Genomic DNA, 69758 nt, shown 5'->3' on the forward strand with positions numbered 1-69758 from the left:
CATAGAAGAGTTATGTATAAAAACATTAAACCACAGGGGGATAAAATATAATTCGCCCTTTATACTTCTGTTTTTCACCCTTTCTTTCTATTTTGGGCATGGAAAAAAGTTTTGAGTGACTATAATTCCGATCATCACCACAAGTTAAGACACGTCCCGAAACTACAAATTTTATAGCAATTTTTACAGATTATCAACTAATCAAACCCTTATATCAAGACTCAAATATACGACTTTTGTTAAGAAAGTGATTTGATATTGCCAATTGGGTAACTTGCATTGGCTACCTCTCTTAACCTAAGCTAAGGAAGCACGAGGGCTGGGCTCCTTGTGACACTAACATGTATTATTATCAGAATGTTACAGTTGCATAGCCTTAATACATGCATATCTCGCTTTGTAGTTTGCGTGATGATTGCTTATTTTTTTCAGGAGGCCGAAATGTACAATGCTCGCGGAAGATTCATCCCATCCGACAACGTTCACTGAAACACACATATGTAGACTCTAATTTTAGAGAATAAGAGATCTGATCGAATACGCAAATAGAAGAAGCGAGTTTAATCAAGAGCAAAGACGTCTTGTCGATCTTTTCCAATTGCCATGATCCCTTTAGGAGAATAGTTCTCGAATTTTGGGATTTGGCGCAGGATTTTGCAAGAGTTAGACAAGCTAAAATGAGATGCAGGGTTTTTTTTTTTTTTTTTTTCTGTTTCTTTCTTCCTTTTTTTAGTTAAAACGAATTGAGATGAAGATTTCCCGATGTCACTTCTACAGTTTTGATCCATTATTTGCCAACTACAATAATGCTACATTCGAAAGAAAAGAGAATTATAACCAAGTGTTGAGCGTTTTTTCACCATCTTGCAAGAATTATACTAGTAATATTTTACTCAGCAAAACATGAGAAGAATTGCACTCCAGTTTCTTTATATTAATACACTATGAGGAGATTTTTCACTAAAACTTGTAATTCTTAGGTAGTAGAAAATCCGACATTAAGACATTGAACAAGTTAGTTAATAAATATTTAGTAGCTAATAAAGCCATATAATTCACCGCTAATTACTCGTATAATTATTGTGATTGATGGCACTTAAGTAATCATAAGCCTCTTAAATTGGATAGATGGGAGAAGAAAATAAGAACCAAAATATGGAGGAAAATTATAATTTGCCAATAATAGCATAATTGTTCTGATTTAAACAAAAGTCGCTTTTTCTTAGCAATTAAGGCTTGTTCAATTCAAGTGAAACAATCTAATTCTTATTTATAAACTCATTCTGGAAGCTTGAAACTATATTAATTTCACTTTTTCTTGAAGATTTTAATTGTGATACTGTCCATCGGTTTATGAGGTGCAAAGATGAGAATATTTCTCAGCGTAATTAACTTCGCTTCTGTGAAAATTAGGATATTAATTTCTGTATAACAAGATTGCCACTCCTCTAAAACTTTTCCATCTATTGTATTATATGTACTTAAATCAATTATGTCATGTGCATTGAAAAGCTGGTAAACAGTTGTGGTTAAAAACCCATTATAACTTAGACGGATAATTTCATAGAAATTTACTCCATGTACTCTTTTTATTTTTTTTGGCGTAAATAGGAGATTTTTAACTTGAGATTTCTCACTTATACTCCCTTCCCTAATACCACCCTACCCATTCCTTCCCCTACTTTACGTAGTTTTCAACATCTTCTTTCGAATTCTTTTCTCATTTTGACACACTTCACTTCATTTTTCTCATTAAATTTTTGTTGGGAAACACTATCAAGTGTAAAATGACGGCTATCTTGCAAAACCCTTCATATATACATATACGTTATTGTATTTATGATAAATCCACACTATTACTTGAGAACACACATAATTGCCACATGTAATAAATTCACACTACACTTGGTTCACGATATGAATAAACAGAACATGCACAATGAAACTACGTACTACTACTTTACAGTAGATCTTAGACACATACAATAAGCATTAAGCAGGAGGATAAATAGGAGATGAAATGCAGTCACCGAGGAAACCCCTACATATATATATATATATATATATATATATATAGATAGGAACCACATTCACGAAAGCATAAGCACGCCAGCAAGTGGCTAGCTTGGCACGTCCCTAGTTCTGTACGGAATTCCCGATCCCAGGGCTATGGCCAGGTGCAGTTGGTCGAAAGTTGTCAGCATGACCCGGTGCACCTCTCACCGTTGCTTGAGGAGGAGGAGGCGGTGGCGGGCAAGGCAGCATTACAGACGGATCAGGTGGTGTTGCTTCCACTGCTGCCGGGACTACAAACTGCATTGGATTAGTTTCAGTGCTCCTGTTATCGCCATTTGAGTTGCCATGGTCTACATGTACATTTTTAATCCTGTTATCCATGAGATTGTTGGGGGTCCTGAATGACAAGCGTCTACCTTCAGCAGGCTGAAGGTTATGGGAGGCCATCACAGCAACGAGAAGGATGGCGAGAATTAAACGTGCCCGGGCCATGGACAATGTGGAAGGAAGAAAGATAGGCAATAGAGGAGGAGATGCAGAAATGAAGTTTTGCATTGGGTGTGCGTTAGAACCCCCATGTTCGCGGGGTATTTATACAGCCAAAAAGAGCCCGAACTGGTTGGAGAATGTCCTCACTAAAAATCATAAAGAATTAGAAACCTAACTCTTTTTTTCTCTTGTTATTGTTAAAACAAGTGCATCATCAAGAAAGGAACAAAGAGCCTGTCCTCCATGTTTTTGATCTGCATGCTCCGTGCAACTTTTACTCGTTGCGCGGATAGTTCGGCTACCAATTTAAATTGTTGAATCAAAATTTTATGGGACAATGTGCAGTATAAACGTAATTAAGCTACAGTATTATTAGGCTACACAGCTAGATTCGTACGGGGGCACACAATGAGCTTAGCTAGTATGGGGGCACACAACTAGCTGGCTTGTGTCGTCACTATGAGTCTTTCACTAGTTTATTTTTGTGATACTATTACCATAATCAGTGGCATTGTGAAAATACATGTACAAATTCAATTTTTATTTTACTTTAGATACATTTTTGTGTTGGGGGGGAGGGGGTTTATATGCTTAAAATTTAGGTTAGAGTGTTGAGAGCTTAAGCAAACTATTTAGTTCGATTAAGAAACAACCAAATGATTATGGAGAATGTGTCTATGAAATAACTATTATGAACTTTTCTGTGTGTAATATAACCAAGCTCATAATCGTGACACCCCATCCCACTAAATTAGTGTGTTTGGATTGTAAGTTATTTGAAATATTTTTACCGTAGCACTTTTTGTGATGTGATGTATGTGAGATAAAAAAGTAATTGGGAAGATAAAAAGGTGTATTGAAAATTGTAATGGTGATGTCAATAAATATATTTTGCCAAATAATTGGCTGCCCAAACACACTCAATTATTGATCATGGTTGAATGAACTTCTGTGTAGTACAACACATTTCGGGCCAATTGTTTATTTCACAGAAGTTAGTACGACTGTACTGATACAGCATTCAAACACTTTGGTTTGTAGCCTCTCTGCCTGGCTAGTTGAAATTTAATGTCGTATTTAAATGGAGAAAGGTGACATAGGGACAAGGGCCTACCCATCACATGCAATCACAACCGTTGGTTTGGTATATTTTGATAGATTATCTTACTCTCCTCCACTGACCTCCCTCTCCTAGAAATTCTTTTGTGGCATTGAGAGGAGAGCACGAGTTCGCTTTCCAACTAGAAAACTTGCCTTTCTTCTCTGTACGTGGTACTTACTTCGGGCCGACTTGTGGCCTCGCCTCTCACAAATTATTCTTTATACATACATAAGCAACACAACCTGCTAAAGGCGAAAGCCGCCCCGGCCCATTCTTCTACATGGCTGATCTTTCATGTTTCATATTTCATAACCTAATCCCTGCTCAGGAGTCAGGACTTGTACTTTCAACCACTTGGCATCCCCTGAAAACGTCGAGCTCCAGTCAGTCGTTTAAGGCTTAAAATTGTGCGGCCACCGATCCACAGCCAAAGCTTTTACGAGAGTATTTCCCTGCTTCAAAAATTTCGTAGAATTAATGTAGATATCTCCGCTTCCCAACTCCTCCAAACCCCCTAATGGTTCAAGCGTTTTCTGCTGCGGCAGCTCCTCTATTGTCTTTTTGGGTTTCTACTGGCCCATAAGCGTAACAGCGGGGAGCCCAATTCGGGGGACTGCATAATACCTGATGGACGAGTCGAAATACAAATGCCTCGCGGAATAACGAACACCCCTGGGTGGAGAAATATAACCAAGTGTAACTTCAGGACTCACAGCTTTTCCACTAGACTGCGGCTGGCATATGAATCCGAGCCCAAAACAGTTATGGCCCAGCATTATGTAATCTTAAATTTTATTGAGAATCAGAAGAAATATAAGTAAAAAAGAATTATCCACAACTTTTTGTTCGTTCTACAATTCGAACACACGCAACCAATGGAACAAAAAAGGTCGTACAATCTTAAAGCAAAAACAAAAACCAGCGCTGTACCATCTTGAAACATCTGCAAGTCTTTTTCTATTTTTTTGGTACTCCGCAGAATAGTAACTTGGAAAACTTTAAGGCTAAAGATAAAGAGGCGGAACCAAATCGAACAACAAAATGAACGAGACTAACAGAGAAGAAACTTGAGAATAGGCAATCGAACCTTTGACTTGCATTCTGTATTTCTTTTCACTGCCTAAATTACATGTCTAGAACTATACATGATATTTCCGTGACATCATCAGTGAAGAGTGAAGTAGTGGAAGAACAGAAAAAGGGGCAAAAAACAAATTTTTTTTTTTTGTGGCACTAAGCTAAATTAAATTTGAGTGGTATTTAAATAACCTTCAATACCAGTCAGTTTCTGCAAGTGTTGGTTAATATGCACGCCTCCTTCATGGATTTCTGAAGGACTATGATTAGTAGTCAGCATGGAGGAACCTTTCATAAAGTGTTCCTTGTAGGGTCTTGTTAACATCGTCCCAATTCTCAATATGCTCTGATAATGGCCCTTTGTGTATCTTAACCTGACGACTAGTTAATTCCATCAGTGGCAGCTTTAGAAACTCTTGGACATCTACTAATTTCTGAAAAAAAGAGCAAGAGAGCACGAGCACACTGTAATATACTGTATACTTTTATTTTACTAAGATCCTGAAAAAGAATTTGCAACAAGAATTCCAATAAAGTTTGAAGAAGGAGCTCCTTACAGTTCTATTTTTGACAAGATCTTCATAATACAGAATGATGTGCCGGGTGCTCTGGAACTGCTCCAGAGTCTTCATTACAGTCACCTCCATTTGCTTTAAATCTGTCATCAAAGATGTTAAATTGATGACAGGTTTATATCTGGAAAGGGTTTCAGCCTGCAAAGAAGAAGCAACAAAAAAAATATTGTCAGAATAATGCAGGCACAAACAAAGAATACACTCACCCTTTTTCTCTTATGATCTATTTCTTGTTTTCTTTTATGGATGGTTTTGTTCATTTTTTTTTAATTTTTTTTGGGGAGGGGGGGGTGTAGGGGTTGGGATACAGCTGCATGAATGAGAGAGAGAGAGAGAGAGAGAGAGAGAGACCTCTTCTATCGAATGCACATGAGACTTGTGTGTGCCATTCAGAAGTTTAGCATATCGATCATAAGAATTTGCAATCACTGAAACCATTCGGCGAAGTAGGTTTTTTCGGAAGAGAAATATTACAGAAACACCTCTATCATTGAAGTATTGCACGATTTCTTTGTGGTGCTCCGGTAATCCCTGAACCACCCATCACAACTTAATTCAGCTGTTTTGACAAGACAACCCATGATTGGAAGAATGATATCACATCGCATTCACAAAACACTATATCTGCTAGTCATTTAGTCCTTTATTATACATTGTATGAGCAGATCTTATGGATTTCCAAAGAGGCTGCAATGTTCCAAAAAGCATCTGCTTTTTGATCAAACTAGCAACCACTTATAGTCTTGATTCATGTCCAACACAAGTCTTGTCTTTTGAGAAACAAAAGGAAACTTTCCGGTTGCTACTACTGGAGTAACTTCTCCTATAGATATCAAGATATTTCCATCTTGCACTAGAGTCATGCCATAAAATCCAACAACACTTCAAACTATGCATATAAAAAGCGGATAAATTTATTGCAGGAAAACTATAATGATTCCAAAAATTATTCAGCTTTTCTTTACTTAAAAATGATAAAGAGAGGGTGCACATATAGTTCATTTCTACATTCCCCCCTTCCCCCTTTTCGGTTGGGGTGGGTGTTGTGGAGGGTGGGGCTCGGAAGGGTTTAGAGGGATGCAGTTCCTCTGAATCACTATTCTGGTTTACATATGATGGTCAACATAGTTGCCTTATTTAAACTATGAACTATGTAAAAAAGCAAAGGAAAAAGAGTACCAAAAAAAAAAAAGAGGCACATTATTTATTATAATGAGTAATTCAACTGGCAGATAGGACGATATCAATGTTTGACTAAACGGATAATAGGAACATATTGAAAATACATGCTGTACAGCACTCAGGAAATAGATTATTGCATTATCTTTAGCTTGAAGAGCAGAATAACTTCCGCTCCTTTCTTCTCAATAATTCCCCAATTTAGCTAAGTAATATGACCAGCATGAAGGACTATAAAGCCCCTTAAAAGAGCTCTTGATTCAACGTGCTTTCAGACAGCAAGGCATTGATAGTGAATAACTTGTGAATTTGACTCCAATCTTTTACGTAGTTGATAAGCAAGCAAGAGGTGTTCTAAGGCACTGAATATAAAAGAATCATATGCTCTTAAATTGGTCCAAAATACAAAAAAAAATTTACCTGATTAAGCATCCACTCGAAACCGACAGCAGCAGAACATTGATTCTTTGATGCACTTGTAAACCAGTCGAGATTGTAAACTCTATCCAGAGTCTTTGTGATTGAAGAAGCATTCTCCCTCCTCCCTTTGACAGAGAAAATCTCACCATTGGAACTGACATTAACATGACTATTCAGCAAGGTCTCAAACCAACCACTGCCAGATCTCTGCATCGACAGAATGGCAAAGAGTCGTACAGGATTACAAGAACATTCAGCCCTGCCAACATGACAAATATTGATAAGAATACTGATTAGACTACAGTACACAGCAAACATAAGCCAAACCAAGTTCTCAATACTACCTGCGAAATGTTTTAGGCTTGGGATAATGCAAGTAAGGAGTTTCGGACCGATCGATGTCATATTCATGACAATAACTGTCTAGAACTTCAATATTCAAAAATTCGGTTTTGGTGCTGAAATTGGTTTGCTTTAGACAGACTGAGCAGATATAAACACCACAGACCATCACAAATACTAAAACTATAGTCCGCAACAACACTGGAGATTTCTTGGGAGCTTTTATTATAAGACCGTCCTGCAATGCAAATATAGTCCAAATGTCAATGCCTACTACAAAAACCATTATATGCTGAAAATCGAAAATTAAATCACTTCAAAATTGTCCATTACTGCCTCAAGAGAAGAGTTTGATTTACGACAAACAAACGATTTCAAGAACTAAACCTAAAAATACCAATTAATTCTCAGAAATGCACAACAGAATAGATTCAAACGTGAAAACTTAAATGTCCAGAGTAACATCAAAAATCAAAGTCAAGGTTAAAGACTATTATTGAACATAACACTAAAAAGGAACACAGACTGCTTGTTGCTTCAGGAGTCAGCTCAGAACATCAGAGAAATGAGCACGAAATCTATTTTCAAAGCTCAAGAATGAATGCAATTATGCTTCAGAGAGGTCAATTAAGCAGCAGCTCAACTACCCATGAAGAAGTAACAGGCAAGAACAAAAGGGAGCAGCTAATGCTGGTAGAACAATAAAAGAAATCCTCAAAGGACCGTCTACAACACATGCAGCAAATTTAACTACAAAAGACTGATGAAAACATGAATGCCAGCCTAACCTACTCTGGTGAAGTTAGGCTGTATTTGTGGTAAGTAACCAAAAAAAAAAGATCAAGAAAAAGATATAAAAACCTAAAATCTAACACCCAACCCATGTAAAATATGCACGCTACCAGGAAAAAAATTACACAAATATGAGAAAAATTCCAACTTTCTCGGGCCAAAAAATAGAGGAAAAAGAAAAAGAAGCCCTGAACCCATTGCCAGACTGTAACTGGCGTTCCTCATTTGAGATGCATAAAAGATAAGGTCATGTCCAAAAGAAGAGGAAAGTGGCAGGGGAAAAAGGGGAAATAAATAGAACTGACCTTGATGAAGAGACAAATTTCTTCAGCCATTTACCAAAAACAGAGCTCAGAGACTTCTATTCTTCATCCCTTTTCTGGAATTTACTCAGCAGCTCCCCCAACCCTTCTTCAAGCGGCTACCAATACAGTAATCCTGTATAAATTATAAAAGAAAGACAATTCCACCGCGGGTGTGTGTTAGTGCGTGTACAGAGCGAGCAGACTCGGTGGGGTTGAGTTAAAAATTCCTCGTGAAGAGAACAAAAAAGGCATTAAAGGCGAACAGCTGGGGCTGGTTTCTGGACGCTTGGGGTTCTACAACTTTCTCATAGTAGTATATAATTGGATTCAGATTATTTGTATACTGACTCTGGAATTCATACATATGCATTTAAATGGGAAGCAGCATCGGAGTAGCACTTAATACGGAGAAACACAAAGTACGATGTAGTTGGTATCGACGTCAAGGAAACCAAGGGAGTCATCATACGTGACCCGTTTGTCGTACCTAAATGGCCGAACAAACAAATGCCTCAATCGTATTGACAACTTTTGTCAAATTCCAAAAACACCAATCACACTTGGAAGTTGGGACACAGCATCTATGATCTATCTAGGACGTGCTCAAGGGCAAAGCTTGACTGCTGACTCCGTCTACGCATTACGCAAGACTTGAGACTCTCTTTTCTTTGGTAAGCATATATAATTTATTATTACATCAAGATTTTATTTTACCAATCACGTAAGGTAGTATGGTAACGGATAATGGGAGTAATGATAAGTAGGAAATCTTTTTTACTGCGGTGACTCCTCCCTTAATGGGTGGTTTATCATTTATGAATTGATATCGCATAACAATGACACGGTACTTACACCTCCCTTAATACTAGTATTAAGTAGCATGAAACATGGTGGAGTTGTCGGTTGCCTCACGTTTAATTAAATCCTAAGGGATAACTTTTATGTTGGTCTCCTATTATTTGGATATGGATCACGAGCAACCCCTCAAGTTTCCAACTTTTGCTGATTTTATTCCTCAAGAATACATAATATGCTGCTCTTTAGCCCCTTTCTTCTCGAACAAATTTCTGAATTTGTTGATTCTTTAGGGCTTTTTGCCCGGTAAGATGCCAAGAGAGGAATCGCGTGGATTTTTGTCATACTTCATCATTTTGTTGACGGTCAAAATGTATGAGGGACAAATTTGGTTGTGGTAAAAACGCGAGGGACTAGATTGTTAAATCAATGCCTGAGACAGAGACCTAAAAATTGTACGTAATATTATCCTTCACGGTTACATGCACAGAGAGATAGAGGCTCTTGCCTGCTTTCGTTTCTGTGAAATAACATCATAACATGGAATGAGAACTCCATTCATTAAATTACCTGCTAATATAAGTGTATAACATGGAATTCTACACAGATATCAACTTCTCTAATATTGCTTCTAAACCTACCAAGAACTATAAAGTCGTGGGTAAAACGTAGACCAAGGAAATGTCTATTTTGCAAGTTCGGTACGGCATATGTAACATGGAATGATATATATATATATATATATTTGGGGGGTGGATTCAATAATTCCGTCAACATCATAACACCTTTTGCTTCTAGTTGTCGCAGGAGACTTGGAAATTGAACGAATAGATAGATGTGAAATTATAAGTTGATGTTTTTGGTATTTTTGTTTTTGGTCAAGTGATGCGTGATCTGATAAGGACTGAAGGTAACTTCCGCGGTCTTTTCTGTCGATTGTCTAATTTCAAAAAAGATTAGGGGGAAAAAAATAGGAAATAGGTCATATGAAATTGACAGCCAAATTAATACTATAATATAATGGGAAGAAGATCCGGGGGAAGTTACTCCTATGGAAGACTCGCTCAAAACTCGTAACTACTTTTAATAAGGTTAGAGTCACTTTCTAAAAGTCAAACAGTTGGCAAGACGAGATGAATGCCTCTTCTTCCCTTAATTCGAGTTACCCCCCTTTCTTCCTTCATTTTTTTTTTCTTTTTGGGTTTTCATATTTTTGATCGAGTTATCCCGGATACCGCTATAATAATATTCGCAAGTACTCCAATTGTTTATTGTCCCTCATTCCCCTGTTATCTACCGGATCATTTTATTGATGCTACACAGGTAATTGTTTTATGAAAACAGGTGAGACATAGGGAAAAAAAAACAAAAGTAAGAGGAAAAGGACACATTTTTAACAATCATGTTCCCATTTTTCTTTAAAGATAGCTCACATATTAATTCTCGCTTTCATTTCATCGCGTGCTTGTCGGCGGGTCTTTGCGCGTCGCAAGGACTTTTAAAAGGCTCACGGGGCGATGAACTAATTTTAAGACTCTTGTCCTTTTCATTTAACAATTTTGGGTTAGATTTGACTTAGGGTGATTAAATAAATACTAGGAATTTGGTTGCTACGGAGTCTCGGGTAGGTTACTCAAATATATTATGGGTCTATCTAAAGGTATTCAATGAGGATTCATTAATAAATATGTACTTTCAGCTGTTTAGATTTTTGGTAAAGTTAGATTAATTATGAAAATTATATAAATGGAAAATTGTATAAATGGAAGGAATGATAAAAACTGCTAGTACTTGTATATAAGTAAATCTTATATACACTGACAGTTGGATGCACTGATAGTATAAATCTTATATATACTGACAGTATAAATATATTATCACGATTGAATGCATGATACATAGAGCACTGGCTGATACTGATCTACTATTAGACACCATTTTACTACGACATCAAATTCGTGGCTGCAGGCGGAAGACCTCTTTTTGGGGCTAATAATAATAATCATAACTGCCTTGCCTGCATCATAATTGCTTCTAATAATTCATCGCCCCGCTATTTATTGATTTTAAACTCGTCGTTGCGTTGGTGAAAAGAAAGTAGTGCGCTCCATGCTCGGGGCATCCTGCTTGTCGGATGATCCACTCTCATCGTTCTTATGTGAAAATTAATTAATTAATTAATAAGCAAGTCATTTCTATAATTGATAACCATTGATGTTTCCGTCCGATCATCCTCTTACTTTCTAGCACTTCAAGTTTTAAATCAAGGATCAGTGATAGTATCCGTATTTAAAATGGGAAAAAAAAAAAAGGGTCATTAATTCCAGAAAGCAGCAGACGAATGGAAGTTAAATCAATATTTGCATTATCACTGGAATGATATCCATTTAATGGCAAGAAATTATAGGCTCCGAAAAAGGCATATTAAAGTCTGATGGACAACGTACAAAGCAGAAATGGTCATTATTAAAGCTTCTATAATCGTCATTATTAGATCACGTAGTGGGGACTAGCATTTGGATAATACGTTATATTATGTAGTGCTCATCGATCTTCAGATCGGTAAACACAATTTATTTAATTGCTGATGCTAATTACTCCGTAATTTAATTTTGAGTTTCTTAAAATAATACTCCTAGTCGTTGGAGCTGGAGCCATCAGCCGAGAGAAGGAACACAAGAAACAACAGCCTAGGAGATATCGAGGCAGCGAAACTACTTTACCTTTACCGGAGTTTCTTCCGCCCTCCGCAGGAGTCAAGACAACATCATCGTGGTACCGTGCCGTCGCTTTCTTCTACTTCCAACTTTTCTTTTCCAGCATTACGGTACATATTTGCATGAACATATTCTCCGATTTGCTGGAAAACATGAGGTCAGAATCATCATTAGATCACGACAAAGGGCAACGTGCTCTTGACGATGCATTTCCTTGTTTCTTTCTTTTCTAATGAGTGGTCTTTTTTGGAATTCAGAATCTCTCTTTTTTTTTTTTTTCTGTCAAATTATGTACTATGAGATATTTGAAGCTTTCTGTTGTGATTAACTACTACTGGTTCTTTTAGCTCGCCACTTTTATGTGGCGGAGTTAGGACCTAATCACCAATGATAACTTTTCTTTTTCCGTTTATAATCTATTTTATTTTTGCTTAAACAAAAAAAAAAAAAATTTATCAGAGAAACTTTCATCATATTAGGGACTTCCACCAGGAATTGGAAAAAAGAAATAAAATTAATACGCCTGTTGGCCTGAACAATGAGCAGCTAGCAATGGTACATGATCGCCGGTTGTGTTGGCCAAATGACAGTTATTGATACTCCCTCCGTCCCATTTTGTTAGTCTTGTTTTCCTTTTTTGTCTGTCCCAAATTGTAGTCCACTTTCCCATTAAGGAATGTAGTAATCTTTCAAATTGTCTAAAATACCCTTATTAAATATCTTGTTATTAATACATTGTTATTAAATACTAACCCACTACATTGAATACATTGAGCTTTTCCAATACATAGATAAATGAAAAGTCTATCTTTGTTATTTATTGGCACTATTGGCGGTAACTGATATTTATTGGCACCATTAGCTGTAACTGATATTAATTGGCACTCTTCGTGATTAGCATAAGGGTATTTTAGGAAATTATTAATCTAAATTTATGTTTCCAACCAAATTAATTACACTTTCTTAATCTGTGTGAAAAAAAAACCAAGACTAACAAAACGGGACGGAGGGAGTTTTAAATTGGATCATCAAATTTCTGATCTCATCAACTAATTTAAGTTGCACGCGACCAAACAAAACTCTTACTACTATCTTACTGGCAGAGTCCCCTTTCTTCCAATATAATATTAATTATTCTCAGTCCTAGTTTTCCCCGCAAACAAAATTATTAAACAGCTTAACAAGGTGCTTTTATTTCTAACACTTCTTTCTGTGGTTTCCACCACCAGTAGTTTCTACTTTCTAGATGAGACACCAATTGTAAAATGACTCTAGGAAATCTCATTTTCGTGGCAATTGACCCTGTGTTTTAAGTCATTATCGTTTGGTCCACTATGTCAACGCCTTATTTAAGCACGGAGTATAATTTTAAATTTTGGGTTTGTGTAATACTCCGTGCTTAAATAAGGCGTCATGGTACCCATTACATCCTTTTTTTTTTTGGGTTCTTTTTCAATATTTTTCTTCTTCTTTTTTGGGAATACATTTTTGAAAGGCAAGTGACATTGTCGCAACCCCAATTGTAAATTCATAGCAATTTTGATTAAAACAAGAATAGCTTGTATACCACAAAAATTATCCCTTTCAAGTCTTAACTTGCATTTCGGCTTAAGAAGGGCAAGTTTGAGCATTTAATACAAGAATAACTATGGAAATAAAATTTTTAAGCCGTGGCGCATCATCATCATCATCATCATCATCGTCAATCGATAGGTGTCGATAACACCTATAGTATCATAATGAGAAATCTAATTACGTTATAAAGGGTTGTTTTGGTACACTTTTTTTATTATTTTTAACTATGATCTAGAGCTCAAAAATGGATTTAAAACCCTTTTAATGACCAATTTGTCAGGCTTATGACATTGGGAGCAGCCTTTTTGATTAGTACAATTGCGTGATTCATCCGTTGGTGGCCCTTGAGAAACGTCCAACTTATCATGTACTTGGAATAAGCTCAGTCAACGCGTAGCACTAATTTTTTTTCCTTAAAAACCGCGTAGCACTTAATTATAGATCTTCTGAGGAGCATTGCCCAAAATCTGAACGCTTGCCGAGGAAGAGGAAATGCTGTGACCCGCAAAAATCCTTCCCTAAAAAGTCATATGTCTCATAATGGGCTTTAGCGTTGCCAAGTTAGCGGGGTCTATCACAATTTCTCGCACGGCCTTAAAAGTCACCCAACAAAGATAAGTATGGCCCGATGGTGATGTAGTACCAGGAATTGATTAGGCTCCATTCATCGACTGATGACTTGAAGTCAGGATATGACACTGTCCACTGTCCAGCACCTATTCACTGAAAAGCCCAAGATGGGACGTTGGGGTAAAGAGGGAACCAGGACTCATGTATTGTTTTGTGGACTCATGGATTTGTTGCAGCACGTAATATCTTAACATAACCAACCACTGGGCCAATGGCTCAGTGGCCACCAGGGAGGGGCTTAAGTCCCTCCTTGGGTTGTAAAAAAATCTAAGGGTTGTACTAAAACACTCTCTTGGTCTAGTTGGGTCTGTATACCCACTAGCCCCTTACCACAGCCTCTTTAGGCTCCCCCTCCCCCTAGATTAGGATAGAGTAGGTTATATAAAATGTATCGTTGCTGACAAAAAAAAAAAAAAGTAATATCTTAACATAACCACGAATACCCTCTATTGCAGAGATCATGTAATTTTAAAGCCATGTTCTCTTTCTTGTTTGACTGAAGTGTACATGAGCTTTTTCTATACAACTTTTTATTTTTGCTTTGATCGTCATACAGATGATGTCACTTTTCTAATTTAGACACGAGCATTGTAGTAATTGAGGTTTCGGTTAACTTATCTCAAATCCTTTTTATATATAATTTTGGGATAATCACAAGAAAAAAAAATTTTCAAAGCAATGCTTTGATCGAGAGAACACAGTGCTATCTCTAGGGCTGCAAAAGAATCGAACCGCTCGCGAGCCCCTCGAATCAAGCTCGAGTTGAGCTCGATCTCGAACTCGAGCTTAGAATATTAAGCTCATTAGCTCGCGAGCTTGAGTATATATATATATATATATATATATATATATATATATATATATATTTTATTTTTATTTAATAATAAAATTACGTATATTATATATATATTTTTTATTTTTTATTTTTATAGTAAAATTACGTATATATCCTTAATATTTTATTATTTATTAAGAAAAAAATATTATTTTATTTATATTTTTAAAAATAAAATAATTATTTTTTATTTTTTTCGAGCTCGAGCTCGGCTCGACTTGATTCGAGTCGAGCTCGAGCTTGAAAATTGCCTGCTCGTCGAGCTCGAGTTTGGTAAAATTCAGTCGAGACTCGGCTCGACTCGTTTGCAGCCCTAGCTATCTCGAAAGGCCACAACCCACGATGATGTCGGTCAAGAAGGGAAGGGGGAATAAAGAAAAGATTTTCTTTGTATTACTTATGTGAATTTAAACTACTTGGATTAGTAGTTTTTGGGGGTGTTTTTGAAAAATTTTGTTGTAACAGAGTTTTTAAATTATATTTTGGGATATTTTCAGAAAATATTTTGAAATATTTAAGAGTAGAAGAGTTTCTAGAATATATTTTAAGATATTTTTTTGAATTTTTAAAAAATTTAAACTAATTTTTAGATTATCTTTTAGAGTACTTTTAAATTTTTTTTATTATATTTAAAAAGCTTGCTTTTGAAAAACACTCCCATCCAAACAGTATATAAGTGTTTGATGTGCACGTATGTTGAGATATTGTATTATAGTCTACCAGTTCAAATGGTCTGGCGGTGGCCGGTTAGCAACAAAAGAATACAGAAGGATGTCAAAAATATGTTCGCAATTATTGAAACACCAAGTCAGTTCCTTTCAGGATGTGCCAAGAGCACAAGAAAATCAAAGTCAATTTCTTGTGCAGAATATTTCCGAATAAATAAATTGTGTTTGTACAGAAATCATATGCATCATGCATTTTCAAAAGATGGACGATTTCTACAACGCGAATTCTTATTTGAGCTTGTCAGCAGCCACAAGCCCTGAAAAGGATCTCAAGAGTAGCCTCCGTGACTCAATCGTCGTCATCATAAAAGATTAATGGAGAATACAGGCCGTACTCGCAGTCATGTGAATGTTCGACCTCCAAATTGTGGGAATCTCATAACAATTCTTAGTATTGATGGGGGAGGAATAAGAGGAATCATTCCTGGAGTAATCCTAGCATACTTAGAATCGCAGCTTCAGGTAACAAAAACAGTAGTTCTTTCGGGATTATCCATTGTACTTATTATATAATTCCTGTGCAAAGCCTACGTACATCTGTTTTCATGATAACATTATCAAGAATCGTGGAACGTGTATTACTGGTGATGATGATGAATGGTTCAGGAGCTAGATGGTGAGGAAGCAAGGATTGCAGATTACTTTGATGTGATAGCAGGAACAAGCACCGGTGGTCTGATAACGGCCATGCTTGCTGCCCCCAATGAAAATCACCGACCATTATATGCTGCCAAAGATATAGTTCCTTTCTACCTGGAAAACTCCCCCAAAATCTTCCCACAGATTGGGTAAAAAGTCTTGGCTTCAATGGATCATACTTGACATTCCACACATACCATGCGGGAGTAGTACTGCTATACTATCTAGCTGTTATTATGTCTGAGCTTGACCATACAAACTTGTGTGCACATAAGTACATATATGATATACACAAACTGTGTCATCACTAAGTGCAAAGTTTCAGGTGAAATTAATCGTCTTATTACTTTTACCATGCAACATTCTACTCGTGCAAAAACTTGTCGCGGTTTGCCAATTGAAAATTGTGATCTTATGTGAAATTGCAAGAATTTCTCAATTTATTGACGTATTTGTTAGCTTTTGAGCTTTAACGCAATTTGATTATGTTTGTACATTCTCTCTCTCTCTCTCGTGAACGGTATAGAGGACCATTTGGAGGGGTGGTAAATGCATTCAAAACATTGATAGGACCAGGCTACGATGGTAAATATGTTCAACAACTTATAAAGAGTAACCTAGGGAGCACGAGGTTGCACCAAACCTTGACTTCGATTGTTGTTCCAACTTTTGATATCAAGATTCTTCAGCCAGTCATCTTCAGCACATATCAGGTGCCCTTCCTCTCTAGTCTCTCAATGTATTTTTGTAAATTTTCACGTTAAAACCAAAGAAAAAAGGCTGTATCAACACCGCCGCATCAAGCAATATGCTTATGATTTAATGCTGTGGTACGCCTTTTAATTTACTTCCTAAGTCTAGTTATAACTAATAACTAAGTAATCTGAAGAACTTTTAAGTTTATACACTCCTTTTGCAGGTGACGGACAACCCTGTCGTGGATGCATTACTATCAGATATATGCATTGGCACCTCGGCAGCACCAACTTTTCTTCCTGCTTACTACTTCAAGAACTCAGATGCGCAAGGGAATGAACGAGAATTCAACCTTATTGATGGTGGAATTGCTGCTAACAACCCGGTAATTAGTAATCCTACGTTGATTGCACTGCTACCCCTTAAATTAACTACTATTACTGACGTTAATTTAGATCGGATAAATTACACTAGTCGAAGTAGTAATCGAACTAATTAGTGGAAACGAAACACGAGACTTCTATTTCCCCATGTAAATTGTAATCCATCTTATATGTGATTCCAGACATTGGTTGCCGTCAGTGAAGTAACCAAGCAAGTGATGAAGAAGAACCCTGATTTCTTTCCAATAAAGCCTATGGACTATGGACGGTTCCTTGTTATCTCGCTAGGGACAGGCTCTGACAAAAATGAGCACACGTACAACGCTAAAATGGCTTCCAAGTGGGGGGTTTTTGGGTGGCTCTACTACAAGGGTTCCACTCCATTAATCAAGGCTGTTAATCAAGCAAGTGCTGATATGGTTGATTTCCACAACTCCGTGGTTTTCCAAGCCCTTCATTCCGACGATAATTACCTCCGAATCCAAGTAAAGTTCTATCATGATTCCTTGTCATTTAAATTACCCATTCCTAATTTTGTCATAAGCGCTTCAAGGGCTTGTGAAATCATGCTCCTGTTCTACTAACATTTCATGCGTGGAAATTTTTTTTTTTTAAAAAAAAACAGGATGATACTTTGACTGGGGCTTTATCCTCCGTTGCCACAGCAACGAAGCAGAACTTAGATAATCTTGTCAAGGTTGGTGAAGAGGTGTTGAAGAAACCAGTTTTAAGGGTTAATTTGACTTCTGGTGACTATGAACCAGTTGAGACCGGTGGAACCAACATGGATGCATTAACAAGGTATTAGTCACGCATTAGTGTTTGTTGTAAATACATAACTACGTGGACGTCAACCATCGTCAAAATCTGACCCTAAAATTCCAATGCATCCCTTTGCATTTTTGCAGGTTTGCTAAATTACTATCGGATGAAAGAAAGCTCCGAGATGCAAACTTTGGCAGGATGAGCGGTTCGACATCGTATTAATTCATGTTTATTGTTTCTCATATTTTGTCCGTCGAGCTGAGCCGCGTGCCGATGGGTCAGTCAATTCAGTCTTACTACGTGTTTCCTGAGCTACCGGTCTGTTTTCTCTTTTCACGACTGTCTGTCCATACCAGAAAGTCTGCAAATCAACCAAGTCATTTCTTTCGAAACCTTCCAAGCAATGCGTAAATTATAAATTCGTTACGACTTTCTTTGTCTTGGTACTATGCTAATGAACTCCGCGCACAGGTAATTCGGGTAGGTTTGGACAAGTCATAACAATTGGATAATGGATATAATTGGATCAATTCATGGGTATCCATTTATACTCATTTAATGAATGTGTTTGAATATAACCAATTGTTTATTTATAAGTCACTTAAAATTCTACTTAATTTTTTTCACATATTGTTTGACAAAAAATAATAGTATTTTACTGTTATTAGATTGATAAGAAATTTTAATTTATTTGCTTAATATTTACTAAAAGTTGAATCTAATTGTATAATTACTTTTAAATAAATATAAGTAGATAAGTTGAGTCAATTCATTACCCACCGATTAAATAGATTTAATTAGATATCACTTTAAACCCATTCAAAATTAATAAACGAATTTGTACGCTATTGATCGACAGAATTGAACGGATCAATATAATTAAATTATAATTAACACCTTTATCTACGACAGTAGACCTCCATACTATCCCGGCCAAGAGACAAGCTTGCTCCCCTACCCCTCTTAAATTAAATTATTCTACTCAGTGAATGATCTGGCACAAAATCAATGTCTTAAAACGCAATGTAGTAAGACAATAAAGGATAATAAACTGGATTAGATTAGACATTGTGTCTAGTAGGTTATACTGGCGCCCTCTGTACAATCAGTACTCTTCTTGGGGAAATTTTTTTTTAGAAAAAAAACCTAGGGTTCAAGCCAGAACGACCTTTCTCCCCAAATAGGACAATTTATTTTAAATAGATACAACCAAACCAGCCCATAACCTAAAAGCGAGTGCACTGTTGCAAACCAGTATTGTCCATAGTAGCGTTACTGACAGTTCAAGGTTAACCAATCCAAAACTTTTGGTTAACACCTCTCCTCTCAAACCAAAAAATACCTGTAAAATTGTACAGAAAAACTGGTTTCATTCGTTGACGGATTAGTTAGACCCCTATAAATTCTACTATACAATTGAACAAAATAATGGATATAATGAATGAACAAATTGAACGGATACCACTATAATATACATCCTAAATTCTAATCACGCAAATATCTGCTGAATTACCAACTCTGCGTTCCCATTATACTGCCCCAAAAGATGAATAGCATCCGCTCTTGGCAAAGCAAGAAATTCCTGCAGAGAAAACAATTCTGGAAGTTATGAAAATCGCCATGTCCAAAGAGGGATAAAGTAACAAGTCAGACATATCCAGAACATATATAGATCATAAAAAATGAAATTCAGCACCAAGCAGCCCATATTCTAAAAAAAGATTCAAACATACAATGTGATGAGCTCAAACTTCACGCAAACATATATCTCATAAAACCTTTACTCCGACACTCAATGTGACGGGCGATTTTGAAGCATGTAGCAAACTGTCATTTAAGTGTTGGAAGCAATTGTTGATGTTTTATGAGTGTCGAAAGCAAGCTTGACTCACCATAACTTTAAGAATTGCATTTTCATCACATGCAACCTCAGAAGATGATATCTGAGCAGGACTGCCAACATCTTCATGCACCCTACTACTTGAGGACATCGTGGCTTGAGAAGAACCAGGGTCTGAAGTATCACTTAATCTTGAAGCAGCATCAGCAAGCAAAGAAGTTCCAACTTCTTTTAACGAACTGATCCTTAAGAAACCTTCAAATCGATCTTTACACATCTGAAGTTTGAACCATTCATTATGCGTGTATAGGGTTGCCTTCATGATCTTCATAAGCTGAGGTTCATCAATACCAAGCCTTCTACCAATAGCAACCTTTACACAAGAAAATACATCTCATATTTTCATTGACAGAAAATTCCCATAATTAGATAAAGAAAATAAGAAACATGGGTTTTTGAAGGAAAAAATTCATTTCATTCACTGAGCTTCAACATGTTAGGCCTATTGATGGCCCAATTGGTTTGGTTTACTCCACCAAGCCTTTTACTAAATTTAAACAAGTTTAGTACGTGAACATAGCAAAAAGCATTAACAAGAAATATGACCAAGGTCAAAACATTTGCTTCACAACCTTTCAGCTTTCATTTAGACAAGATGAAAAAAGCTTCTGCAAACTGCATTGAGAAAAGATGCATTTTAATCACTAGAAATTTTAAGATATTCTGGAACTTTGCTGGTACCGTTACACATTTCTTTACATTGCTGAAAATTCGCATTCCACGGGAGTTAGAAATTTATGATCAACAATATCTCAATAATCAAAAGCTGTAAGCAATTACTAACTAAAGCAGTGTCTCTATTTTCAACATGAAATGTAACTCATAACTCGAACCTGAACTGAAGTTGCAAGAGCATGCAAGGGTAAGCGTTCACCAAATGCCTCCTCATTAGGTCTAAGCAAAGCAAACAGAGTCTCTTTTAAGGGTCTAAGCAGAACTGGATCCCTAGCTGCCAAAGGACCTAGATGGGAACAGGCTACTCTTAAAGCACGGGAATGATCACCAGAACCAACTAGCTTTAAAAATTCAACCTGCAAAAAGACAGAGTCAGCCAGTTTATAGGCCAAACAACACAAATAATCTCTCCTATTCTCTGAAGTAATAGCAAATAGCAAACGAAATGGTTTACCTGCTTAAGTTGGAACAGTAAATCAGGATTTTGGACAAAAAAATTTGGGTCCATAGAATTTATCTCCTCCACAACTTCTGCTGTCATTCCTCTGCAAGCTAATTCTTTCATGGCCAACACCAAATCATATTTGTCCTCCCTATAAACTACACCATCCACAATCAATGAGCTTTCAGCCTGCAAAAGCAGAGTGACAACTTAAGTTTCATTACAGAAACAATAAGAGCTGTAACCAAAGACCTTCTCTCAAGGCACTTCCTGCAATACAAGGTAGAAGCAATGACCTCTTCTCTGCAGCTTCCACTAAGAACTTCCGAGACAAATCCAAATTTCTCATGTCTTCCCCTCCAGCGCTTACGTTTATTTCTCTCTCCAATACCATGATTTCTATTTCTCAGCTGAACTTTCAAACTGTCAGGCTGATGTGCTCCACTAGTGCTACAGTCTTCATAATTGCCAGCTGTCTCAGAAGGGTAACGCTCGTCGATATCTGTAGTCTGTGTGCTCATGACATCAATTGGGCCTTCAGGAGAACCATCCATGTGAGAAATATCAGTAGAAGGTTCATCATCAGAAACTTTACTGCTATCACAATTGACCTCAGTAGAATCATTTTGTACTGAGCAGCACCATGGACCTGATTTATTAACATCTGCTGGTTGAGATGTATTAGCAGCGTCCACAATACCTCTGTAGACACAATACTCGTGAACAAGCTCATCAAGAACAGATTCATTCAATTTCATACGGCATAATTCATTCTGTGCAAGCAACCAACAACAGAAATGTTGTAAGATCTAAATAACATGGGAATAGGAACAAAAAGAACAAGCATTATGAGATAAACATGCTTGTAAAAGTGAACTAAGAAACACCACTTATGGCAACCTGAAACGCTTGAACTAAGTCGCCCTTGGCAAACTTTAGGCTATCAACTGCCCCTTGCCTAGTGAGCTCCACTGCATGAGCAAGGGCTTGTATATCCACCTGATTGGAACCGAGAATAAGGTTAAACATTGAGTCAAAATCCAGAAATGTAGAACAATCAGTGTGGAACTGACTCTTGATACAAGGCAAGGCAGAAGCTGTGCCACCCAGGTTTTAGTGTTTCTGACATATGTTGAGCTCCCCAAAAAAGTATATATAAAATTTTTAAAAATACAAGAACAATAAATGGCACCTCGTCAAAAGGTGATGCTTCATACATGCTCTCCTGTGGTATTGGAGCGGGGTCACGTTCTTCAAGGAGCAATCTCTCAGTAAGATTTGATATAGGTGATACAACTCCTTGACGAAAACAAAAACCTTTGTGTATGCTATATAACACAAAAATTCATCAAAAAGAATGGTTTAACCATGTGTGCCATAGAAAAAGATAATAGAGCACACGTCTCTCTTCTCTGTGGGTGTGTCCCTGTTAGAGAGTAAGGGGTCTGTGTGCATGTTTGTACATGTCTGTGTAGAATAGAGAAAGATAGATAAATGAGAAGAAAGTGGTATTTACCTTATCAAATATCTCAGCGTCATTGAGAACACAGGGTCATATGCATTAAGATTGGCCCTTAAAACAGAAGATAGTAATCCAGCAATTTCGAACCTCCTCGTTTCAGACCACTAAAAACAAGGATGTGGAGCCATTAAAAGATGTATTAAGCAGACCTAACTCATAGTGACCATACTCAACTACAACTGATGAGCTAAATCAAAGTAGTGAATCTCATGAACATAATAAATTTCTTCTTCCTGAATTATAACATCAAACTAAGGACATTCTAGGAATTTAATAATTTAAAAAAAATCAGAGGTTTATAACTAGGAACTAAGTTCACCAGGTATTACTTTACACAAGATGCCACACAGCCAACATAAACTTCCAACAAATTCCATTCCCTCTTGCTGCCTCATGCATAGAATATTGTTGACAGGAAAGTACATTTGCATGTCAAACATCCACTTGGTACATATGTAGCTATATGGGTGATGTAATTCCACAAGAATATATGAGCGCAATGCAGCCAATCAATTAGAAAAAGCCATTCCTAAACTTAATGACAGCTATAAGCCAGGAGTACCAGAAAAACTTCCCTTTTTCTCCAAATATTAAATGCCCATTAACAGGGGCAGAGCTGATAGGAACAGCGCCCCAAACACAATTGGAAAATACATTTAAATTAACCTATCCACCTAGAAGATTTTTCATAGGATCCCTAACAAAACCCAGACCAGATTAAAGCATTTTGCAGAGAGTGACACTATACACAAAGAGATTAACGACTTAAAGGAAATACCTAGGTGACCTCATGTAAATCCCTAAAAAAGAAAAGTGCCAATATTCATTTAAAATGGAATATGATAATCACAAATCAAATTAGGTTATCTCCCTAATGTCCGTCAGATTCGTATCAGAAATTATAAATGTATCAATACCGTCAGTTCACATTCCATTTATACAGATATCTTCATTGAAACACATAGTAATAGACAAGTTTATAAAGCTTAAAAAGGTCCACAAAAAAATTCAGTTCAAAAGTTCATATTCTCTCTCTCTCTCTCTCTCTATATATATATATATATATATATATATATATATAAGGTCCCAGGCCTTCCACTGATCATGAAAGGATAAATGTGACATGAAAAAATGCATAACAGAAATCAGATAGTTCCAAAATATTGCTTTGATATGACATTTCATGTGACAATGCTGATTAAAATGTCATAAAATGGAAAACTGAGCATGTAAAAAGATCTTATATGTCAAGAATACCAACCTCATCAGCCACCGGAGAGCTTTGATCATCTTTATCATAGATAAAGGCAAGAAGGACGTGTTTAAATTCCTCGTATGCTTCCTTCAAAACACACAGGAAATAACTTGCATCATATGTCCATCACAAACAAGGAGTTTATCAGCATTAACCAATCAAATTTTCCAGATAAATGAATTAATCTGATTGCCCTCACCCAAACCACCCTTCTCTTTCTTCTTTTTACTGTTTTTTTGAGAGGTGGGTGGTCTTTGAGAATGATTTCGAGAACAGATCAAACTCCTGTGCCACCAAGGCATTGATATTCAGTGTGAAAGAAATCACACTAGAAGACGGGACAATTATAGGGACAGTTTTCATTTTAAGTATGGTCTGAGAGTGCTGATCACTTCTGTGCTCAGTCTAATCTATCTGAAAAACCGGGAGGCAGAGACTTCTACGACTATGTCAAGCATTAGCTGGGCCATCAATAGCACCTAACATAGGATACATGCCAAAGCAAAAATTCCAATGCAATCAATATCAAAAAGACCTGAAACTAACCAGTTACCATGTAATATTCTAAACAATTTGAGGTGACGCATACCAAATAGAACTCCTCTTCTAGAGGAGATTTCACTGCTGGATACACCAAAGATAGGAGATTACGCAAACATAGAAGAACCTATCTAAAAGCCCCTAGAGGTAATACAATTCCAATTGATTAGTCCCCAAGTAGCATTTAGATGCTGCCAAAAACTTCCACAACATCTCCAACCCCACTCCTTTATTCTCATCTTATTTCTAACGAATTGTTTATGCCCCTAAAAACAAAAATTAAGAATATTATGGACATAACATATTAATGATGTAAGGCTAAGCATAAACATGCTTTGGTCAATAAGATTCTTCTGTCCAGCCACCTTTACATACAAATGGACCTCTCCTTTCAGGCTAAAATAAAAAATTGCCAGTCCAATACCACTGTGCCACTGTAGTTGACATTAACAGACTTTACTCATGTTTCCAACATAATTAAAAAGGTGATCATTTGACAGCGTTCTTTAGTAAACTCAATTTCAGTTATTTACATGGAAAACAAATAGATACACAAATTAGACTTTACAAATTTGAACTGGAACATGATGTTCTCCCTCAATACGTAAATTTCAAGTATACCAATCCCTAGATTTCACAATGTTATGCAGCAGGCAATCGGAGTTAAAGAGCTCTGATGCTATATTGTCATTCATTCGAACAGCATCAATAACTTCTAACCTAATTAGCGGAAAAAACAAAATACCGGATAAGCATCAAGTGCACAAGGCGCGAGAGCCGTTCGTAAACAATTTATTGCCGCATCACGATCCTCCTCCGTTCCTTTCCTTAGCAATTCAACAAATTTCTGCCAAAAGAAGTTCACCAGTAAATAAGAATTCCCCCGACATTTTCCCAAAGTTTAAGTTCCAAGCGGACAAGCTTTTACCTGCTTCTGTAAACGGAAGAGAAGGCGGTGATCATCGAGAGCAAAAGGTGCGTGGAGGCGCAAGAGATCCAAGGCGACATCGATATCGCCGGCTTCCAGTGACCGCCTGATCTGCCGTATCAGCAAACGCGAGTGATACGAAGACAGCGACGATAACGAAGATGACGGCGAAGAAGACGGCGTCGAATCTTCGATCAAATTTTCGGATTTCGCGAAATCGATGACGAGAGCGTCGAGAGCTTCCCAATTCACAGGCATGGATTCCATTACTGAGTTTCGTGTTTCAACGTTTCTTCGTTTAAGTGAAACTATGGATAGGTAAAAGGAGTACACGGATTTTCGAGACAGAGAAATTTGAGGGGGAGTTGTTTTAGCACATTTTTCTTTTATATATATATGGGCTTGTTTGGAAGTGAGTTTTTTGGCCAAGTTTTTTAGCTACAAGTTTTTTAACAACTTTAGCTACAGGAACCCAAAAAAACTTATCAAATTTTTTAATCTACACACTTCAAAATATCTAATACACAAAAAACTTCTATCTTTCTTCTTCTTTCTCCCCCCACCCCATCCACCATACCTTCATCGCCGGCCACCACCTCTGCCGCCGTTTCCGGCGCCGGCCACCTATTCCGGCACCGGCGTTCCCAAATTTTTTTTTCCTTCCTTTCTCCCTCCCTGGCCAAACTCCCCCGACCGATGCAGTAGCAGCAGTTACTTTCCTCCTGCTCTGGTACTAAAAAACCTTTCATCTATCGAGAAAATCTACCCAGATTCCATCGAGCCTGCCTAGCTGACTTCTAAAGAGGTTGCATTCCTCCTTATAGGCAGAGGCAGCATGAAAATGAAAGTCAAACACAAGCAAGTCAATCCAGCAGAGGATGAAGATGACCAGTTCGTTTGAAAGAAGAGATCTTGATCAAATGGTCAAGCAGAAAGCACAATTGACTTCAGTCACGCCAACGCTACAGCTGACGGGGGAACAGGGGAACAGAGGGGGGTGGGGATGGCGGGGCAGAGGGGGTGGCGTGCGGGGGAAGGGGCTAGGGGGTAGCGGGGGCCAAGCTGCCGGGGGGAAGGGCTGGCGGGGGGAGGGGGAGGCAGTGGGCAGCGGGGGCCGGGCTTGCAGAGGGGAGGGGGAAGGGGCAGAGGGGCTGGGGGGAAGGGGGTGGTGGGGGGAAGGGCTGGCGGGGGGAGGGGGAGGCGGGGGGCAGCCGGGGCCGGGCTTGCAGAGGGGAGGGGGAAGGGGCAGAGAGGCTGACGGGGGAAGGAGGATGGTGGGGGGAAGGGCTGGCGGGGGGAGGGGGAGGCTGGGGGCTGGGCTTGTAGAGGGGAGGGGGAAGGGGCAGAGGGACTGGTGGGGGTGGCGGGGGAAATGCAGAGCAGAGGAGAAGGGGAAAGGGAGGAGAGGAGTGGCGGGAGGGGGAAGGAAGAAGAAGAAGAAAAAGAAAGAGAGGAAAGAAAAGAAAAAGGAAAAAAAGAAAAAGAAAGAAAAAGAAAAAAAGAAAGAAAGAAAAAAAAGAAAAGGAAAAGAAATTCACCTCACAAAAACTTTTACAAAATTTTTTATCTTACAAAAATTACTACAAAAAAATTTTCACCTTACAAAACTTCTACAAAATTTTTTCAAAAACTTCTACAGTGCACTACAGTAAAGTTTTAGACAAACTCCCAAAAAACTCAGGTTCCAAACAGGCCCAATAATTTATTTTTTCATTTATTTTTAGCAAATTACTTGTATTTATAAAAAGGCAACGACCAGGGTAAGATAAAAATGCATCCCCCGTTTTCCAATTCCAGGTAGAAGTCAAATTCATGAAGGAAAAAGAAAAAACTTCGGGCAGATATCATCATCATTTTGGAGATTCTTGTATAAACAGAGGGCCTGTTTGGAATCAAGTTTTTTGGCCAAGTTTTTTAGCTACTAGTTTTTTAACAACTTTAGCTACAGGAACCCAAAAAAACTTATCAAATTTTTTAACCTACACACTTTAAAATATCTAATACACAAAAAACTTTCTATTTTCTTCTTCTTTCTCCCCCGCCCCTATTCACCACACCTCCGCCGCCGGCCACCACCACCTCCACCGCTGTTTCCGGCGCCGGCCTACCCCTTTTTTTTCCTTCTCCCTCTCCCTCTCCCTCTCCCCCTCCCCCTCTCTTTCCCTCCCCTCCCCTCCCTGGCCACCCTCCCGCTTCCTCTCTGGTCGCACGCTACCAGGAAAGACCGAATTGGGCAAAAGGCTTCCGCTTCCTCTCTGGTCGCACGCTATGCGATCTGGTCGAACGATCGAATTGGGCAAAAGGGGAGGGGGGAAGGGGAGGGGAGGAGAGGGGGAGGGGGAGATGGAGGAGAGGGGGAGAGAAAAAGCAAAAAAAAAAATTGTATTCTGCCATGGCTGCTGGTTCTCTGCTTCGGGAGGGAGAGGGGGATGGTGAAGGGGAGTAGAGGGGGATAGGGGAGCAGAGAAGGAGAAGAGGGGAAGAAAAAATGAAAAAAAAAAATTGGGGAGAGGGGCTGCTGGTCGTCTGGTACCGCGAGGGAAGAGGGAGGGGGAAGGAAGGAAGAAGAAGAATAAGAGGAGAGGAGAGAAAAGAAAAAGGAAAGAAAGAAAGAAAAAGAAAAAGAGAGAGAAAAAGAAAGAAAAGAAAAAAAATGGAAGGGCCATGGCTGCTGGGACTGGGAAGGCAGAGGTAACGGGGGAGGGAAGGGGGAGGGAGAAGGAAGAAGAAGAAGAAGAGAAAAAAGAAAAGAAAAAGGAAAGAAAGAAAAAGAAAAAGAAAGAGAAAGAAAAAAAAAGGAAAAAAAGTTTTTCACCTTAAAAAAACTTCTACAAAAAAGTTTTTTACTTTACAAAAACTTCTACAATTTTTTCAAAAACTTCTACAGTGTACTACAGTAAAGTTTTAGACAAACTCCCAAAAAACTCAGGTTCCAAACAGGCCCAGATTTGTGTATCTAATCATGGCTTTCGTACAAGTCCTGCTAAAAGCAATTAACGCCCTCTTTGAATATTATAATATTAGATTAGACGTTAATTATTTAATTAAAGACGACAAATAATTTTTTCGACTGAAAAATTATAAAAATAATTTGGTAACTGAAGTACAGAATAAAATCTTTGCTGTAGTACGAAAGATGTTGAAAGCATCTTTTCTATTAGTACGAAACAAGGCTAGTGACTTTCCAAAGTCAAAATCATTTTTGCATTTCAAACCACCTAGCCCTTTTTTTGTAAGAAGAACTAATAGCTAGTTTGGGAGATGAGATTTGAACAGAAAAGAAAGGAATAGAAGAGAAAGGCTGTATCTCCCACATTTGAGAGTTTTAAGTGAAGGGAAAGGAAAAGAAACCGACGGAATTGGAAGAAGGAAGAAACAGCTACACTTAAAAAAAAAGGGTTAATCACATTTTATTCCCTTAAAGAATACCCCATTTCTCAGTTTACCCCCTAACCTTTAATTTTGCTCACTTAACCCCCTTTAGGACAAAATTGCCCTTGCATTATTTTGACTTTCCATTTACCTTATTTTCCTTTCTTTTATTTGTTTTTCTCTTTCTTCTTTATTTAATTCTTTCTCTTTCCCACAAAAATCTTCACCTTAATGATTGAAATTAAAAAAGAGGAATTGCAGAGATCTATTCTCTCCTTAAATGATTAAAAAAATATTCAAATCACTTTCCTAAAATACAATTTTTTTAGCCGTTCAATTCTTTTAATTTTGGATTTTCGTCTTTCCTTTCTAGTTTCTCATTTTATTCTCAAGAAAATATCATAAGATGAAATTGTTTTCCTTTCTTTTATTTCTTTTTCTCTTTCTTCTCTCTTTCATCCTTCCCAATAGAAATTTCATGTCAATGAAAATTTTTGTTTTGAGTTTGTAATTGCATATTTCTGGGTGAAGGTTTAAAAGGCATCAAAAACTAATTTTGATTTTTTGTATGATGCCACGTGTCACAAATTTCAATTGATGATTATTAATCAGGTCACAATTTCATCTTAAGATATTTTCTTGGGAATAAAATGAGAAACTAGAAAGGAAAGAGGAAAACCCAAAATTAAAAGAATTGAAAGGCTAAAAAAATTGTATTTTAGGAAAGTGATTTGAATATTTTTTTAATCATTTAAGGAGAGGATAGATCTCTGCAATTCCTCTTTTTTAATTTCAATCATTAAGGTGAAGATTTTTGTGGGAAAGAGGAAGAATTAAATAAAGAAGAAAGAGAAAAAGAAATAAAAGAAAGGAAAACAAGGTAAATGAAAAGTCAAAATAATGCAAGGTCAATTTTGTCCTAAAGGGGGTTAAGTGAGCAAAATTAAAGGTTAGGGGGTAAACTGAAAAATGGGGTATTTTTTAAGGGGATAAAATGTGATTAACCCTAAAAAAAATTTCCGGCCCAAATCGGGCAGAAAGCAAAGGAAACCGCGGAAAGGCAGCAAAACATTTTTTAAATTGCCCATTCTATTTCTACTCCTAAAAAGCTGTTGAATGAAATATTTATTTACTTATGTGTCCAAAATCACCTCCTTTCTTTCATAAACTCCCAAACAACATTAAAATCTCTTCTCTTCTTTTCTTACATATGGGATCCTCAGTGCCACTTTTTCAGTGGCAATTCAGTGTCACTTCTATATTTATGCCAAGTGTCCTATTTATTTAATTTGTCATATTTTGTTTATTTAAATTTCTTCTACTATCACGTAATTAGTAGGATTGGCACTAAATTTGACACCGAGTAGTGACACAGAAGATCCCAACTGCTTTTCTTATCCTTTCTTTTCTCTCGTAACTTAACATTTCTCTTCTTTTCTTTTCTATCCTCAACTCACAAACTAAAAGAAGGGTTCTCCTTTTTCTACTTTCTTGTCAAAAATAATAGAGAAGAATATTGTAGCTTACTGTCAACTTTTTAAACATTTTTATTAAACACTCTTATGCGCTAATAATTATGACGGATAGAACCCCCAAATTCACAAATCAGTCTTCTAGAGATATGGTAATTAAACTAATGTGAAAAAAAAACACACTTAAAAGCCACGAATAAAAAGCTTAAAATCTCTTTGTGGCACATATACGTACAATTGCATCTAGCACTGTTGCAAATGTTCATAAATAACCAAGGTATATTTGGGCAATACAAGTGCCTAGTGATTGCCCTTGGGTACGGAGAAAACTGCCCAAACTACGTCGTATAGCCCAGCCATTCGTGAAAATTTTGATTGGGGATGGAAATGATACTTCCTTCTGGCATGATCAAAGGCATCCAGCGGGACCATTATATAAACATTTCTCTGGAAATTTGCTTAGAAGCTTTGGTCTACCTGTACATGACCCAGTTGCTAAATGCATGCAAGATGCAGACTGGAGATGGCGGCTATGTGGAGGAAAATCTACTGCTGAAGTACGGCTTCTTAAACAGCTTACTCCTACTGAATTCAGGCCATTCCTTGAGTTGAAGGATACGATTGAGTGGCTGTCTAGTAAGTCTGGCTGTTTTACGGTAAAGTCTGCCATGCAAGCCATTAGGCAAGCTGGTCCTACAGTTTCTTGGTTCAAATTGGTCTGGGGTAAAGGATTTGTTCCAGGGTACTCTTTCATCCTCTGCTTACTATGTAAAAGAAGATTGTGCACTAGAGATAGAATGAAGAAGTGGGGCTGCTTCACTGGATCATTAGATTAGATTGTGTTCTACGCTGTAATGCAGAAGAGAGTCTATGGAGCATATCGGCTTTGAATGTGGAGCAACTACAGTCTACAGCAGCATGGAAGAAGAACTTAGAGATGTGTCCTGTCTTCAGGGCTGCTTATTCATGGTCTATAGAGCTAGAATGGACATGCACTACTCGCTGGAAATCTGACTCCTTTCTTGATTCTTTCCGTAGACTAGCTTACCATATATCATATATGGAGAGCCCGAAATGAGGTTTTGCATCAGAGAATAGCCCATATAGGTGACTGCTATAAACATTGTGAAGACAGACAGTCATTGACTCCATGCAGCATATTGTTGAGTCTTGGAGGGCAGTTCCTCATGACAGGAGAATTTGGGAGCTGTTATTGATTGGGGGATTTCTCAAAAGTGCATGTTGATTCTTTTTGTATAGCTTTAGTACACGTGTATAGAGCCATATAGCTACTATCTGTACGCTTACAAATCTCTATCAATAAAACTTTAATTTTTGCTCAAAAAAAAAACAAGATGTATTTTTCGTCATCCTACATACGCTTACATAATGCATCATATGGTTGAATCTGCATTGATTTCTTGCACCTCAAACTTTGTAAATTGTCACTTTCGGAAGACTTGGTTCTTTTGCATCCTTTTAGCACTCAACTTCTCCTCTGATAATAGTTTTACAAATCTAGATACCCAAACATTTATCATGTCAGTTTCATGCAGTTGACGTGATTATGCAATCCCCGAAAACTCTAATACGCATCGACCAGGTTACCTATCAGAGTTTGTTCATTAGTGCCTTCACTTTCAACTGGTTCAAATTTGTTAGAATTAAAATTTCATTATGGCTTTAACTTCTAAAACAATCGAACAAAAATTAAAAAGAAAAAAGAAGAAAATCCATTTTTGGTTTTTGTGAAGTCGCTCATCTTATCTATTTATACTTTAGTCTCGTAGGCTCTTGGCTCTCGTAATCATTTTTCTATGTCAATGTGCGTGTTGAACATCAGACTACATACATCAACGGATGATTAAAGGAAGTATTTTTCTATAAACAAGCAGTGATGTAATGTTAATTCAAAAGAAAAATAAAAGTAAATTGGCCAGTGGCTTTAATTAAAAAAAAATCATACAAAGAGTTTTCGTTTCCTTTGGTTTTTCTGGGCAAGAAAGGGTTTTCATTTCCTGATATAGAGGAAGTCCATGAAGGGTTGTTGTAATCTACCATATTAATACAAAGAGTTAGTTGCTTGGACTTGGATTGAGGAAATATCTTGGGGTTGGGGCAGTACTCAAGATAGAAGGGTACGATGTCTTTTGCGGTGAAGAGAGGACGCTGATTTTGATTAGGTGCAGTTGTTAGCATCGTTGCAATGATTCCACCAGTACTCGTGCTGGCTATCACATCAAAATAATCTGCAATTCGAGCATCTGGTCAATCCAGTTCCTGCATCATAGGAAATTGAAGTAAACACTCATGCAACAACGTAAATGGGGTACGTGTTTGTTTTGTGAATTTCATGAGTAGCCAGCCAGGAGCCATGTACATCTATCTGCTTGTAGCTTGGATTCAAGGAAACTCAATATGGTTCCTGCAGGTATGATGCCACCTCCGTCAATGCTTAAGACGGTAATCCTTTCTCCATATTTTTCTGGGATCAAATTCGTCGCCGCTATCACAGTTGCACTCCTCCATTTCTAATCTCTTGGCATCAAACTGTCTAATCAAACGAATATGGTTCGCGTTTTACTCAAGAATTGGATTGAATGCGCACGAAATCCATTGGAGAGATTACATTCTGCTTATAGTACTCAATGTTCTCCGTATCCCTGTTAACCTCAAGCAAGTGACGGGGTTTAGCACGCACGAGGCCAACATAGACGCGAAATTCTACTACGAAATTTATGGTAGGAAAGGTAAACATGACGAGAATTTATCCACCTGAGGAGTCTTAATATTGGAAATGCTTCTACGAAACCACCTCATCATCCTACTGTACTTTGTAAAGGGCGGCGTTTCCAGTTTGTTGGCAAAGACATGAGAGTCGGTTGACTGAGGTTTGCAGCGCGTCTCCAATTCTTAGACTAAAACTCAGAGAATTGGAGAGCTATACTCAAACACAGGCCCTCAATTGCCTTGCAAGAATTGTATTCAGAAATCGGTAGTAATAGACACCGTTTTTTTTACAAAGAAGATATACCTACCAATAAAATGGACTGCCAAACTTCCAACTTCAGTGGTGTGACGTCTCACGTTACAGAGACAAGAACCACACCATTCAGGAATGAATATCCCTTAAATAATAAACAGCGAGATCACGAGAATTGGATAAAATGCTGTAGTTACACAATCATGTCCTATGGAGTCTGTCTTGCAAAACGACCTTTCATCACAAATCAAAGAAAAGATTATCACATTGGCCCCCCAACCTTGGAGAGAAGAAGATTCTAAACTGGAGGTGACTGAATCTGAGCGAACAAATGTGTTTGTAGCTTGGAAAGGAACCTGTTCCATGGCTTCCTTCTATTATCTTTAAGAAACGATATTCGTGCTTTGCTAACACTGAGTCAGTGTCTCGGCACCATTTTCAGTTATCAGGATTGTGTGCTCAAATTGTGCTGATAGGCTCCCATCCTCTGTCACCACCGTCCAGTTATCATCCCACATTATCGGGTTTATGCTGCCAATGGTCAGCATTGGTTCTGCAATTCGTAGATCAATAGAAGCAATTAACCGCTGACAACAAATAATGGGTCGTTGAAGAAGTGCCAATGGTGATGCACCTGCTTCAATCAGTAGTTAGAGAATAGAGGAGAATTATAAGCATATATTACCAATGGTAAACGTCTGATTTAGAAGCATGCGTCCGCGACCATTATTCCCTGAGAATAATGAAATCAGTACCCATAGACAGAATATGAAATAATGTGAGAAAGGAGGGGGCAAGCAATCAATTGCAAAAGGAAGCAAAGGAAAGACAGAAACAACTGCCAAGCAAAAAGAATGCAACTTTCTCATATTCTATCTATACTGAAGTGGATGTCTTCTCAGTCCGGACTTTCTACAGATCCAAGCTGTAAATTAATGCTCTATGGGTATTAGAGATGAGGGACAAAATTTAACATCCATCTCTCAACTTCTCTTCATTTTACCAGGCATGCCATCGCAGTACCTCATTCTGGATTAATTAGCTGTTTATCTTGAAAAACACCGCAAAAAGATCCTAAGCCTTATATTTCTTTCAAATATTACTTCAAATACATTTGTTCTGAAGAAACCTTTTCTGCGACATGGTCTAGTAGAAAAATAATTAAAATGTCATTTATTCTCTTTGAATACCAGAAAATTAGCAATAAAACAGAAAGGCATATGGCTGCAAAAATGGTAACAATTTAATAAACCAGCAGAATTGCCAATAATACTTTGAAAAATACATGATGACACTCTATGAAACAAATCGGTCAACTTTTGTCCTTTCTGTTTTTCCTTTATTGGATAGTTAAGTTTCTACTGCATCTTCTTAAATGGGCTTTGGAGGAAAAATCTGTGGTAATATTTTATTTAAATGAGGTTGAATATTACATTCTCCAAATCTCGCACGCAAGCAAGTAAAGACCACAACTTCAGCCTAACTTCAGGCAAGAAAACCAACAGCAGAATCATGCAATTCAGCATGATAACAAAACAGTCAATGTGAATTAAGCAAAAATTACTGTAATGTAGAATGACTGGATCACTGTGAAAAACACGTCCTACTCCGTGGCCAACAAATTGTTCAACAACTCCATAGCAATGTTCATCTGCAAGATTACTTCAAAAACAAAAATGTAAAGTAAGTTATAACTGCACCATGAAATCCATGAATATTGCTTACAGATGCAATGGATTGATAACTACCAAAAAATAACAACTCATATATTTCTAAAATCTACTGCAACATTCCTATTATAAAAATCTTTGCCAAGAATATTCGTGAAACTGTGCTTTCAGCCGGCAATCTTTCTGCAAAGCTTATGGGTTTAAAAACCATTTAGTCACCTGATATCAATCCGTAACAGATCATTATATCTAGCGAATCTATCATATTTCAGAAAGATTCATACCAAAAATATATGTCTCAATAAGTAAAACAATTGAAACAGGCAAGACAAACATGAGCGTAAGCACCTTCAGGGAGGGAGGAGGGAATGCGTGTGTGTATGTGAGAGGGAGAGAGAGAGAGACTTCTAGACAGGAAACAATTCGAGTAGTAATTTAAAACAAAGAAAAAAAAAAATCAAGCAGGTGCCTTACTGGATAGTCTTGCCAATTTTATTAAATTCCACCCCGGGTGCACAGATAGATATTGCCTTGTCTAAGCACTCCTTAGTTACCTAAACCATGACGATATCAATTCATTTCCACAACAATCTTAAAAGTTGAATATAACTGGTACACAAATCACCATAGAAATATAAAATCAACTAATCAGATTTTTTAAAAAGAAATACTAAAATCAGCATCTGGGAAGTGACTTAAAAGCATAAATGTGAGAAAAAGAAATGTATTACCGTGCATGTTAAGATTTCCTGTATGAGATCAATATGCATAGTAGTAAACCAGATGTTTCTATCAATTTCCTACGGTCAATACAAAGGACTGAGAAGATAAACTCCTATTTGCCATGTGATAAGTAATGGCATTTGACCTTTTCTGTCATAATTAGCAGAACTTGTATTACATCAACTAGACATGGTATGTCACAGCCCTTCAGAAAGCACTTCTATTATAAGAGCTCTCAGAGGAAGTGATTAATGTTGTTGCTTTGCAGCACTCATGCAAAGGTACTTGTGGGGTACAGAGTTTCTGGTTTTGATTTTCTAAAAAGGACTTCTGTCCTTATCATGAACTCTATCTTTAATCATTCTTTATTTACTCAAAAGAAAATTTCAACAGCAAATTAGGAAAATCATTATAAAAATGAATAAAGAAAATCAAACCAAATGATGAAAAAATCTGAAGGATTTATCTCAATTGTTTATCGTGAAATTACATAATTTTCCATTAAATTTGGAATAACAGGTATTACATTTTTCTTTAACTCCCGAACACACATAAATCCCTCTCTCTTAATTACAATTATTCTATCTACCAGAAAACTATACCTGCACCAATTTTCTAGCTTCCTCAGCAACATCTCCAACAAAGAATGTTGCTGATGTATCACCATGGTACCCCTGCATATGAAAGCCAGGTTGCATAAAAATTTCTCTTTATAGTATGTTATTATTTAACATCTTTCACATTTCTATACCAAACAAAAAGGTTGAGTTCTTTAACATAATATTGCATTATCGTCTTGTGAAGAATGAAACACAATGTGATCGATGTATGAGAAGATCACATTGCTTTGAGCACTCATTCTTTACTTCATGGCATCCAACAAGGAAAAGTGTTAATACCACTTTGTCCCCCCAAACTTTGGACGATTACCCACTTCAGTCCCTAAACTTCAAAATAGGACACTTAAGTCCCTAAACTTATAAATACCTCCCACTTAAGGAAAATTGTTAACAAATCCTGAATGCCGTTGGTGGTCGAAGTGTCCCATTTTATAAGGGTTTAGGGATTTAAGTGTTCCATTTTATAAGTTTAGGGACTTAAGTGGAAGGTATTTATAAGTTTAGGGACTTAAGTGTCCCATTTTGAAGTTTAGGGACTGAAGTGGGCAATCGTCCAAAGTTTGGGGGGACAAAGTGGAATTAACCCCAAGGAAAAATAAGTGATATACTTTTTTTTTAGAGGAAATGCTACAGGAAGAGCAGTTTTCCAGCAACAAAGCTGGTAATGCAAATTGATCATAGTGCCTTCCATAGAAATATGCGATTTCCTGAACCAAGTTGCTCTAATTTTGACAAATCCTTTTGCCCAATCAACAAATGCTTCCAGATTCTCGTCTTTGTATATTCAGAGTTTGAAACCTCAGAGACACAAAAGATGTTTGTAGACTATTTCAATATGACACACAGTACAGCAGATGAAACCACAACTTTCATGGATCAGAAACAGGTTATTTCTTTCTGGTCATCAACGTGAGACCTAAGCAAGTTGCAACCAATAAAGACAAAGAAGCACTCAGAAAGGTTTAATCTGCAGTACTCGTACCATCCAAAACTTGACAATCTGAAGAGATGCCTCCAGAAAAATTAACAATATACATGACCATTGCTGGTAAAAAGAGACTTTTTAATGAGCTCAAAGCCACATCTGTGAATCTGTGAAATGATTTTGAATACCATACAACAACAAAAATTTCAGAAGGGTTCAAGGATAAACTAGGACTGTTGAGGAAGCTAAAATTGAAGACAAGAAAGTTCTCACAATATGGGTACCTCAATTTATCATTTGAACTAGAAAACTAGTAGCAGCAGAGATCTTATGTGATGAAATAACAACTTACATTAAGATAAACTGTGACATCAATATTGACAATATCACCATCCTGCAAAACGAACAGTATATGGATCTTTTGATAGCATATCTAAACAGAGGAGGTGCTGAGAACGAGAATTTATTAGACAAACCTCAAGTTCCCGTGAATCTGGAATCCCATGGCAAATGCACTCATTTACTGATGTGCATACGCTCTTAGGAAACCCACCATAACCAAGAGGTGAAGGATATGCTCCATTGTCAATGATTATGTTGTGAACTGCTTGGTCAATTTCATCTGTTGTAATGCCTGGCTGCCAAGAGAAGCAAATAAAGAGTATAACTAAATGCAGATTCCACAAGTCAAAAGCTCCTAATTAACCCACCTTAATTTTTCAATCTTGTTGATTTTTACCAATGAAATTACTAGATCTTGTGCCCATATTTTGGAGTGACTTACCAAAAAAATTTAAGAATAGTAGTAGATGGTACTAATGTTTCAGAAGTGATTCTCAAACAAATTATCAATACAATGTAAGATTATAATTCTCATATGAAGCAATTCAGGATCGACGCAATTCAACTCTTCATTCATTGTGATTACACAAAGTCAATTTGATACTAAGACCGTAGCAGCATGTCATTTGATGTCATCCCATGCCATGCATGGGTGTACTTCTGGTTTGCTTAGGATGATGAATCAACCAAAAAAGAACAAATTTTCACCTTCACCAAAGTCCCAGCATGCTGAAGAACCTGCGCAGCAAGTCTTCCTGATGCCCTCATTTTTTCAATTCCAAGTTCATCATGCACTTCAGGTCCACCAGAAATTCCCGGTGATTTCTGAGAATTTGCATATGGAGGCTGTAATATGTGATCAGGAACAGGTCGACGAGGTGACACCTTCCCTGGCCTCAAACATTTACGTTTGCTGTTAGGCACTTCCTCTATATTTCTGCTCATCACTGAAGAAAATTAGCTGCTCAAATCACATAATGAACACATACATGAACCAGGAAAACTAAGAGAAAGCAAGAAAGCTATTAAATGGATGGCTTCAAACCCAATAAGCTAGTTCTATATTTGCATCTAGAACGAAAATATGTTCCACAAGTTGTCAAGCCATATGACTTGTCCGTATATGTATTAGTCATGTAAACTGACATAAGTACCTACAAGATATGGTGCTTGTTGCAGAGTCTAGACTCAATATCAGCAGCCAAGCAGAAATAGAAAAAACTTCCGAGTTTAAGAGGACATTTGAGTTTTATCATGAATGCGTTACAAAGCAACTCTTAAACACCATTCAAGATAACAGGGCGTGCAATTGCGGCTAAATTTAGAAGAAAGTAGCACAACAATCTCATGCATTAATAAAAGTTGTAACAATGACTTGCAAAATCAAGGGAATTGACCAAATGATATTGAGCAAGTTGGGATAGGTATCACTCCCCTAAGCTAGTTCGGCTAAATGTTGACAAATGGAAACGAACCAGGCAGCAAAGCATTCATTAAAAATTCTAACATTGGAACCATACCAGGTTGTTCAAATAAAGGTGGATTTAAATTGGTTGAAGAATTTGCATACCTTCCATTGTAGAATAATAGGATGGCTAATCCAGAAAATGCTCGTGATAATTGCATAGAAACATGTTTTCCTCCTACACACAGCAAGCAATTTGAGGAGACAGGAGAATTTATCAGAAACATGGACAAGTAAGTTAAAAACATGAATAAACGGGAGCAAAGAAAGAAATAAAGAAAGAGAGTGGGGCTCCCAAGTCAAAACTCATCACCTGGGTTATAGCGGAAGAGACGGTGAAGGGCACTGGCTGGAGATGGTCGAACAAAACTAGAGTCTCCAAGGAAGCTGCAGAGAATCCGTGATTGAATGGACGAACCAACCACCACCGCCATGATATTCTCCTTCTTCTTCTTCTTCCTCAATAAAAAAATGAAGAAGAAAATGCACAACGTTTTATCTACAGAAAAAATCAGTTGTCGGCCTCTTTATCGGAGGCTAATCTCTCAAAACAGCTAGTAACGACTAACGACCGACTCTCACTTGTTTCATGGTTGTTTATAGAGGATCCATCCAATGCCCATTTATTTGACTCGACAGTTCAAGCACAGACTCGGCAACAGTACACTAGTAATGTAAACAATACGAAACTCTTTTTTTCTAATATCAAGCGACTTATACAAAGAAGCAATTCTCTAGAATTTCAAACGAAAGAAAAAAAACAAAACTTATCTAAGTATTCGAAACTCTCAGAAATATCTGTGCTGCTACCTACAAATACTAGTAGGTGTGTTTGGACGGTAGATTATTAAAATACTGTAATATCTTTTTTATATAATGTATGTGAGATAATAAAAATTAAAAAAAATATATTTGTGATGCAAATAAATAAATGTGCCAATGATGATTTATAATTGCACTCTTTTGCTTTATGTCTGCGGAGACTTGAGGTTAGTGAGTCTTTAAAGCCAAAAAAAAATCCAAACCACGGGCTCCTGAACTAGTTTGTGCCTCGCGGGCCCTAGACAGGATAATTTATGGTAAGCCCATTTATAGTGGGCTATACAGCAATATGCTATAACAACATGTCAGCCTTGTATTTATAGCTATAGGCTGGGCACTCCAACGACTATGAACGGTATAAGCCCGAGCCAACCATCACTTGTAGTTGGGCCTACGTTTCGTTGAAAACGAGAGAAGCGCTCTGTAAACTCTGAATTGAAGAGATTAGCAGCACGAAAGAGGGAGTGATTATATATTATACACACACACACACATACATATATATATATATATATATATATATATATATATTCCTACAACTTGTCTAGGGTCTCTACCTTTTACCAATTTGCTTCTCACTCCAGGACTGCAGGGTATGAGTATGACTTAGCCATTATTTCCTTGATAGGAGCTCCACAATTTGGATTTCCTGATAATCTGTTTTGAAATCTATAAAATTGCTTTTTTTCTAATTTGTACTAATTCCGCTTGTGTTTTTCAACGGAAGCTTGCAGGACGCAAGACTCCGCCATGGACCACAGTCGGTGAGGATGGCAATTAATGTGCGTCAAATACAGAGGACGGAAAGGCCGTTAAAAAGTCGGGTTGACAACTAATATGAATTAGTATGTGAATAGTAGTAGTGATCTCTGAGACTGAGAAACCAGGGAAGATGCGGTAAAACAATCTTTAGGCCTAGCAAATCAAGATGCAGCACGCATCCTTACGTTAAGCCTCAACTCTGAACTCAGTATATTGGGTCTGTAAGGAGACAGCGATTGACCAAGTCCATGTCATTGTCATTGCATGATTGGTTAAGAGATGTGCAGGGCTACCTATCTATCTATCTTTAGACCGGGGGCATGAACAGTTAAGTTAACAGAAAAATCGTTTGGAACGATTTTGTGCATTTTACGCAAGATCTAATTCAATTTATGTATAATGTAGTACAACTTGTAACTATAGAATAGAAATTTACGGATCTTACATGTAATGTGAAAAATGATGTACAAGATTAAATCTGAATTTTATATATTTTTTTTATCAAATCTTAGCCATCAACCTTTGACAACGATTGCTTCCTGCCCCATTTCTATATATCGTCTGCACATTTGCACGATGACAGGAAGTAGCTAGTGCGTTATCTTGTGTGAGTTGTATTTTGTGAACTCAATCATTCGACTGAACAAACGACCACAATATACCTTTTTCTTTGCAAGTAACTGTGTAATTCTCAAGGGTATAACAGGAAGATGATGTTTGAAGCGTCAAACTACTTCGACACAGATCCGTTCACTTGGCGCCTTAAGAAGATTTTCCGTACGGTGTACTTTTAATTCAGGATTCCTGCGAACGGGATAAAAATTACAGATTGAGTTCCAACTTCCAAGGGTTAGGGCCGCCTAACTATTTCACGACTAACAACGATCCTTTACATGTATTTTTCTGCATCATCCTTCTGGTCCTCACAGTGTCATAACTCATAAGAGCGAAGGCCAATCAGGCATGAAAAGGAGCATTTCGAAGTTCAATCACAACGTAACTCTGGGACCGCGGACAGAGAGATCCTACGAAGAAGCTGTTGACGTCGTAGTAGCCCAGCAGGCCCGCCCCCCACTAAGTGCAAATACGGCGACTGAGGCCCAAAGCGTGGTGATTCGTCGTCTTCTAGCTTCCTTGAGGCCCGCAGAACTTCTGGAATCCAATGCTGTCAGTCAGAAGGCTGCTGAAACAAACGACTGGGGCCCACGAACACCACCCTCCCCCCAGGGGCCATCCAAGTTTCTTACTCTCTTTCTTTTTTTTGTTTTTTGGGGATAATTTCTTACTCTCATTCTTGGATAGTAAAACGGAAGAGGAGGGGCACGTGTCAAGATGAGCATATAAGGGAATATCTCAATTCTGGTCCCCACTCTGTTACCAGTTGATGGTGATTGACCATGAACCCCATGTTCTCCTCGAACAGTCTAAGGCTAGACTTGTAGATAATTTTCTTTTCGTTTTTCCAATTAAAACTTGATTCCATGAGACCTTCAATAGTTAAGATAAAGACTCGTAAATTTAGAGATTTTAAATTCAAATCTCTCCTTTACCTTCCTCCTGTTTCTTAAATCTCATCTTTTTTCCGTTGAAAAAAATTAATTAAAAGAAAAACTTGATATCTGACCATTAGAGGATATTTTAGATTTAGACAATTTGACAAGGATGTCGAGGATCTTCTCCAAAAAAAAAAACACAAGGGATTGAATTGCAACGGGTGAAAAGGGAAGCTACGAATATGTATGAGATGTAAGGATGGGATCATGTTATTCCATACCGTGTACATTCTGCTTCCTGTGGATACGTTGCAAGGTTGAAGCAATGCAATACATTTTTTATAGGAAGAAAAAAGAATATATGTACTTTTTAGTCTTTTTCATAAAAGAAATGAAACCCATCTTTTGGCTTCTTATTATAGAACATTGACACGTAAAAGATTAACGCAATCCACATTTTAATTTTTCTTTATTCTTGCCATCCAAACCACATCCTTAACACGAGCTAGCTAGACGCGAGGAGAAAGAAACCAAACAGCTTCAATCACATCGACTCTCTGAATTAAAATGGAAAAACCACAATGAAAAGGGGAAGAGAAACTCTAGGAAGTAAATACCTCATTTTACTGCAGTGACAATTAGTAAAGGCAAGAATTGCATTAGTTTGTAAATTAGCATTGAGTTGAGAAATTATCAAGAAAGAAACCACAAAAAAAAAAAAAAATCTCCTGTTAACATCATCTGAAACGAAGTAGCCAGCCAGTAAAAGGTCGAGGGATATATACGATGGTTTTTGTGCAATGCGCATCGCCCTGCAGAATTTAGAATGATTGGTGCCATCTGTGCACGAAACTTCTCCTGCATGCTGCTGCTGCTTTTTCTTCTTGGATGCATAGCTTGCTGGAATTATTTGTTTGGATGGTGACTCGTTTGTCAAAATTTATTTACTTGCATCATTAACACATTTTTTAATCATTTCTTTATCTCACTTACATTACATCAAAAATTAAATTACAATATTTAAAAAAAAATTATCCAAAATAACCTACCATCCAAACACTCACAAATTTCTTTCTTTTTTCTTTGTGGAAGTATACAGCACTAGCAGTAGGTTGCAGCACAATGTTCACTTTCTGATCTCACAGCAAGAATCGATCCGAACAAAAATGCTGCCTTTCCTCCGTAGAATGATATACTGTTGAACGCAAGTAGAGGGCAGTACCGTCATCATTGTCTCCACCAATCTTTGTCTTTTAGGTTGTTTGTTTCTTTATTTTCTTTCTCACATTGCATTAGTGGATATAGGGTATATCCTTACAAAATACGTTGCACCAAGTACACTGGAGACAGGGCTGGTCGCCACCACCGAGCTATTAAGGTTTGGTGGCAACCCTTGCCTCCCACCAAAATGTCACATTTAAAGTGGTTTGGCTTCAAAAAATCCAGGTGAGTGCGTACTGCATCCGTCTGGTCCGGTGGTGGTTCAGTCTCCTCCGGATTACTCTTGGACCTCCTTAGGTCCGCCCCCTCCCCCTAGTATAGGATAGATTAGGTTATACAATAGTTGTCGTTTCAAAAAAAAAAAAAAAAAAAAGTACACTGGAGACTGTACGGCTCTAAAATTATGTTTAGGCTCTCTATTAATTAGCAAGCGCCACAATCATTTTTTATTTTTCCGATGACACTCCTTAATTAGGTCGCATCTATTGATTCACTTCAAAGAAGCATTGAGATTTTTTTTTATTTTTATTTCAGATATAAATTTAACGTGGCATACAAGTATCACTTGTCCTTTTTTTCCATTTATTTTTTTTTCAAGTTATATGGTTAAGCACTTCAATTATTACCTTTGAAAATTTGGGATGGTTATATGGTTAAGTTATATGTTCCTCTTGTACTAAATCATGATTCATCGCCATATTTGGTTCTCTACGGTGAGTGTGTGTATATATATATATATATAGACAGACCTCGGCTCTGTGCTCCCGAAGCCAAGTGGAGAGGAGGAAGAAATTTTGTATTTCTCTCCTGATAAGTTTGAACTTGTCTAGGAGAGAGTTAGAGAGAGTTAGATCAGGTGATAAGGTGAAAGAGATTTTAAGTGGAAGGCTTTGAACTTTTAAAGAAAAAAAAAAAAGTTAAACACTAGTATGCATGTATTTGCCCTTACAAATTAAGTTGCACTAAAAAAATTTTGTGTGACTCTCGAAAATTCATCTGTTATGTAACCTGTAAATCTTGACCCCAATGTGAAAGCTTTCTTGTGCTAGCTAGCAGCTGGTCATTCTATGGTTCCACACATTCAAGTCGTGTATGGACCACTTAATGTCAATCCATTCCAGGGCTGGACGTACTGCCTGCGCTTTACTTTGCCGGCAGTGCCGTCGAATCAAGTTCCCTTCGGTTGGGTTTCACATTGTCTTCTATTTTGGACTCATCCTTCTGTTTATAATCTCTCTATTTCCAGTTTAGTTGCTTCAGGATCAATGATTAGAATCTTGTTAGAATAAATAAATTTCCTCGGTGAACCAAATTTTATATAAGTATTATTATTTGTAAGGATCGTGGATCGTGTATATTGTTCTGCCGGTAAAGGTGACAATGGCGATAAAGGGGAAAAAAATTTTAATAAAGTTTCGCCTTTTAAAGCAGAGGGACCAAAGGTGTTTGTTCCAGGGGCCAGTAACTTCTGCTTACGCCAAGGAAAAGGAGGGCTTTTAGGATTAATGGTGGACCATTTAGTCACTAGTCGAATAAAAACATGTCCTGGCCATCGAAAGAAATGAAAACCCTCTTTAAAGCTATTACACAGCATCATATCAATCACATTGGAGAAAGAATTGCCTGTCACTATGTTCTATCAAATTCTTATCTTCAGATTCCAAATTTGCTTTTTCACTTTTCTGCCTTCTCTTTTTTTTCCATTTCTCTTCTCTTTCTTGAGCTTTTTCCAATACCTTTAGGTGTTTTTCTACTACGTCAGATGCTTGAAAGGATGTCAATGCATAAAGTCTTTTATCACACTGCCACTGTTATTCAACGTCGACCGCAGGCTTCGTCACATGACTAAATCAAATATTAATTTATTCGCCTTGCCTTTCCGTTGGATCAACCAAAATTTAATGGTTTGGCTTTTTTGTCCCTAAAACTCTCTTTATATATTCAAAAAAAAGGCGGTATATATACCATCTTTTATCATCGAGATTATACGAAGCAAAAAGTCAAAAGAATTTGTCAACTTGGTCACTATAAAGCTAGCTAAAATGTGTGGTCATCACCATGCGTAGCATGCGCTTTATCTAACATCCAATGCAGAGGGATAATTTCTTCATGCCAAGCTTCCTTCTTTACTCACTATATATTTTCAGGCATAATCAAGAAGAAAATGTAGATGGGTCAAAATTCGAGTATTTGAAGGTCAGTTTGGGATATTAATTGGAATATCAGCCAAAGAAATAAAATGTCCGAGGCTGAAGAATGGGAAGCTAATGACGAAGAAACCAAGGGAAAAAAAAAAACCAAAATGAGACTCTGTATGACAGGCTAGGTTTTGGGGTTAGAAAAACTCAGCCGGTTCGACCCATAGAAAAGCTATATATATATATATATATATATATATATTTGCATATTAAGTGTTACATATTATAACATTAAAATATTAGTAATTTATAATAATTTATAAATATTAATACATTATATATAATTACGTAGTTAATTATGAGTTTGAACTGAACTCGATATAAGCTCAAAACTCACATTAAATGATGAACCGAATTCGAGCATTTTAACCTAGGTCCGAACCTGAAAGTTTGAAAGCTCCATTTATTTTGGAGCCGTGCTTGGACTTGCCAAAATCCAACTTATGGAGCCCGGTTGACACCGTAATTTTGTTTGGACTGTTAGAACTAACAGCATCTTAAATCCTGGAGTAATGCTAATGATATTACAATGCATATGGCTCCAATATACTGCGACTATAGAGGGTTTCTAATTTCTTTAATATTCATATTATATAAAATTAAAATTCTAGTAATTTGTTGTTTTTGTCTTTAGTTACATTCAATTCTAAATTGAAGTTCTCGGGATCCTCACCATTACAAGGTGGTCGAGAGAGGATTATTTAACTAAAGTTAATATATATATATATATAGACCCTATTCTCAACTAATTTTAGAATCCTGATTTTAACTTTTGATTTTCGAAAAGCTATTTTATTGTATTCTTAACTGATTTTAAAGAATTGTTACGTTTTCCATGAACACATTACCCTTTTATCTCACATATATCAAATCACTACAGTAATTTTTTTACAAAAAATTCAAAAAAATGCAATCCAAACAAAGCCAAAGGCAGCTTTTAAGGCGCTTGTGGATTCTAATCCCGACCTGATTTTTTTCATACAATCAAAGATATCCTCAACTTTTAACATTATTACTAAACTGGACAATTTTTTATGTTACGCATCTCTTTATCTTCCTTCAAGTCTTATCCATATTCCAGATTCATCTATATCCCCCTTCTTTTTCTCATCAACATTTAATTTTTCACAAAAAAATAAATAATTACATCAAAAAGTATATAATTAGTACAAAAATTCAGTTGTGTAGCGTATGAGGTTAATTTGGTCATCTTTTTCTTCTTTTTTTTTTTCAATCAAAATCCAGCATATTATGGTAAATTTGGTCCTTAACTACCGTGAAAGATCCAATAGGCACTTTTCGCAAGACTGCGGCCCTGATCTCAATACGGGCAAAATCTGCTCTAAGTTTCCGTGCCAACCCTATAATCACAGTTCACAGGAATCTTTATGTTTTCTTGATCCTTGATCCCAGGACCATAATATCACTAGTACAGCTAGTTAGTTGCTTTTTACTTTGTAAATTTGAATTTCGCGGGCACCGCAAATTCACGTAGTAACATGGCTTATTCTAGGGAGCAGATTATTCATTAAAGTACCATCACTGCGATGTTAGTTTCTTTCCCCCAGACATCCGACTATTGCCTTTTGTTGCTCCCAATCCCATTGTCAAATAGTAGAAACTAGTTAGTGTACTAAATTTATATGAAACTCACAATGCAATGCTTACACTGATATTTGTTGTACTCCACAATTAGACACTTTTATAATTTAAATCTCATTTTTAAAAAATATTAACATGTCACGTGATGGACTAGTATATATTTGATAATCAATAATTGATGTTAGTATATCATATGGTAGTATATTACATAATTCACATTGAGCATGCAATATTTTTCAATAAAGTCCCTCTTAACGAGTGCTCCAAAGCACCAATGAAGCAGATCTTATTATAAGTTTTGGTTACCTATTTCAACCTAAAGAAATGTGGTTATGAAATCTAATCCACCAAGCAATTATTAGTTAATGTTATTCTTCTACTCTACAAAAATCTTGATTCATTCCTAGCATATAGCGTTATCCTCAATTGATTTTTAAAACCTAATTTTAGATTTGGATTTTGAAAAAATTATTTTGTTGCATTTTCCAATTACTTTTCATGTATTGATATTAGATTTTTTTAGCTTAAAAAGCTGAAAATCAGAAGCATTTATTTTGATTTTTTATTCAGTTTTTTTAAAATCAACTTTTACACGATAAAAAAAAAATTTAGGACAAGGCTTATGAATTGCAACACCAATACGTACCAAAAAAAAAAAAAAAATAGAACACTGATAACGAGAAAACTAGAATTCGTCATGCTTCAAGAACTTTAACTCAAGTTTCACAGTGCAAAGCATAGAGATTTCTTGTCTTTCACCTTTTCTGTTCCAACTTGACTCTTAAAAATGATACCCAAATCTGAAGTTCTTGGCCAAGACATCCAAATATAAGACAATATTCAAGTCCCAAAGGACGTAAGTTAAGTCGCAAGCTAATACATGACGACAAAGCGTTTACGAAAAATAACAAATTGAAACCATTGGTCCTCTGATCAGTAAAGCCATAGGAGCATGCAAGTCTAGTTAAGAGAATCCTAAGCTTGGAAACCATGAAAGTCTGCACCAAACAAAAGGAAAGAGGTAATTAATCGAATAACAATGTAGCAATATTATTTGTAATGTGATGTATGTGAGATAAAAATGTGGTTGAATATATACAAAGGTGGATTAAAAATTGTGTTTATAATTCACGCGAAATATTATTTAAAATAATGAGATATCGAAACAAAGCCATTTTAACCGGCATGTATTGTTTGTCTTAGTATTCCAAAGAAGCCCCTTAACGAGCCAAATGTTTAAAGGTCAAAGGGAAAGAGATGGCGCTACTGATTTCTGTGAAAGTATTCACTATTACTATCCATTATCAATGTCCTAAAATGTCGTGCCCTGTCTAGTTAACTAATTGATTTATTCGTATGTGCTAATTAAGGTGCAAGGTGGGGTTAAGTTAGCATGTTAATTTCAAGCATTCTCGGACTTTTAGGCTGCCAGCTACTTTGTAGTTTATACTTTATGGTGCAAATTAAAGGTCATTTCTCACCCTACATTTCCTAGTGATGGGGTGGTTCACGTTGTCTAGCTAGCGTAATTGATAATTAAGCAAGTCTGCTCCGTACTTCATTGCTTGGGTTGGGTGACGAAGACCTGCCATCAAAAGAATAATGTCCATGCACTGTTATATTTTCATTCTTTTTTGACTTTATCTCACCTCATTTGACTTTGCAAACAATTATTCGAATTCCCGTCAAAGGATTTTCGACACATTTTCGCCAATAACACATGGACATCTGTATGAGTATATGTAATGTGAGTTTCTGTGCCAAATTCTGCACATAAGTATGAAGCAAATTTGGATATCAACAGAAAATGAATGCCTAATCCTTCCTATTCATAATTTTTTCCCCTCTCAGGGGACAATGTCAGCTATATAATTGATAAGCAAGACAGTTGTTGAAGAGGGTCATGACCAGTAACTTAATCACAGTGTATTGAGCTCAATTAGGATGACTATTGCCTCAATCACAAAGCATGCACCTTACCAAAGATTTGTGCCTTCGGGATATGTACTTTATATGATCACAAAGTTCGTAACTTTGTAGTAGCAAAGTATGACAGAAACCAATGCACGGTCGTGAAATTGGAATCTCAAATAATACAGAACGGTAATCAAAACCTTTTGGCATTAGGATCACATAAAGCAAGCAATACCATGTTTGTTTCAAAAGTGAACTGTAATCATGCATATATTTCTTGAAAGACTACAAAATTAAGGGATTGTTCTAGCTTTTTAAAATAGTAAAACAATGATGTCCAAGAATTTGTGAAATAGTAACAAATCTGGGAAAAAAAAAAAAGCAGGTAGCAAGTAACTGCTTCTAAGTTCTAACAACAATGCAAGAAAGGATTAAAAAGAAAAAAAAACAAAAGAAAAACATGGATCACGGATTTAGCTAGCAACCATATAAAAGGAAAATAAAAGTGCATGGCGAGTCTGAGAGGGCAAGGACAGTATAGACGAGTCTTCTGCCAAAATAACTTTTTTTTTTCCAGAAAATATTCTTACAATGATTCAACTCTAAATTTCATTACTAATCTAATATTCTGACCTTATCCCTTAACAATGAGCAACCTCCTCCACACTTTCTTAATCAAATTCAATCAAATTCTCATTACACTATTATTCAAGACTTTGTGGGTGAAGAGAGTTACAGTGAAGAAACAAACAAAGACAGATTAGAATATTATAATCATATATGGAATTTATGGACTATACTAATGGCTAATGAAGGGGTTTACCTTTTTTTCTCATTTTCATTTGAATTTGATCAGATGGACAACAGAAAAGACTGATATGGGAATAAAGTATGAAATTGAATCATTTTAGGAATTTTATTTTTTTTTTTTGTGAAGGGAGTTATTTAGGCAAATATAGACTGTAGAGTGCTAACGGCTACGAATGATCCCACAAGGAGGAGGAGGTTTCTTTGGAGCCGGTGTTCCAATATGCCCACCGCAACCGCAGACCACAGGTCCACAAGTAAATAAATAAATAAAAGAAGCCCCATTCCGGTATAATCAATCATGTAGAGAGGACGTTTTGACCAAAAAAAAAAAATGTAGAGAGGGATTGGGTTTTGCATATTTAGGCATTCATTCTTATCATTACGCACCTATCGGCAGTGCCGTTATGGCCCTAAAATAAATGACCATCCGTGCATGCCGCCCACCGACTCGCAAATGCTATTGCTACACCACTAGTTGTACTATCAGTTTTCAACGTCACAGCACCATGGATTTGCAACTTCCATTTCAGGCCTAATTACCATGATAGTCTTTTTTTTTTTTTTTTGGGATAGAGCTTTAATTATGAGTCTAATTTGATTAATCAAATTTGAGAGAAATTAAGAAAAAAAAGAGGGAAAAAGATCTAGCTGCATTGCAAATCATATTGCAAGTTGCAACTAGATATTCTTTATTTTTTATTGTGTAAATTTTTTTTTTATTATTTTTTACCTTTCCATCCCTCCTTATATTTTTTCCGTCTCTAAGTGTCAAACCCAAAAATTCGAATCTCGAAGTTTATAGTAGAAAAGGCTCTAAAAATTTTTCAGTCAGTCTTAGACATTGCCATGTCAAATATTTCTTCTCATGTAATTATGAGGACATCCTAGAGTCATGCCAGTACAAGCTGGGAGAATTACACTGGAATCATTAAGTATTACCATCATTTTAGACATTTTTCGCTTTCTTTCTTCGTCATTTAACTTTCCTCCATTGACCATTCCCCTTCAACAACAATTAAACCTACCGCCTCTGTCTCCTTTTCTTCTTACTTTCCAATACAAAACCTAGACGCCTCCTCTACCTCCATCACCACCAAATTTCCGAACTCAAAATGCATTACTACTATCCTATATAGCCACTCAATCGGCTACCCATCTCATTTGCCTTCACAAAGAAACCAGTACTTCTTCCTACTTCCCCGACCAAATGTTGGCGGTGGTCGAGAAAACAGATGAAAACAGAAACTTAATAATAAAAAGGAAAATATCTATAAGAATGAGGCCACTGCCGTTGATATGTTATGATAAAGAGTTTTTTGGACCACTTGTTAAGATGAGTTTCACGTGCTAATTTTTTTTTTAAAAAAGGTAAAGTTAAAATATTATTTAACTTAGCTAATCAAACTAGAGAGTTTTTGATGTAACATATAGCTCAAATTAACATTGATTGCAAGGAAAAAAAAAATCTCACATCTGTAAAATGCAAGCAGTTTTGTTTCCAGTCTTAGTACTTACGGGGTACATACCATTCCATAATACAAAAATGATGCATAGGACTATAAAGGAAATTAATCTCTCCTCCGATATGGGAATCTCTCTCAAAATGAATAATCTCAATCCTTGTACAAAATCGAGTGAAAACTTCAAATCGAAAACCAGTCCTCGATTTCTAAGTTTAGGAGAGAAGAAGAAGAAGAAATGAAAGTGACTGAAAAAGAAGCAAGGAAAAGGAATCAAAATAAATAAGGCAGGAAAATTAGTAGTGCCACTTTCTTCCATCTTCTGCCCCTTCAGGCGTGAAGCTGAAGTCAAGACAAGCCAAAGTTTGCCTCAATTTTCTCAGTAGCCAGGCAAACCATCATATTTACACAAACAGCCAAACCAAGTCGGTCTTTAAGTACAGCTCTATTGCCTGTGTCAATTTATGCAAAACATGGATCCGTGCTCAATCAAAAGAATAACGAGAGACTAAAAGATGGGAGTACATTTGAACAAGGCTAATTGAGTAATTTCAGTGCAGCACACGACTAGTTCTACACCAACCGTATGCCGAAATATTTGCAAAGTACTCCATCCGTGATCCCAACGGCATGATCAGCCGCTCATGAGTATAACTTTCCCCAGTTTCGCTGCTCCGTTCCAGATACACGTGGCCTAACGATGATGGTAATTGTTTCCCTTTTTTCTTTTTTTTTGGCGAAAAGTGATGAATGCTCCTTTCCAAATGTGGCAACTCTGATTTTGTCCGTGCCACATAATTACAGTGTGAGTTTTTAACATAATCCAGATTTTAATTAGAATATGAGTTTTTTTTTTTTTTTTAAAAGGTAATCCAGATTCACTGTCCAAAATTTCGATTGGAGTGTGAGTTACTCCTTACCCAAAAATAAAATAAAATAAAATAAAGAGTGTGAGTTACTAGAAGAGCATATGTCGTCATTATCACAAATTTGTGTGTTAATCATGGTCCAGATCTGAATAACGGAGCCGTCAAAACTCAAAGCCCAAGAACACTGGAGCTCCCCGTCATATATAACGGCGTTTAAGAGACCCATTTGCACCATCCCCCTGGACCACATAAGAAGCCGAACTCACAGTCACACACTACTGGACAGCAGAGAGAGAACAGACAATATATATATATATATATATATATATATATATTAGTGAGGATGGCTCAATAGAAACCCCATTTCTCAAATCGTCCAGAAGGAGAGAAGGAACTAAAGTAAGGAACCGCGCAAGCCAGCCAGCCAGCCATTAGCGTCGTAATCAACGTCGCCATATCTATCGCCTTCTCCAGCACTTTCTCTTTCTATAACAGAAAACAAAACAGAAAAAAAAAGGAAAAGAAATTACTCAGCTGCTGCAGTGAAGAATCAGACTTTTGCAGACCCAATCTTCTTCACGTACTACGTGCCGAAAAAATTCTCTATCCCTCTCAGAATATCAATCCGTTACAGAATTTGCGGATGATGTAGGCTGCAGACTGAACAGAGAGAGATATACATATACATATACATAGAGAGAGAGAGAGAGGATCTGCAAATTTTTAATTTTTCTTTTGAAGAGAGAGAGAGAGAGAGGGATTGATATGAAAGGTATAATAGTAGCTAGAATGAACAAGGATAAGAGTACTGGAGAGGAGGAGGCTGAGACAGATGCGGAAATGACCAGAGCTGTGCCTGCAGCTTCGGCAACGGCTGGGGAAGGGAGAAAGAGGAAAGTTGGCTGCGGAGGAGAGCTGAGCTATGCGACGTCGCTTGTTCAGCTAAGAAGTCATCGGCGGCTTAGAGTTGATGATAATGTGATGTTGGATGATTTAACAGGAAATGCAGCAGCTACTGGTAAGTTGGACGATCCATGCTCGTCTTGTTGCTCAAGTAATGGATCGAGTGAGCTGGACTACGACACTTCGGAATCCGTAGATCTAAAGGTATGTCCCCAAAACAAATACTACTATATATATACCAAAAAAAAAGAACTTCAAATTTCAAAATTAGATTGTCCTTTTGTAGTTTTAACGGCGCAATAAATAACACTTATGATCGAGGCTTGAATTTTTTGGATTGAATTCTGGTGCTGCAGGTGGAGGAGGAGGAAGAGGGGACTGTTGAGGTAACAACGTCGACGTATGAGTTGGAAAACCGCTGCAGAGAGAGGTAGTAATATGGATGGAGACGAAGCCTTATTTATTTCAATCATTACTGCTATGAGAGGAAGATTCATGCACTTAATTCACTGTCGAACCATATATTACCCACGTCTTTTCTCCTTCAATTCGAAATTTAAAATCAATCTTCAACGGTTTACTGCTGCTAAGTTTCTTGAGTTTTGAAATTCTCTCTTTCACTCTCCCCAGTCCTTCCTATATAAGTTGACATCTTTTGCCTGACAGTTCGCTTTACAGGAGAGAAACGGCGCCGTGGGGCGAGGTTCAAGCTGAATCAGGCGAACTGGAGTCAACAACAGCATCAAGGCTGCCGTCCATGTCGTCCGAGGAAAACTCTTCCCGCTGCCGCACATCGACGGAGGAGAAGAATATGCCATCTAAAGATGAACTAGAAGAGTTCTTCTCCGCAGCTGAAAAAAACCTCCAACAGAAATTTGCACAGAAGTATGCATATATGAAGATCCGTCTTTTATCTGACTCTCTTCCTCCCTTCCCTTCACATTATTGCAGCAAAATTTCACGACATTATTGCAGCATATTTTTTCACCAATACAACATTGAAATATCGAAATTCATGTTAATTGGATGCAGGTATAACTTTGACATTGTTAAGGAGGAGCCGTTGCAAGGTCGGTACGAGTGGGTTCGGGTAAACCCGTGACTGTGGCGAGAGTAGCTAGGGTAGCTAAGCACCAAGAAAGGAAAGAAGCATGGTCGGAGGTATCATCCGTAAATTCAAATTTAGTACTTCCAGTTGCAGTAGTGTTGTCCGGAGAGCAAGCAGTGGCAGAATCTAGATATACTTTTCAGGTCAGGGTTTTAATGGCAGTCTTGGTTTGTTAATGCATCAGCCGGATGATATGTTGTACAGTTTAATTCTCAGTTTGGTAGCCAGAATAGTACTAGATAGTAGGGATTGCTATTTAGTCCAAATAGTAGTAGTATTTTGATTGGGAAATGCAGAAAATGTTCCATTGAAATGTGGGAGCCGCTAATTGGTCGTGAAATGAAATTATGAATTACTGCTACATTTAGTACAGATTTGCAATGGTGAGGAACATGAAGGAGGAAAAGCTTCTTCTCTAAAATTTCAGTCTCCGTTTGGGGGAAGAACCCCGGTTGAATAAAAGCACTATTTTTGGGGAGTTTCAGTTGGTGTTGGTGCTTCCGCCTCCTCGCCTTTAGCGTTTAGCTGTCTCCTTCTATTCTGCATTCTTTCGTTTCTCTCTATGTGGCAGGCGGATAGTACGGGATGCCGATCCCTCTGACTAAAGTCTGCAGCTTCTGCTGCTGTAGTTTTTATTTTTCTTTCTAATTTTTCAGTTTCTCATGATATTTGGCAAATGGCAGTTAACACCGTTTTCCCCCTAAAGCATATTACAAGAAAAAGAGAAAGAAATAAAAAAAGAAATAAGAAGGGACATCAATATTCTTTTATAATTTGACATCATGCCTTTCTTTCTATTGATTACTTGGTGGTCCATTCTTGTTTATGATTGGATGATATTTGTTCTAAAATATACCAAAGTTGGCTGGAAGGAATATGAGGTAAAGGAGTCCAGGACGGAATAATTAATTGGGTGGATACCGGCATTTGCTTGGATAGAAGTGGTGTGGTGGAGGTGCGGCTGAGGAGGTGGAGATAAGAAGTCTGTATGGGCGTAAAGGCATAACAGAACCGTGAAATGTGAACAGAGCTTGCCGTGTAAGTAACGGATTTGTTTGTTTTTTTTTTTGTAAGTAACGGAGTTGTTTGTTGAAGGTCAGGGAAATTGATCTAATGTGATGTGACCCCATGTGGGCATGTAAGTGCGTGAGCGACTGTTTCAGGACGCTCCTTTTCAATTTAAATTAACTCCACTGATTCTTACATGCAACCCAAAGTAAGTAAAACATGCCGCCATCTTTTGGAGTTTTGACTCCCCACTCTACTCTGTATTCGCTTATCTAACCCCAGTACAAATTGTTGGTAAGTATATATAAAGCTGTGTTTGTATTGAAATGTTCTTCTATGTGTTCATCATTTCATCATTCATAGAAGGAGAGAGAGAAAGGAGGGGGAAAAAGGTGCGGGGATTGAGTTGCTTTATACTACAGGGCAAGATGAATCAGGAAGGAGAAAGGGTCAAATCTTTGAATTTATTTATTTTTGGTTGGGGGGAGTGGGGAGCGGTGGTGGTGGTGGTTGGAAGGGTGGTGAGGGTGGTAATAATCAATTGTAGGAGGTGAGTCTAATCAATTGTGCAACGGTGAAAGTTTTTACCATGGAGTGTGTGGGGAGGAGAGATGGTTTGTCCTCGTCACGTCTCGTAGTAATGATTAAGTAGGAATTATCATGGTAACAGAAAGTGGAACGAAACAGGGAAGGCATGGCACTGATTTGGAGATTTGGGTATCCTGAAATATTTGATTCTGGTGGGAGCGAGACTGCTTGAGCAGTGGTGGTAGGCTGTTTTAGGATGCCATTATACCATTCGCTCCTAGCATTATGTTATTTCATGCCAACTGAGCAAAAGAGATACGCTCCCTCTTGATTCTGATACCCGAACCCACTTTACAGTAGGCATGGGTAAAAGGGCATTATATTTATGACTACTACAGTACTACTACTCGGGTTACAATAATTCGCCGTTTGGGAATTGGGGTGCTTGCTCAATAAAAGGTCGAGTACGAGAGCTTTTCTATCAAAATAATAATAATAATAATAATAAAAGAGAAGAATAATGTTAGTACGAGGGACAAAATTCTGTTCAAGTACGCACTTTTTTGTACCAAGAAAAGGACACCTAATAGTCACAGGTTGCAGATTCATGTAAATTAATGAGAAAAAATTTCTTTTTTTTTTTTTTTTTTTTGCAATAGGTTCACTTTTATTTTGGCATTTCCGTTTTCTTTTTTTCCCCCCCGAGTGAATTTCCTTGTTAGCTCAATTTTCTTCACAAAAGAAGATCTACGGAAAAAAAAAAAAAACAATTTTCCTTTCCTGTCAAAACAACTTGAGCTGAAATAGAACTTTCCACTGGCGTAATTTCTCCAAAAATGTCCATCAAGAGTTGTACGATTAGTACATGGAACCACGTAGACGAAAATCGGATTTGTATGAAATCTTTCTTTACACATAGTATGAGTCACAATATCCTTGCACGATAGAAGTTGACTTTCAAATATAAAATTCCTGTGTAAGATTGACATTTTGGTGAACTAGGATGCTAATTTTATACTTTTTTAAATTTAAATTCACACCTTGTGCGAGTTTAAAAGTTAGTTATACTAGTCATTATTCATTAATACATCAAAGACAAGAATTTAGGATGAAAGATGTATATATAACATCATTCCTTTTGAATTTAGCACACCTTAATACGCTTACCCGCAGATTATTACAGTGAGGATAATTTGTTTTATTTTAGTGGATTAAGATCCTCTCCATTGAATTTACCTCCATTGTTCCCTCCATTTATATATATCTCTAAAATTTTTATAACTATATAAAATCATCTGATTGTGTCCTTATTTTCTTTTAATTTTTAGATCAACATACTAAAACATGATATTGTTTTGAGAATACTTTGACATTCAATTTACATGAAACATTAAAACAGTGAAAAATGAGTCAAAATTGTAACGAAATTTGTAATGATTAATTAGAAGGTAAAACTTAATTAATTTTATACGAAATTTTATGTATGGCTGACACGAGTGATTAAATATATCATAAATAGTATTGATTTTTAAAAATAATTTATAATTTCACTTTATTGGGATGTACATGTAATAGAGAAAAATACTCTCTAATGCATAGAAGAGAAGAGGGAAGTGGGGAGGAGTTGTTCCATTGCTTGGTTAGGTAATGGCTTGCTACCGCACGTGTAAGGGTTACGATTTTGAAACGACGGAAGGATATAGATTCCAAAATTAGTAGTAAAACGGATGATGAGAATTAGCTGGCAAGAGAACTTAACTAAATGCTGCTATTTGTGGTTTAGAATCCCAAGGATGCTTTGAAGTTGATAAAAGCAATACTCTTTATTCAATGCTTTATTAATTGGAAAGTCGGACCATTAATAATGTTAATGCTAGTGGCTGCTGCCAAACACGGCGGACTCTTTGGCTGCTAAATGGATTTTGCGTAATAGCGTTATTCTTTTACTTTTGAGTCTTCTTCTTTTCCAGGACGGAAATAACACACACACACTTAATTAGAACAAACATAAGAGTTAAAGAAAGAATGACCCGAAAGCAATTTAAAGGTGATCCACAAAGAATCCACGATCCCACGATCAGCTAATTAACCAAAGAACGATCCGAAAGTAACTTAAGGAGAACTCACAAAGAATTCACATACAGTTAATTGATGACAGAACGAGGTTCCTGCAGACATTAAATTCAGAGTAAAGATATCACGATCTTTACGTGGGATGGTTTTACTTTTGAGTCTTCACATTAGACTTTTTCAGCATGACGGTACTAGCCGTATAATAGGAGCGACGCCGCGGATCATGTATAACCAGCAGGGTATTCTTCTTGGATCTGGTGAAACAAAATTTTCAATGCGTGGAAGTTTGGGACTCGCAAAGCCAACAAAGTTACAACCCCTTTTTTAGGTTTTAAATTCCACCCACCCACTTTGGTACTCTGAGAATTGTCAGCTACAAGCCTACAATATTCTCATTTAATGAATTGGGAAGAATATGCTCCCAGAGATTATTAACTCATTAGTACTACCTCTCATCTCATTCGATGATAGAAATAAAAAGGAAGGGATCACCAGAAAGGAAATACGCCTACGCAAGAAAGAAGAAGGACAGGCAACATCGCCAGGCTTTTAAAAAAGAAAAGAAAAAATTGTACTGCTACTACTGAGAACAATTCTTGTGCTTATAATACTAATAATATTCTGGCTTGTAAGCCGAGATCGATCAAGTTGATGCGAGGATCAGATAACATATCTGCTTCCTTTGCATCATAAAGCAATAAAACATTACTAATGCCTTTTCTACACGAATCAATCAATATACTAATTGATTTAAGCTATAAACGCTTGAACTTTTATAAAACCTGACTTTTTTCCGACTTGGCTTTCTCTTCTTAAGCCTCAAGATTGAAATAATCCACGAGGAAATAGCTCGTTAAGTCCTTGATATTGGCATTTTCAGTTCAGAGTACTGCTTCTGTGATTTATATATCCAGCATGCATGAGCAAGAGCACTTCAATATGTAACCTACTTTGATTGGAAGGGTGGTGGAAATCAATATATTAATCGAAAACATTAATTAGCTAGAGTAAATTTTATATACACTGTCAGTCAGTGTATATACTGTCACAATTGAATTGATGACACATGAGCAAATTTTGAATTTGAAATTTAAATTTTACACACGTGTCATATATCCAATGCTCATAGTGTATACACTATATGCTATCACAATTGGATTGATGATACATGAGCAAATTTTGAATTTGAAATTCAAATTTTACACACGTGTCATATATCCAATGCTCATAGTGTATACACTGACAGTGTATATAAGATTAATCCAATTAGTTGGCCCTAAAACAATTTAATTAATTAACTGGGAAAACTCACCTTGGCTACGATTGCGCGGTCTTGCATTAATCTGGCAGGTATACGTACAAAAAAAATTTTAAAAAAATTGCTGGTGATCAATAACAGAACAGGTAATTTAAGAAGCTAAGCTAAGCACTGTGACTAGTAATTATCGCATTATAACTAATGAGCAGGCAAACTTTTCGTATCTCAAAGAAAATATCTTTTTTTTCGGGTGAATATCTCAAAGCAAAAAAAAAAAAAAACTAAGACAAAAGGATTTAATTAAGTCCGTACAATTCGTGATGGTGTGATGGGACTAGGATTGTATGGAGTACATAGGATGATAAATTACAGGTGGCGTCGGTCTCATTGCACCATCTTACTCTTGCATCCTTTTCAATGTCATCATAATATCATTCTCTCAGAAGCAAAGGTAGAATTCGAGTCAATAGAAAAAAAAAATTCAAATAAAAGGTTTATAAGTTTTTTTTTTCAAAAAAAAATCCTGTATTTGAAAGATGGGCTTTCTAGAAGTTGCGGCTCCTCATTGTTGGTTCGCCTGTGAAAGTCCAAAGCTCCTCCTCCTGGCTCATTTGTTTGACAGGGGCCCAACATGTTGAGTAGGCTTTACTGCTTGCTGGACTGCCCTTCAGTGTTCAAAACAGCCAAGGCCTTCTACTATGAGTTGGGCCTCGTTATGGCAGCCACTGGACTCTCTTACCGCCTGTGACCTGTAGGTGCTGCACTTTGTAGGCTTCGGCAAGGCCTTCATAATTTAAGAAAATTCAGCAACACAACCATCTTCCTCAATTCTGAGTCTTATGTGTAAACTGTACTTTTTTTTTTTTTGTGTAGATACGATAGAATTCCTATAACCTAAACTAACTTATTCTAGGGGGAAGGGGGTGAGGACTCGATGTGAGTAGAAACTCCATCGAAATTGGTCAATGAAGACCGTCACATATTGTGACAATTTTTGTGGGAGGCAAGCTTTGAACCCTTGACCTCCCGCACCACTAAGCCTAAGAAGGCTTGTAAACTGTACTTTAGCATTTAAGAATTGTACAAACTCAAAAGACAACTTAATGCACCAGAAATTGGTGGTTAATTCGACAATGTATTAGCCTTGGACAGAAATTATATGTACAAGAAAGCTTCCTCAAGCAAAGCAGAGAGAACCTGCTCATCACTGATCACTAGAGCTTAGCAGGCAATTATAACCTATAAAATGTTTTGACTCCATAATTAATTAGAGAAATATGTAGAAGTATGGAACACCCCTCACCCCCCCCCCTTCCAACAAAAAAAAAAAAGAAAAAAAAGAAGTGTGTTACACAATTTCAACGGAAGCAACCGATCTCACAGATGCTGATCTCATCGAACCATCCTTTGTGAGAGGATAAGATGTAGGCTTATTCGATCCCTCCTTAGTTATAGAATAAATGATCAGAGCCTTCACAATGTGTCGGAATTTCCTCCTATAGGTAGGGAATTTCGAGACACTCCTTAACATTCCGACCATCCTACAAGAAAAAACAATCTACCATGTTAATGAACTACATTAAGAATTTTACAGGAATGAAATAACACACGACAATGTTGAAATACCATCTTTTTTTTTTTTGGTTAAACTCATGAAAATGATGCCAGTAACCTGTAAGGTAGAAATAGCATTTCTCACCTCCTGCTGATGCCCTCAATCTGAGCAGCTCTTAGAGCTTCTTGAGGTATTAAACTGCCATTTTCCCAAGCCTTCAACCGTTCAGTATTGCTTCCGAAAAGAAGTACTTTCTCCAGGAACCTCGTCTCACTTTCTTCGAGATGAATTACTCTGATCTGTTCTTTGAGGACCATAACAGGCTGGAAAAACCAGTCCAGCAATCTGTCTTGAGGACGATTCAGGTAGGTGATCTCAAGGTCATCAAGAAGCAATAAACCAGCTGATCCAGCTTTAATGGAGTAAAGGATGGCCTGCAAGAATGAGTAACAAGGCAACCCAATGTCTACAATGGGTGCTTCATTACCATTCTTTGCCTTCAATGAATCATAGAGGTCAGCTGGTGTTATTACGTTGGCGTCCAATAACTCTTTGCCCCTTAGTTCACATGACCTCATCATATTTCCCCACACCTGTAGCATTCCAAGCTAAACATGAGTTACCACCTCATTTATTCCCCCCCCCCCCCCCCAGCCAAAAATGGAGAACTTATGGTAATAAATCTAAATTTGCATCTTTTATTACGAGTCAAATTTGGTAACACGGCTGACAGAGTGCCCTGAGATCTCATAACTTATTGCTAAGTCTAAATTAAGAAATCATACCATGACACCTGTTTCGATATTCCATTTTATTGTTTTCCACTATTGCAACTCCAAAATGTTCTTTTTACTCTTAACTCTGAGCTACTTGAAGAGTTTTGGACAATCAAAATTCAACCTGCGTCATTTGCAGTTGGGTGTGTCTGTTACATTTTAAGTTAGCTATACATACTTTTTAAGTTTCGAGATGTCAATAACCTAAGCTAATAGATTTCGAGGTATCATGAAACCCAGCACATCAAACAGGGTTATGTGACATGAAGAGACTAGCTCGGGCCACACGCAATGCCAAATATATATCGTGCCAGATGAGTGAACCCAATGTAGTTCCAACAACCTACTTAAACAAAATCTCAGTTACCCCAACTCTCATGAAAGCTCCCAAACAGCCCCACATACTTGGAAGCATTATCTAGTTTTATGTATCAATTGGTAGAATGCTATAAAGCCTAAAAATTAAAAACTCTCCACCAATTGTTCAAGAAGAGCATACCTGCACCATTTTCACTTCATGTATTGCCTCCCTCACTGATCTTGAAGATGACAAACTCGGTACAATTACGGCTGGTGCTTGGGTAAAATCAGTACCAAATTTTCGTTGTACTGAGGATCTTTGTCCGATAGAAAATTCCGTAGAATTGGATATCTTCTTCTTTCTATACCGGGGCCTGGCTGCCAAAGACTTGGTTAGTCTTGTCTAAGAGGGAAAGCCATATATTAAGTTGTAGAAGCATTTATCAACTAAATACGAATAATAACATTAGCAGATCAAAGTCGAGTATGATTCAACTAATTACTTTGGAAGGATGGATCCCTCTCGAAGGTAAAGCCAATCATTCGTGTACTCATCAAATTCTGCAACCATGGCAATTGCGTAGGCTATGCCTCTCTTGAATGACCTTTCCTGCATATCATTTTAGATTTTACAGATAAATTCAAACTTTCAATTATAAAAACAATAAACTAAAGCAGAATGGCAGGAAAATAAACCTGATATACAACAACAGATGCATACAATCCTATGAAAAAGCTTGAGAAAACAGCCATTATTATGCTGCCAATCACAACTAGTGGCCACATAAGGATGGTTAAACCAGCAATCGGAATACAAGCTGTTTCAAGAAATGGCCCTTCGCGGCTGATTAGATCATGTATCAGTCTCTGCCAGCCTTTGAACAACATGTATGGGCTCTTTACAATTGCAATAGCCACGTACAGAGGGATTTCGACAATAAGCCCCACAATCCCAGCAAGGATACATGCTGGCACATGGATGAGCCTGTAACAGAGTTTGAAGCAAATTAGAAATAAGTGTGTACTAACGAGCAACAAACGAGTGTGTACTAATGAGCAACATAAAAACTTCAACAAATTTTTGTCACGAATGAGCTACTCCAGAAGAAACATAACTACAAACAAAATTTGCCTAACTGATAAATGACAATTCCAATAATGCATCAGATATGTCGCGCAGGTATGACCACTCTCTTCCACTGTTTAATATATGTAATATCGTATTTATGAGTATCTTCACAAGTACTTAAGCATAACGCAATATAACTTCTTGAGATTCCATGAATTTCATTCTGTCTAGCTTCTCCTGCTGCAAAAGACAAGGTTTTTTTTTAAAAAAAAAGAAAAGAAACATTACCTCAAACCACACATTCCAACAGCTTCCTAAGCTAACCTCTCAGAACAATTAGCTTGCACTAAACTAATACAATTCAAATGAGCTCTTCTCCCATTATCATCAAACAAAAGGAGCAGAGAGTATACCTAAGAGCTTCAAGCCCCTCTGAAGAGGGGGATTCACGCAATTCTTTAAGGAAAAGTGGGTAAGAATGATAGCACAGATCAGCAAAATCTCGAACAACTGTGCAGCTTCCTTTGATAGTTCCCCAAGTTCCATCCTAAATTTCCATTAAGAAAGGAAAAACTAAATGAGAGAGAGAGAGAGAGACGGTAAATAAACTGCAGAATGCAGGTGAGACAAAATTCCAACTGTACCACAACGCAATGGAAAAACTTCTTGGACTCATCATCATGCCTGAAGGCCTCAAAAGCAGAAACCCAAGGAGTGAAAAAACCATATCCCACTCCAACAAGGACAGTACCAGCTATGCTTAAACCTAACCATATACCAAATAAGGCAGGCAAAGCCAGAAAGAAAGCAACTTTCAGGGGTGCATCAAACCTATTTGTCCTGTAAATAGAAATTTGAGGAAAAAAGATTCAAGAACCCAACATAAGGATTGTCGTCGAGCATCAAATTCAGAGCATGGAAAGCATAACAATTTCACAGGTTTAGAAACGGTCATTACTTGAAAATAGTGTATGCTGTCCATAAAATATGTGCTGGGAAGAGCCCCAAAATCACCCCAACATTCCCTAGTATCAGTATTAGACCAGCAATTGGACCCACCAATAAACCTGAAACATGCACAACACTAAGAGCAGAAGCACAACTGAAAAAGCGTGAAACTTGGTAAAAGATTAATAGAAATAGCAAAAAGCTTTACTATTTCAATACTAACTTTTGAGACCACCCAAACAGAGGGCAGAGCAGAATGCAAATATCACGTAAAGGGTCCTCAAACAATCTTTCAAGTGTTCTGCTGGCATGTTCGTTTCACAGATTAAAAGCAGAAAACGAAAACAAGGGGAAGAGTGGAAAGTTAGAGACCAACTGGGATTTTATTGCTCCCAACGAATTTGAGACTTGTTCATGAAGAACAAAGAATATATTGATCGAGAGAAAGTCTGCTCGATACATGACAAAACAGAATACTATAAAAATGGTTTACAAAAAGCCAGAAAAGCAAAAGGCCTTTGTAGTCTTAAACCAGCCAGCGGCGAACAACAACTACGCGACAGTACATCACGCGCCCGAAAGAAGGGTGCAACGACGGAAAGAAATTAATAATAATAATAATAATAAAACCCACTAATTCTCCAAAAAAAAAAAAAAAAAACGTGAATTATGGACTTTTGAAATATTGCTCAGTGCTCGCATGAGGTGGAGAGTTATACTCTCCTCTTGCTGGATTAGTAACTTTATTTGCCAATCACAAATCTCAAATTTTAGTGGGAAAAACCCCATATATTAAGTCTTGACATGAATACAGTACCCCAAAAGAAAGCATAAAATAGTGCCCAAAGGGTGAGAGTTCAACTAACAAACTCTTCTTGAAATAAGAGATGAATGGGATGATATGGGGGATATAGTGCAAATGAGAGATGAGACATCTCGTTTTAAAAAAAAAAACTAGGAGTGTGTCATTTTCTTAATTTATACGTAAAGAAGTAAATAAGAGATAATTTTTTCTCTAACTGAAAAGGGGTAGAATTTAAGAAACGAAAAAGAAAAAAAAAATTTGACCCAAGATCTCGTATTGAAATTTCAATTTTAACTACTAAATCAAGTCTTCTCGACAAGTAAATGGGATAAAATTTGTACCGCATGATTTGAAATCTTTGATTTTTTCTAATGAATGAATTAATACAGCTGTGTATACATGCATGTCATGTTATTAGGAAAAAAAGAGACAACAAAACACTATGGGGATAAATCAAGAAACCAATAGGTATTTAGACACGATGACACTACAAGCGTGAGTAGTCCGCCGTCTCAGGGCACCGGAACAAAAAGGAAGAATAAAAGTCAACGACGTTTAAAATAATAATAATGGATTTGTTTGGATAGGGTATTATTTGAAATATTATTTGGAATAATTACTGTAGCACTTTTTGTGATGTGATGTATGTGAGATAAAAAGATGGTTGGGAATATAAAAAAGGTGGATTGGAAAATGTGTTTATGATGCAAGCGAAATATTATTTGGGATAAGTTATGATGGCGGTCGGTTGTAAGTTCACGCTGCTAAATTATTCTCGCCATAACGATTAGCATCGGATGCTCCGAATCACTCTCTTTTATTCCTTTTGCTCGCTTGTGTTATCTCGTCTGTTTAGGAGTAGGGAAATTGTTGGGCAATTGAACCATAGGTGATTAAATTTTATTATTATTATTGCAATTCATGTTTTGGTTTTGCTTTTTAAAGGGGGTTGGTTATCAGTTATGCTTCCGTGTTTTTACATTTTTCTGAATGGAATGAGGCTGCCATCTTATATATATTATTCAAGGATTCTATGTACCAATCTTCCGTCAAAGTCAAATCATTACAATATACAAAATCGGCTAATTAATATATATTTAATAAGTTCCGCAATGCAGCCACATCTCATCATAATTTTCTTAGATCATAAAATAACTTTAAGACGAGAGAGACTTTTCAGTATATCTTACTCAAAATTACGTAATGACAGTGCAATATGCATAGAGGAACTTAGTAAATCATCAGCAAGGATGTCACCCTTATTGGCAAGTAACTCAACTATGACTAGGTTACCAGATATTATGGTCATCAGCTATCTATCAGCACGAAATTATATACTAATACTACCCTCCGAGAGTGGATATATTTATATGTGGGTGTGTGGGTGAGACGTTACTTTTTTTTTCGTTCAGAGATATTCCAACTTTTCGTCGAAATTAATATTCTAAATCTGTGTAGAGTCTTGTCTCAAACATGCACAGTGAAATAGCACACGAAAATTAATCACAAAACTTATTAGTAATTACTTGACTACGGGGCTAATCGAACTAACACATGAGGACGGATGAGACGCTACTTTAGGATGAGGTTAAATCACAACCCGCTATTTCTGGTCTACGTTCTGTCATAGTCAAAGACAAAAGGACCATTAATTTTGATGCGGCTCGATACAAGCATCTTGCAAGCTATGATAAGATGTTCTAGTTTTTTTTTTTTTTTTTTTGGGTCAATATGATACGTTTTTGTCTGAATTTTTTAAGTAAGGTCACATTTTGTCAAACCTTACCTCCCATCCCACCAAGCCTTGTCTCCGAGCCCAAAGATAAGATGTTCTAGTTAAACGATCGAAAAATATATGATAAACCTTTTCTAAGAGAATAAACAATACTCACTTGATTTATTTCCCATAAAAGGATAGTGATTCTATCCCTTTTATTAAAAGTGCATGTTACATTGTAGATGTGGTTATAGCCTTGGAAAAGAAATTGGATAAAATTGCTCAAATTGCAAATTGACTGCTAATAATACTTAATTAAAGTCGACATATGTAACTATTAATAATTATATATTCAATACGTATATGACATTTCTTTTTTGATGCTATAATTCATTTTGCAATAGATCTTTTGTTCCACTTTTTGTTATACCATATGTTCCTCTTTTTATTATATTATTATTATTATTTCTCTTTCACAAACATCATGTTTTACTTCTTTTTTATTTCTTTAAGATTTAATAATTATTAACCGAGTAATACACATAATTTAAGAAACTCAAAAAATCAAAATACACAAAATGAGATTTTTTTAATGAAATTTTCGTTGTATTTTTTTATTTTCTGTTATATATTACTTTTTTGAGACTATTATATTTATTTTTATTGCATTAATAGTTATTTGATAGTAAGAAAAAAAGAATTAAAATATGATATTTATGAAGAAAAAATAGCAACATAATCAAAAGTGGATCTGAAAACAGAGTAAGGAGTGAGACAGAATATCTGTTCATTTGCTAATCATGTACTCACTGGTTGAGGCCCAGAAAATAAAAATCTTGAATTCAAATTTTCCTGTTCTCTCCTCGCTTCTTAAGTCTCATCCATCTTCTGCTAAAAAATAATAAAAAAAAATCACGTACTCGCTGTTATATTTCAGGAAAATTTTATAGTTACTTTAACTTACCATTCCCTCAAACTTATATTTTTCAATTTAGATAGTGATTCATATTTTAAATCATTGAGATTGCTGTACTATAAATGTCAAAAATACATATTTCACTATCTAATGAATTTAATTTAAGAGTATGATACACAAAATGGATTGTAAAATCTACCTACTTTTTTATGCTAAAACAACTCTACTTCCTTTTTTTTGCCAAGGAGCAGGTACGTTCGGTGCAAATTTGTGTTTCTATTTTAAAAAATGATTGAATGTTAATTCTCTGACTATATATTAGTTTAATCCTACTATTTATAAGTTAATAATTGCAATGTTATTCAATTATAGTCCCGTGTTCATCGTTTCAGGCATGAATTACCTGTACTCATATTTTAGTTTAAAAAAAAAAAGGAGAAAGAAGGAAGATTACTTTTCTGGACTCGGGACACAATGCATGCTTAGCAAAATCAGTCGGACACTACTTGAGAAACAAGTCAGATCTTCTGTCCTACCCTACAATTCATTCAACTCTTATTAGTCATCGGAAACATTGGGCGTTGGTCCAAATGGTCAAGGATGGTTCTTCGTGTATTAGATCGGAGGTCTAAATCTTGAAAAATTTAAAGAGTGCATCCAAATAATGTACATGTTTGGTCTAACAGTTATCCTCAAAACTCCTATACAAATCCAATTGGGCATTCCTCCCCCCATAGTCTAAAGCATTAGACAAAAGTTATTGCCACCAAAAAAAAAAGTGAGCCTCTTTGAATTGCTATTTTATGAGATTTTTGTAAAAAGTTGTATTATAACGGTTTAATGTGTCTGAGGAAAAAAGGTGATTGAGAAACATAAGAATTGAACTCTCTTGAATTGCTATTTTTTAAAATTTTCATTAAAAAAAATATGCTGAAACAAATTGATATATATGAAAAAGAAGGTGATTGAAAAATATGCTTACCGAAAACAAGTTACATTTTTTTTGGATAAAAATTGCAATAGGGAAAATGCTGAAAATTCCAACATCGCCCTTTTTGCTGGCGATTTTCCGAAAGCCAAAAACTATTATGCATCTGTGGAGGGTCCGTCTGGAATTCAAAACCACCGCCGTAACGAGACCTCTTGTATGGCGTAAATGACAAACTCTCCTTGAAACCTTGGAAGTCATGGTTAAATCACTTCATAGCGACTTTGAAAGACTCCGAAGAAGTTCATCAATCTTGGGCCGGAGATATTTCTGTATCGAAGCCCTCAGCCTTGGTCAGATCGCAATCATTTTGCACCCTAAAGTCGTCCTTAACCCAATCCTTTGACGCATTGTTAGGAAATGTGTTTGAATTACACATTATTTACATACATTGATATAATTAGATTATCAATATATTTTTATAAATCATCTTTTTATTTTATATATAACACATCAAAAAAATATTATAATATTTTTTTTATAAAAATATTTTAAATAATTTACTATCCAAGCGGATTCGATTTGAAACCGAAATGTTCACTTCATGGTGAATATTTTAGTAATCATTGCAATCTTTTAATGTCTGTGTTAGAACGGTCAACAATTATAAATCCAACATAATTTGCTTCTTTAAATACGTACTCCATTCCGTGTCAAAAGGAACTGGGTCTAGTCGTAACAGTTTACGGGAAAGGGGCTCCCTCTTTCATTTTTTTTTTTTTAATTTTTGTCCGAATTAATAACTGTTGTATAACCTATTGTGTCATATACTAAGAGGAGAGGGAGGAGAGGTCCAAGAATAACTCAGAAGGAACTGAACCACCAGCGGATCAAACCGATGCACAATACACCCGTATGAATTTTTTAAACAGAGTCACTTAATATGACAATTGGTACCCACCAAACTTTAATACTTTGGTGGTAACCATTAACCCAAAGGCTGGTGGTTTCCCGTTCGTTCTTGCTGTGCAAGTATTTCGTAGCCAAATAATTAATTAATGTCTACTCGTTTCCATGTTTTTACGAAGTACCACTGTCATTGCGGGGGAATTGGTCCAATGGAAAGGATCCAAGTACACATTGGCGCATCGATGGGTTATCCAAGGCTTTTTGATCTACATGATAGAATACTGATTTGACCGTAGAATCCCGTATAACTCATCAATTCTTTTAAAAAAATATGGGAAAAAAAAGAGACAAATTTTCAAAGTTTGGAAGCGGTCAATGTATGGAAGCAGGCTATGCTGCTGCTTTTGGTCCAATTTGCCATCGTTTTCTACATATTCCAATTGCGAAGCTGGGATACTCATCCGCAGCCCGTCCATCCTCATGAAAACGCTGAACCAACAACAACTAGACGGAAAGACGTTTGATCCAAATCCTTAGTACATTAACAACGTCATAATCTCGCATCTACGAGATTCCGGTAAGCGGCAAATGTTGTCGAGAAGGCTTTGTTGTGGTTCTCTTCTCTGGATTGTCTTTCTCACGTTTTGGTAAACCTCGTGTCGGGTTCCGGTTGATATTTTTACAAGCTTCAATTAGGCACCATAAACATCGTTTTCCCGGTTAGGTACATAAAGATCCACAGACCCTTCCTTCTGTTGAAGTGTGCGAATGCGGGAAAAGTAGTGAATATAAAGCCCAATAAGGGTCATTAATTAGGCTCGTTATTCATTGCGTGATCGAAATAATGCAGTATAACATTTAGAGCACAAGGCCCATGAACTCGTTCGCATCTGCTACAGGGGCTACTTCTCT

At 36.9% G+C, this 69758-nt stretch overlaps 6 protein-coding genes across 10 annotated transcripts; 2 read left to right on the forward strand and 4 right to left on the reverse strand.

The window, feature by feature from the left end:
* Positions 1–4674: 4674 nt before the first annotated feature.
* On the reverse strand, positions 4675–8774 carry LOC113701089 (uncharacterized). Of its 2 annotated transcripts, XM_027221577.2 has the most exons (6): positions 8298–8769; positions 7203–7438; positions 6859–7117; positions 5611–5790; positions 5242–5397; positions 4675–5118 (listed from the first exon to the last, which is right to left on the reverse strand). In XM_027221577.2, the coding sequence occupies exons 1-6, from the start codon at positions 8325–8327 to the stop codon at positions 4951–4953; spliced, it is 1029 nt and encodes a 342-aa protein (XP_027077378.1). In that variant the 5' UTR covers positions 8328–8769; the 3' UTR covers positions 4675–4950. The 2 variants fall into 2 exon arrangements, with proteins under 2 accessions (XP_027077378.1, XP_027077379.1); XM_027221578.2 differs by lacking the exon at positions 5611–5790 and having other exon boundaries at positions 8298–8774.
* Positions 8775–15827: 7053 nt separating this feature from the next.
* Positions 15828–18452, forward strand: LOC113701406 (patatin-like protein 1). The gene is made up of 7 exons (XM_027222039.2): positions 15828–16039; positions 16184–16365; positions 16743–16929; positions 17136–17297; positions 17478–17780; positions 17921–18096; positions 18204–18452. Exons 1-7 carry the CDS (start codon positions 15893–15895, stop codon positions 18280–18282), a joined length of 1236 nt encoding a protein of 411 aa, XP_027077840.1. The 5' UTR covers positions 15828–15892; the 3' UTR covers positions 18283–18452.
* A 958-nt stretch (positions 18453–19410) lies between these two features.
* Positions 19411–25697, reverse strand: LOC113702396 (uncharacterized). 2 transcript variants are annotated; one of them, XM_072059488.1, is made up of 12 exons: positions 25323–25697; positions 25140–25241; positions 23861–23941; positions 22594–22703; positions 22270–22405; positions 21978–22076; positions 21727–21850; positions 21374–21612; positions 21090–21266; positions 20794–20991; positions 19953–20273; positions 19411–19642 (listed from the first exon to the last, which is right to left on the reverse strand). In XM_072059488.1, exons 1-12 carry the CDS (start codon positions 25587–25589, stop codon positions 19550–19552), a joined length of 1947 nt encoding a protein of 648 aa, XP_071915589.1. In that variant the 5' UTR covers positions 25590–25697; the 3' UTR covers positions 19411–19549. The 2 variants fall into 2 exon arrangements, with proteins under 2 accessions (XP_071915589.1, XP_027079389.1); XM_027223588.2 differs by having other exon boundaries at positions 21374–21850.
* Positions 25698–33122: 7425 nt separating this feature from the next.
* LOC113700410 (methionine aminopeptidase 1D, chloroplastic/mitochondrial-like) lies at positions 33123–39647 on the reverse strand. 2 transcript variants are annotated; one of them, XM_027220846.2, is made up of 10 exons: positions 39208–39647; positions 39000–39072; positions 38138–38366; positions 37564–37725; positions 37440–37481; positions 36145–36216; positions 35294–35373; positions 34714–34811; positions 33835–33882; positions 33123–33702 (listed from the first exon to the last, which is right to left on the reverse strand). In XM_027220846.2, exons 1-10 carry the CDS (start codon positions 39326–39328, stop codon positions 33557–33559), a joined length of 1071 nt encoding a protein of 356 aa, XP_027076647.1. In that variant the 5' UTR covers positions 39329–39647; the 3' UTR covers positions 33123–33556. The 2 variants fall into 2 exon arrangements, with proteins under 2 accessions (XP_027076647.1, XP_027076648.1); XM_027220847.2 differs by having other exon boundaries at positions 38138–38376; positions 39208–39282.
* A 12740-nt stretch (positions 39648–52387) lies between these two features.
* LOC113700446 (cyclin-dependent kinase inhibitor 1) lies at positions 52388–54417 on the forward strand. Of its 2 annotated transcripts, none has more exons than XM_027220898.2 (4): positions 52388–53152; positions 53305–53378; positions 53615–53833; positions 53981–54417. In XM_027220898.2, the coding sequence occupies exons 1-4, from the start codon at positions 52811–52813 to the stop codon at positions 54048–54050; spliced, it is 705 nt and encodes a 234-aa protein (XP_027076699.1). In that variant the 5' UTR covers positions 52388–52810; the 3' UTR covers positions 54051–54417. The 2 variants fall into 2 exon arrangements, with proteins under 2 accessions (XP_027076699.1, XP_027076698.1); XM_027220897.2 differs by having other exon boundaries at positions 52390–53152; positions 53627–53833.
* A 5610-nt stretch (positions 54418–60027) lies between these two features.
* Positions 60028–64067, reverse strand: LOC113701528 (uncharacterized membrane protein At3g27390). Its single transcript, XM_027222239.2, has 9 exons — positions 63795–64067; positions 63582–63690; positions 63268–63463; positions 63037–63170; positions 62251–62539; positions 62058–62164; positions 61754–61928; positions 60623–61071; positions 60028–60464 (listed from the first exon to the last, which is right to left on the reverse strand). The coding sequence occupies exons 1-9, from the start codon at positions 63880–63882 to the stop codon at positions 60272–60274; spliced, it is 1740 nt and encodes a 579-aa protein (XP_027078040.1). The 5' UTR covers positions 63883–64067; the 3' UTR covers positions 60028–60271.
* Positions 64068–69758: the final 5691 nt, after the last annotated feature.

Source organism: Coffea arabica, chromosome 7e (assembly GCF_036785885.1).
Source record: "Coffea arabica cultivar ET-39 chromosome 7e, Coffea Arabica ET-39 HiFi, whole genome shotgun sequence".
Taxonomy (NCBI): Eukaryota; Viridiplantae; Streptophyta; class Magnoliopsida; order Gentianales; family Rubiaceae; genus Coffea; species Coffea arabica.

What these genes read in the sequence shown, in the direction of transcription:
- LOC113701089 (XM_027221577.2), bottom strand. Translation starts at nt 8,327, where the DNA reads ATGGCTGAAGAAATTTGTCTCTTCATCAAG. An exon ending in AAGCCTAAAACATTTCGCAG is followed by an intron (nt 7,118 to 7,202) that starts GTAGTATTGAGA and finishes TCATGTTGGCAG; the next exon opens with GGCTGAATGTTCTTGTAATC. An exon ending in TCGAGTGGATGCTTAATCAG is followed by an intron (nt 5,791 to 6,858) that starts GTAAATTTTTTT and finishes TGGGTGGTTCAG; the next exon opens with GGATTACCGGAGCACCACAA.
- LOC113702396 (XM_027223588.2), bottom strand. Translation starts at nt 25,589, where the DNA reads ATGGAATCCATGCCTGTGAATTGGGAAGCTCTCGACGCTCTCGTCATC. An exon ending in TCTTCCGTTTACAGAAGCAG is followed by an intron (nt 25,242 to 25,322) that starts GTAAAAGCTTGT and finishes TTCTTTTGGCAG; the next exon opens with AAATTTGTTGAATTGCTAAG. An exon ending in GCTCTCCGGTGGCTGATGAG is followed by an intron (nt 22,704 to 23,860) that starts GTTGGTATTCTT and finishes CCTTGTTTTTAG; the next exon opens with TGGTCTGAAACGAGGAGGTT.
- LOC113701406 (XM_027222039.2), top strand. Translation starts at nt 15,893, where the DNA reads ATGGAGAATACAGGCCGTACTCGCAGTCATGTGAATGTTCGACCTCCA. An exon ending in ACTTAGAATCGCAGCTTCAG is followed by an intron (nt 16,040 to 16,183) that starts GTAACAAAAACA and finishes TGAATGGTTCAG; the next exon opens with GAGCTAGATGGTGAGGAAGC. An exon ending in ATAATTACCTCCGAATCCAA is followed by an intron (nt 17,781 to 17,920) that starts GTAAAGTTCTAT and finishes AAAAAAAAACAG; the next exon opens with GATGATACTTTGACTGGGGC.
- LOC113700446 (XM_027220898.2), top strand. Translation starts at nt 52,811, where the DNA reads ATGAAAGGTATAATAGTAGCTAGAATGAACAAGGATAAGAGTACTGGA. An exon ending in CGGAATCCGTAGATCTAAAG is followed by an intron (nt 53,153 to 53,304) that starts GTATGTCCCCAA and finishes CTGGTGCTGCAG; the next exon opens with GTGGAGGAGGAGGAAGAGGG. An exon ending in GAAAACCGCTGCAGAGAGAG is followed by an intron (nt 53,379 to 53,614) that starts GTAGTAATATGG and finishes TTTGCCTGACAG; the next exon opens with TTCGCTTTACAGGAGAGAAA.
- LOC113701528 (XM_027222239.2), bottom strand. Translation starts at nt 63,882, where the DNA reads ATGCCAGCAGAACACTTGAAAGATTGTTTGAGGACCCTTTACGTGATA. An exon ending in AGTTTTTCCATTGCGTTGTG is followed by an intron (nt 63,171 to 63,267) that starts GTACAGTTGGAA and finishes ATGGAAATTTAG; the next exon opens with GATGGAACTTGGGGAACTAT. An exon ending in ATTGAGGGCATCAGCAGGAG is followed by an intron (nt 60,465 to 60,622) that starts GTGAGAAATGCT and finishes TTTTTCTTGTAG; the next exon opens with GATGGTCGGAATGTTAAGGA.
- LOC113700410 (XM_027220846.2), bottom strand. Translation starts at nt 39,328, where the DNA reads ATGGCGGTGGTGGTTGGTTCGTCCATTCAATCACGGATTCTCTGCAGC. An exon ending in CAGATTCACGGGAACTTGAG is followed by an intron (nt 37,482 to 37,563) that starts GTTTGTCTAATA and finishes TTCGTTTTGCAG; the next exon opens with GATGGTGATATTGTCAATAT. An exon ending in AAAATTGGCAAGACTATCCA is followed by an intron (nt 34,812 to 35,293) that starts GTAAGGCACCTG and finishes TTGTTTTTGAAG; the next exon opens with TAATCTTGCAGATGAACATT.